General features: G+C 34.3%; 2 protein-coding genes across 14 annotated transcripts; both read left to right on the top strand.

Moving 5' to 3' along the window:
- Nucleotides 1-34,897: 34,897 nt before the first annotated feature.
- On the top strand, nucleotides 34,898-43,508 carry LOC131065323 (uncharacterized). Of its 13 annotated transcripts, none has more exons than XM_057999805.2 (6): nucleotides 34,898-35,018; nucleotides 35,104-35,156; nucleotides 35,295-35,360; nucleotides 36,075-36,157; nucleotides 36,550-36,600; nucleotides 41,083-43,508. In XM_057999805.2, exons 5-6 carry the CDS (start codon nucleotides 36,567-36,569, stop codon nucleotides 42,906-42,908), a joined length of 1,860 nt encoding a protein of 619 aa, XP_057855788.2. In that variant the 5' UTR covers nucleotides 34,898-35,018; nucleotides 35,104-35,156; nucleotides 35,295-35,360; nucleotides 36,075-36,157; nucleotides 36,550-36,566; the 3' UTR covers nucleotides 42,909-43,508. The 13 variants fall into 13 exon arrangements, with proteins under 13 accessions (XP_057855788.2, XP_057855787.2, XP_057855786.2 ...); XM_057999804.2 differs by having other exon boundaries at nucleotides 35,260-35,360; XM_057999812.2 differs by having other exon boundaries at nucleotides 34,899-35,018; nucleotides 35,260-35,360; nucleotides 36,550-36,604.
- A 15,344-nt stretch (nucleotides 43,509-58,852) lies between these two features.
- LOC131065322 (pentatricopeptide repeat-containing protein At4g02750-like) lies at nucleotides 58,853-62,388 on the top strand. Its single transcript, XM_059219525.1, has 3 exons — nucleotides 58,853-61,319; nucleotides 61,600-61,665; nucleotides 61,998-62,388. The coding sequence occupies exon 1, from the start codon at nucleotides 58,927-58,929 to the stop codon at nucleotides 60,826-60,828; it is 1,902 nt and encodes a 633-aa protein (XP_059075508.1). The 5' UTR covers nucleotides 58,853-58,926; the 3' UTR covers nucleotides 60,829-61,319; nucleotides 61,600-61,665; nucleotides 61,998-62,388.
- The last annotated feature ends 9,701 nt before the right edge of the window (nucleotides 62,389-72,089 follow it).

Genomic DNA, 72,089 nt, shown 5'->3' with positions numbered 1-72,089 from the left:
CGGTGGGTGATCCACCTCACGTAGAATATTTTACTATTTCTCCTACCTACCCCTACCTACCCCTACCTACCCTTGCATCTCACTGAGCCACATGTCATCATTGTGTGCTCTCTTGTCTCTCAGCCTTGCCTTTATAAGCAGGCTCATCTACATTGTATGTAACAACAATCTTTATGTCCCAGTTGATCACATTTTGCATCATTGATAGGAGTACAATTTATTCTTGTCACATTTTGTTCTCTCTTATTTGTGCTTACCATTGCCTCTATAGCTTGGCAAATTCTCACAAATTCAAATTTAGGCAACCATTTGCAGTTATAGAAGTGACATTGTCTTTCAAACTTATCATGAAAAACTTGTATTATTAAAACAAAATTTAAAGGCAAAAGTAATACTAAATATAAACATGCGTCAATTTTAATTAAGGTGTTTTTATTAATGAACATTATTTAATCCATTATGTGAGTAAAATATGCCTCTCAACATAATCAATATGTTGATAAACAAATTGCAATACCATGGCAAGTCATTTACCTCAAGGTTTTGCACAAATTATATAAAAAAAATTACAAAAACTTCATTGTTCTGAATAAAGCATAAATAAACTGTTAAGTACAGATGCCAATAGTAAAGCTCTAAGTCAATAGATAATAGGATGAGAGGGGGGGGTGAATCATACAAACTTAATCTTCAATATATCCAACAGATTCAACCTCGGTAGCATATACTACAGAAAACTGTAAAACATTTAAACTCATGAACATATAACATCACAACACATATAACACCAGATTTAATGTGGAAACCCAAATAGGGAAAAACCACTATGGGATTTCAGACCCACTAAGAAATATACTCTTCTAGAGTATGCTCGGTTAAAAGCAAATCCTGTTAAAGATTACAAACACATTGCTAGATGTGACCCGGTTAAGGGATTTCCCTTAGATCTGTTAGGATCTTGCACTTTGTTAGAAGTGACCTTGTCAAAGGATTTCAAACACTCATTTAGAATGTCACCTTGTTAGAGAATTTACAAATAAGACAGTTAAGTCCACTCGGTTAAGAAATTTCTGTCACTTACAAAATAAACAACAATAATAAAATATATCTACAACTTTGCATCTGAAATGCTAAAGTAGATTCTTATTTGCTCAAAACAATCTTGTCATAAGACTTATCTTGTCCTTTGATGGGCTTGCTGGGCTTCCCAATCTATTATTCAATCAAATCTCCAAGCTTTTGTGCTCGGTAAATATTACTGTAGCATCACCGTGCTTACAATTTGCCCGCATCCATTGTTTATCAACAATTTCTTATTTATAAACAATTCTCATCGCTTAATCTCCTTTGATCACATTTCCCATGATCAATCTTAGCCATTAGATCTTCACACTTGACCAGGTTCAATGTATCCTTCGATCTAAAAATGTTTTACCTTGCCTTGGGACTTGCATTCCTTTCTTGGAACTTGCACAAGGTTATTGCGGTTCAATCTGAGCTGTAGATCTTCCTGCTGATCTTCTATTGCCATAGATCCTTAACAAACTTCATGCACGACATACCAATCATTTAATCAACTCCAGATCATCATTGTCCTTTATTAAATAATGCTTGTATTCATCCAATACAATCTGTTATCACTCGGTTGTTACTTGGTTAGCACTGAACTTCACTCGGTAGACATTCTGTCTTCATTTACTGACATCAATAACCTTAGGGTTTACCGACTAGGTTCCTTTTCTTGGTGACATAGTACAGTATTAAACAACATATATAGGATATCAAAACAATCAAAACAACATGATCTTATCATTGTCTAACTCGGTAATAGTTGCCCATTGAATAACTTATTTCTCCCCTTTATTATATTCTTTCGGTGTCTCTTACCGACTTCTTAATACTCATCAAAACATACTTGTTAAGATATGGCAACATCATACTGAATCAGAAAATCAATTTCTAGACATCAATGACAAAATAATATTATTAAGACAGTTATCATCCTTCTTTAGTTATATCAATAGTCTTCAACAACCTTCTCAATATCCTTATTGAAATGCCAACAATCTGTCTTTCTACTGTAATGCCAACATAAACTACTCTAAACATATAATAACTTCATGCATTCAAATGCATGGAGAAATCTTATTATAACTACAAGTTGACTAAACTTATTTCCAAAAATATTGGAGTTTTATGCCCATACACTTCAATAATAATGACCTATATTAAGCATGCATAGTTTGCATCCAACTCTCTTCATCTTGGTGTTGCATTTCAATTCAACTCCATTCTATTCCATGCAAATGTTTGCATTTCTCTCCCATCAACCATGTGGGGTAAGAAGCAATAGTTTAAAAATATATAATTTTAAAAAAAAATTAGTCCAACTCATACAATCGGTCCATAAACGATACAATCGAAAAAAAAAGTTTTACAATAAGGTTTTTACACAAGTAGTTTAAGTAGTAAATAAGTTGTAAACTACTAATGTGGTGAGGAAATTAAGAAATAAAATGAAAAGTTTTTGATTAAGTAGGGAGAGGGCCCCCATCCCTTACCTTAGCGTAATATTAACCAAAAAAGGGACAAGAAATAGCAAACTATGATTCATCAATAATCTCCAACAACAAACCCAAAATCAAAACTTATCAATAGTTCACATAAAAAAAGGCATTGTTCAAACCAAACAATGGGAGTGTAGATCAAAATATCACAACATAAGGCATGAAGGCCATCAATCATAAATAAAGTAGCAAATAACTCTAAACCGAAACTAATCTTAAGCATATAGAAAGCAACAACATTAGTCATTTATATTAAAAGTATTTAGTTATTTAATTCAATCCATTTAAGTCAATTTCTAATTTATTTAATTTAATTTAATTTAATTTATTTATTATAATTCTTAAATTTTAATTAATTTAATTTAAATAATTTATTATCTCTTAAATTTTAATTAATTCAATATAATTTTCTTTAATTTAAGTTATTTTATTCATTTTTTTTTAAACAAGACTTCAATTTTAATTATCTTTAATTTAATTTTTTTTTTTTAAAAATTTTGATAGATAATGGGCCAAAGCCGATAAGGTGTACATACCCTACCCCCTTGTGGGATTTGAACTTGTGACCTCTCTTTCAAGAGTACAAGTTCTCCACCACTAGGCCAACTCAAGTCATACATTTAATTCATTTAAGTTATTTAATTTGATTTGAGTTATTAAATTTAATTCATAAACAATAGTTTAATTTAATTCTTAAACAATAGGTTAATTAGTTTTAGTTTTATTAGGTTATTTAATTTAATTCATTTAAGCTATTTAATTCATTATGGACTGTGGAAATCTAATGTCTCAAATTAAGTTATTTAATTTATTATGAAAATCGGTTTTAAATAAGTGCACTTAATTTAAATTATTCAATTTAATTATTGACACTCACAATCATATAATATTGTATGCAGGAAAAGCGGTGCAATGAAATGAAAATTACAAAAATCAATGACTTGCCCACACACCAATGAGACTCTTGGTACAAAATATGGAGCTATATGGAATAGCTCAACTTCCCAAGGGGTGTTCCATTGTTCTCTATCTCACAAGACCCCTCAAGCCAATGCCTTTGCTCTCAGATCACTGAGCAAAGTGACTTAGGGATGACAATCATGAGAATGAGGGATGCTTTTGATCAATCTTAGTATGAATGCAATCCTATCTATGCATGATTTTAACAAATATGAACTAAAAACTAGTGATGATAAGTGTCACGAACCCTATTTTTCCATAATTATTTAATTAGGAAAATAATGATTATTTTTCAAATGAAATTGAAATAAAATGAAAATAGAACTGTTAATGAAATAAGAAAGGATATCGAATGTACTGATATGATTTATATACAATTGAATGATCAGTAATAATTTTTATTGTAAATTGGGATCATCATTGCTAATGAGCGATTGAGTGCAAAGTGAATGCAGGAACAGGTCAACAATGATGAAGACGAGAGCATGGTTCAGGTAGAGTTGTCTTAGCTCTTGTATTTTGTTAGGATAGATGGAATCTCTCACACACCACATTAGGATTTATATTTGCATCTTGAAAGATGGATGATTTAAATGACCTTATTTGAGTGTTTGTTCAAATTGAAATGATAAATTTAGTATGAGTAGTAGATTGATTTAAATAATTATACATGTGCATTGATTGCATGATGTGAGTGGCGATTGAATTGAATTTAAGTTGCATGAGTAATGGTAAAATATTATGCTTTATTGTTAAAAGAGATGAAACGTATAAACGATTCAAAAATGAATATCGACCCTAGGTTTTATGTTCTTTTTAGATATGTATAAATGTATGAAAATTGTACTTATGAGTTTACTTTTGTAAATTGGTCAATAGTATAAAATGTATATGTATATGAGAAATCGATTTAATCATATACATGTATATCTATATAGTTATAAATATCCAATTATCGTGAAATATGATTCTTTCATAAATTTTGTTATATCCGCGTAATCATTTGAGATTAAAATAAATATATATACGTATTATATATGTATATGGATCGACCATATACTTATATGAATCGACCATATACTTGTATGAATCGACCATATACAAGTATAAACATATGTAATTATGATATATAAAAACATATTTTAAAAATTATAAATATTGTTTTAATGAAAAGTCATTATTTATATTTGCATAAATATAAATTAAAGGTTTATTTATATTTGTATAAATATAAATTAAAATTAAAAAAAAAAATAAAAAAAATAAAAAAAAAAATATAATAACAAATAATAACCAATGATAAAAGGTGGTGGGTTATTAAAACTTAAAGAAGGTGGTCGATAGTAATATCGACCACCCCCCTTACCCCTCCTCCCTTTTAGTAAAACATAAACCACGTTGCATGAAACTCCTTTTTTGACTCTATTAATACCAACCACTCCTATTAAAGGATACTCCACGTGCAGATAGAATATGGTAGTAGGTGTAGTCTAGGGGTTTATTTCAGTCATAGTCAACTTTGGTTTCACATCGACCACGTTGCAAGCATAAACCGTGATGGCTATTACACGTGAGGTGGCATGAATTAATAAAAGACATGGGTTATCATCCCACGTAAACACCTTGATCGACATGTATAAGTTGTTATTTAAACTTTGCATATTTTAGGGAAGTCATTTTTAGTAAAGTGGACATAGTCTTGGAGTTAAAAGCCACACGGATAATCAATAATTATGAATTTAACAGCTTAGTGGTGTGGTGTCATGAAATGGATAATGGATAACATTGCATGGAGAACACATAAGTGTTCAAAACCATTTAGGATTGTTATGTTGCAATTAGATCATGAGTGGTGTCACTTAGAATCAATCCACCTCTAGGAGAGATAGCCCGAAAGTAGGAAAGGAAGGTAGACAACGACACTATATATAGACTATTGAGTTGGAAGAGAGGGTGGGGGAGATGGAAGAGGAAAAAGAAGGAGATGCAACCAAGGATTAGAGAATGGAATGAAGAAGAGAAAAGTAGTGAGATTTAGATTTGTTTTCAATCGAATCGTAAAAGATCGATCATGATCATCTCAGATTTAGAGTCGAATTTCAGAGTAAAGTTTAGAAATAAAAGATAGAAAGGAAGGATAGAGTTAATAGAAGAATCGACAGATGGAGAGCATCAAAGAGGTTGTGTACCATCTTGAAAGAGAGAAGGCAAATGTGAAGAGGGAAGCAAATCCATCTCCTCAAGCCAGTAACAAGAGCATAAGGAGGTAGGATCTACCTTAATTGTTTGTTCATTATGCAAGGATAGTGAGTGAGTCATGAAGTTACATAATGTTTATTAGAATGAAGTTTGATTGAGTCAAGCCATGATTAGAACAAAATTGTTTGAACTCGCTTTTGAATAGTCTTATAGAGAAATGTATTATGAGGTATATATGATAAAATAACTAAGAACATGCATGGAAGATGTTAAAGAGTAGTAGGAATTGCATTATAGGTTGCTTTACATATTCTCTAAAGGATGATCTAGTTTTAGACCTATGCAATATACTAATGGAAGAATTAGAGTCGAAAAAGGAATCATTGTTAATTGTTCAAAAATTACGTTCATGTAAATAGAGATACAATAGTGAAATAATTTCTCAAAGGTTGTTGATAAACTTAGTAAAAATCTCATAAATGAGATTATCCAATCCTCTAGAAATTAAGTAAGAGGATAGAGAGAGAAACTTTGAGATTGAACCACGAAGAAGATGAAATAATAGGATAACGACTTATAAATAATGAAGTTATTTTGATATCACAAGGAAAGACCTAGACTTTCAAATTTTGCAAGAAAAATAATGATGGTTATCGAGTGTCTCATTTGAAAAGCCTTATAGATAGGTGTTTTATGAACTTGTATCATATTAGATTATCGTTATAGTAAATTAGTGAAGTCGGTGTGTTAAGTTTTAAATCATGAAAAGTCACATATTAGTATTTAAACTAAATATGATGTTTTGAGAAAAGAGGTAAATGAACCACGACACTTGGAAAGATAGAGAGAGAGTTTAGACAAGATAAACCTAGAATTCTAAACCATAAGAATGGAATGCATGTTAATGATTATGCTATTTAAATGTTTTAATAATTGAATAAAAGAATGTGTACTCATTTTATTCAATTTATATGTAAGATACATACATGTGTTACACCTTCTTAATATTTTAATCTTGTCTTTAAATTGCTTGAAAGATAGAAGGGAAAGATTGTCTTCTTTTAGATGTATATTTGATTATCCATAAAAGATTGTTTTCGATAGGATTGGTTGTAATAAAAGATTTATTTTATCAATTTCTATTCAAACGAAAGATTGTCTTCTTAGCATAGTATTTTTATCTTACAAGAAATAGGAAGCTAGAATTAAAAGGCGAAAGATTGTCTTCTATATGAATTTATGTGAACAAAGCTAGATAGGCTTGTGTTTGTGGAAAGTTACCTTCCAGGATGGGTGCCGAATGTGGATTATAGAGAGAATAGTTGCTTTTCCAACTATCTATTTTTGTTGTGCATGGCATTATACTCGGTCGAGTAATCAAATTGAATAAACCATTGAAATAGATGGAATTCTTTTATTTTATCCTCTCTACCATATCCTTGAATGATAATGAATGCTTGTTTCTTAATAGAAGTAGAAAATTGAAAATGCATGTATCATCTAGGCATGCACCAGATTCCATCTTGCTTTTCGAATTCTTTTGCTAAGCAATTTATGCAGGGTCGGGTATTCTTGATTGACCAAGAATTTCGAGGAAGCGTAAGCTTCAAGGTTGGGCGGAAAAAGTGTCTGAATCTTGTTCTCATCTTCATGCTAAAGATTGCATTGGCGATAGCTTGGGTTGCAGATCAACGAACGCATCTTACCCTTTACTTTGTATTATTTTGTTATTGAACTTACAACAACTTGAAATGCGTAAGTATTGTATGATCGAAATACTACGTTTATCGATTTTTTTTTAATAAAGAATATTTATCTTTTATAGAAATTTCGTGTTTATTACGATCTAATTGGAATGTTCAATTGAAGCTATGAATGGAAAAATGGAATGAAATAGACTTATCAACCGATTTTTGAGTTTATTTAAGAATAAAGAGTATTTCGGCTTTTATTGAAGTTAGCTCGATTTACATCTTCACCATAAGATGAAAAGATTAGTGAAAGACTATCCTAACATGATATACTAGTTTATATGATTAACTATGATGATAAAAATGCTTCTAAAATGTTTATTAGATTATTTCTATTTCAAAGAGAGATTAAATGCTTGCTAAAAATGAGTATAAGTGTGATGCTAAAGACTTGGATGATAAGAATGAGGAAATGAGGGCTCTATTTATAGGAAAAACAAGGTAATGGATGGTCAGGATTGGATGATCTTATCAAGGGTTAGGATTGAAAGTTATCAATCCATATTTTCAATTCTCACCAATGAAATGGTGACAATTGTCAACACAAGACTGCTTGAGAGGAGATGTAGGAAGTATTAAGTGCTAGAGAGGACCTCATGGTTACCTTAGGAGGTAAGGGTTAAGGTTAGGTTAAGATTACCCATTGGATAAAGCTTTTACCCAAAGGATAAACTCTTGTGCAAGGGTTAAAGGAATAACCATGGTCAAAGCAATGAATGCTTGATGAGACCCTATGGTTAGATGAGGGTTGAGCTAGGCAAAAAGTCTCTTACCATGCCACAAAGGGTTAGTTAACCATTAATGGTTTGGAATACTTTGGGGACAAATTTGTAAGAGTCCTTCCAAATTTGGGGGTATTCAACAAGTTAGCTTGTTGAAGGCATAAAAGCTTTAATGCCTTTGGAATACTTTACTCCAAATTTGAGAAGTGACATCCTCAAATTTAGGGAAAGGGGATAATTGAAAGGTTTAGGTTAATTGATTAGGATTAGGTAGGTTCTAGAAGAATCTAGAAAGAGAGTTAGGAGACAAGTGGGAGATGTAGGAAAATGCAAGTGGGTGAGGAAAATAGAATTTAATTAAAATAAATTGCTTTATTTCAATTGTGGTTGCAAGTGGAGGATTTAAATAAATTAGATTTATTTATTTGGAGTGACCAATTTAATTAAAAGTAGAGAGAAGGGATTTAATTAAATAAAATGATTTATTCAATTAAATTATATGAAAGGCTTAAGTGAATTTAAATAAATAAATTGAATAATTTATTTAATCAAATAGAGGAATGTGGATGATTTAATTAAATTAGATTTAACTAAATAGAGGAATGAGAATATTAAATATTCATTTAGAAATGTGGTTATTTTTATACATCTACATTTTGCCCCTCTTTGAAGTGACGTGTGTGCACATGTTAATTCAAAGAAAATTGATGTGTCGTCAAAATTTGATCAGTATCAAAATGTCGATGTCATGCCCCAGACTTGATGGACAATATTGATGATACCCCAGATATGAAGAATTGATTTGATATGAAAATTTGAAAATAAATTGATGTCGATATGAAACTGATATGAAATTGATGTCGAGATTTGATATGATAATGCCCCCTCGGGAGATCATTTGTGCACAAAAGGCATGAATGATCTCTCGAAAGAAGAATAATGTTATTTGAAAGATAGAAGAGTGGATAGTGATTACATGAATGGGTTTGATAAGATTGATTAGATTGAGATCAAGTCTGGTTTTAGGTATGACACCTCCTGTATAACACATGGATGATCGAGCGTCTAGTTTCAAGAATGATACTCCCTGTATAAGACATGAATGATCGAGCGTCTGGTTTCAGGAATGATATTGCATGTATAAGACATGGATGATCGAGCATCTGGTTCCAGGAATGATATCGCATGTATAAGACATGGATGATCGAGCATCTTGTTTCAGGAACAATATATCTTGTATAAGAGCTGATCAAAATGCCTAGTTTCAGGAATGATATATCCTATATAAGAGCTGATCAAAACATCTGGTTTCAGGAACAATAAATCCTATATAAGAGCTGATCAAAACATCTGGTTTCAGGAAATATACATTATGTAGAAGACATGATAGAAGATAGTTTGGAAGAATGATGAAGATATGAAAGTGAAGAAAGATTCCATGATGATGCGATAGATATGCATGTGACGGATACAATGATGAATGATATGCATTATGTTTCGATATGAGATTCTATGAGGATGATGTGATGCTTAGAAAAATGCTCTTGATTTTGATTACGACGTGAATGTATGATTCATGATGAGATGAGCAAAATGTGATGATGCATTTCTTTGATTTATGAGATGATAATGTTGTGAGATGCATCTTGAAAATGAGATGTATGATAATGATATGTTGTGAGATGTATCTTGAAAATGAGATGTATGATAATGATATGCAACTATTTGTAAAATGATATGCAGCTAATTGTAAAATGATATGCAGCTAATTGTAAAATTATATGCAGCTAATTGATCATGATATGCAGCTAATTGTAAAATGATATGCAACTAATTGATCATCCTCATTCTTCTGTTTGTCATTCCTGTATAGTCACATGTTGTTGCTTTCTTTGTGTTTATCATCATTGAGCTATTTGGATATGTTGAAAATTTATACAAGCATAATGGTATAATTAAACCGTAATGACCTGAGAAAAATTTACATGACTTTTGATATTGCAAGATGGCACAAGTGTCGAGGTATAATTGAACCATGACGACCTGAGTGTGGCTTGCGTATAAATAGACAAGATTAAACCATTTGTATGCACAAAGTGGAATCATGTCTTCAGTGATATACTTTGAATCACGTCTCAAGACAAGTATTTGCACAGTACAAGTGATCGCTTCATAGATAGAAAACTAAAAAAATATTGGAGTCCCAATTTCTTTCTCTAGCTTGATGCATCGTTGAGAAAATTTAGGGGATCCAATAGTTCAAAAAGAGTTCAAGTGCAAAAATAGTTAAAACTTCATGCAAGATGTAAACATTTTATACTTCAGAAAATCATCCATCATGTGTTGTGAATTTGTTAAGTGTATCATTGTTTTGCTCTCTTGATTGCTGAATTTTTGTTGGATATGATTCTCTTGGTCTACTGCAAGTTTTGATTTATTGACATGACAGAATGTAGATCAATGTTTCCCCTAGCTAAATGTACCGCCTGACATGGATATGTACAATGATTACCAAGCCATGGTGGGATATGATGAAATAATTTTCAGATAAACAAGGACAGTGACTACGCTAAGTATGTCCTGGATAATGCTATTTTGACAAAGTGTTGGGCGATGGCCGGTGGTGTTTGATTGTGGATATAAAAGTTAGGAATAAATATAGATAGAGGAGTTGTTCTCTCACAAGTAGCGTCTGTTGTCAGGTTTTCACCATTTGTTTCTATTGTATCTGTTTGTGTTTTTTGATTTTTTTTGATTTTTTGATTTTTTTGTATTTTTCATCTTTTTCGTGCATTAGACTTCTCAAGTATAGTATTTCTTCAAATGGATGTTGTTGGTTGGTTCATCAAGCACATCTCCTTCTGATGTTGTTAGCTGATAGGCGCCTAATCCATAGGCTGATATGATGACATAGGGACCCAGCCAGTTAGGTTCAAATTTCCCTTTCTTTTCTCGATCCTGTTGATTTCTGGGATTTTCTTTGAGTACGAGATCACCGATTTTAAAAATCCTAGGGATGACCTTGTGGTTGTAGCTTCGGCACATGCATTGCTGGTATGATTTGAGGTGAGTATAAGCATGTTGTCGCTTTTCATCTAGAAGTTTTGGATTGAGTTGCACATGCCAATCTTTTCCTGCATCATTTACTGTTTTCTTGAGGATTTTCAATATTGTTTTACTTGATGTCTCTGCTTGACCCTTCCCCTACGGTTAGTAAGGTGTAGAGAAACGATCTTGGATTTTGAATCGTTCACATAGTTCTCGCACATCCTGGTTTTTGAAAGGTCTTCCATTATCTGTGATGATGGAACTGGGAATGTCATATCTACAGATCAGATAATTAAGAATAAAAGAAGCAATTTGTTTTCCAGTTACCGTGGTCATGGGGACCGCTTCAATCCATTTGGTAAAATATTATGTTGCAGTGATAATGAACTTGTGTCTATTTGAAGATGAAGGGTGTATTTTACCTACTAAGTCCAGTCCCCACTAATAAAAGGACCAAGATGTTGTAAATGGTTGTAATTTTTGTGTTGATGCATGTATAAGATTGCCATGGATTTGGCATTTAGGACATTTCTTTGCAAAATGATAAGAATCCTTTTCCATTGTCGGCCAGTAATATCCCATTCTTAGAAGTTTTTTAGCAAGAGTAGGACCACTTGAATGTGTGCCATAGATACCTTCGTGAAGCTCTTGTAAAGAAGAGTCAAATTTATTACGATCAAGGCAACGAAGAAGAGTACCATCTAGACCTCGACAGTAAAGAGTATCAGCAGTTAGAGTGTAACGAGAGGCTTGCCGGATAAAGTTGCATTTTTTATTTCGAGATAGGTCAATGGGTAGGGTATTGGTTTTGAGATAGTCATATATTGTTCTGTATAACAGAGAGTCTGAACCGGTTAAGGCATAGATAACATGGGATGCGGAATTGTCATAGGCTAGGGAAAACAATTGCTCTACCAGAAACTCATAACGACTCTATTGTTTTGGAATTTGTAGCAGTGAAGTGATAGTAGCCATTGCATTGGTTGCTCTATTGTCCAACCTTGGTATTTGGTCAAAGGTGATGTGTACAAAATACTATTTGAAATCATCCACCATTCGTTTGTATGGTAGCAGCTTGTCATCCTTTGTCTGATAGTCATTGTTGATCTGATTTATGACTAGTTGTGAATCTCCGTAGACTTTCAATTCTATGATTCTCCATTCCACAACCATTTTTATTCCTGTAACCAGTGCCTCATACTCAGCAATGTTATTTGTGCATGGAAACATGAGTCTATATGATCTTGGTATGGTGTGTCCTTCAGGAGTGATGAACAGAATGTCGGCACCTGAGCCATGTTGAGTGTAGAAACCATCAAAGTATAGGGTCCATTGCTTGGTGGTAATAGTAAGAACATCCCTATTTGGAACTTCGATCTCCATTGGTTGTTTTTAGGAGTGGTGCATCACCTAATTGATCTGCAATTACCTGTCCTTTGATAGCTCGACGCTCTGTGTAGTGGATATCAAATTCACTGAGAATCATTACCCATTTAACCAATTTGCCTGTGAGAGCTACTTTGCTGAGCAAGTACTTTAGAGGATCATTTTTTGTTACTAGCTTGATTGTGTGAGCTAGCATGTAGTGTCAGAACTTTTGAGAAGCGAATACCATTGTCAAACAAGCCTTCTCAATGAATGTATAATTGAGCTCATATCCATTCAAAGTTCTACTGATGTAATAGATAGCTCATTCTTTGCCTTCTTGATTTTCCTATGCTAACACTGCCCCCAATGATATGTTTGTTATTGATATGTAGAGAATGAGTGTCTTCCTTGCTATTGGAGGTACCAGAATGGGTGGGTTCATTAAATATTACTTGATTTAATAGAATGATTCTACACATTTGGCTTCCCATCGAAATGGTACATTCTTGTGTAGCAAATGATTGAATGGTAGAATTTTATCTGCTAGCTGGGCGATGAAGTGCCTGATTGACTAGAGCCATCCTTGCAAGGATATGAGTTGGCTGATGTTTTTAGGTGGTGGCATCTCCATGATGGCTTGTACCTTTGTTGGATCTACTTTAATGCCTTTTACTGACACGATGTAGCCTAATAACTTGCATGATGTTACCCTGAAGAGACATTTCTTAGGGTTGAGCCTGACTTGAAATTTCTCCAACCTTTCAAAAAATTTCTCTAATATGCCTAGATGTTTTGCTTGGGTAAATGACTTAGCTAGTAAATCATCCACATAGTCCTCCATGAAGGTATGCATCATGTCATGAAAGATTGTCGTCATTGCTCATTGATAAGTTGCCCCAGCATTCTTTAAGCCAAAAGGCATGACATTCCAACAATATGTTCCCTAAGGACAGGTAAACGCTATATTATCTTGATCCTCTGGAGCTATCTTGATTTGATTATAGCCAGAAAATCCATCCATTAATGATAGCATTATGTGGCCTGTTGTGAGGTCTACAATTATGTCGATACTGGGTAAAGGAAAGTCATCCTTTGGATAGGCTCTGTTGACATCTCTAAAATCGGTGCATATCCTGATGCTGCCATCTGGTTTTGAAACTAGCATAATGTTGGAAATCCATTCAGCATAGTCTATAGGTCGAATAAATTTGACGTCTAATAGTTTCTTTAGCTCAGCTTTGACCATGAGTGCTACATGTGGATTCATCTTTCTCAATTTTTGCTTAACTGGCTTAGCTTCTGGAGCAATAGATAAGTGATGGATGATTAGATGTGGATCAATCTCGGGCATATCTGCATATGACCAAGCAAAATTGACTTGCTTTTCTTTGAAAATTTTGATACTCTTGTTTTTTTGCCTCTGTCAGAGATTCTGCTAGGTGTATGTTTTTGGCTGCTTCTGTTGTACCAATGTTGATTGATTGAGTGGGCTCAATCAATATGGGTGATTGCTTCTAATAGTGTTTAGGAAGAGTGTCAAGTCGCTCATCTTTAGGTGCCTCAAAAAGGTTTTCACTCGCAGATGTGTCCTTTATTTTTACTTTTTTGTGATCTAGTGTTGCCATTGATTGGTTTTGAACAGTAGATCATTTATTTCTTTCATTTTTGCGATTGAGAGACTTGGCACTCCCCTGATTGTAGATGTCGTTACTTTGTTTGCTGATAGAGTTTGTTTCTGGGTTGACAATACATAAGTAATGGATAATGGAATCATCATTTGGGAAAATAGGTATGTCATGATTTTTTAGGTTCATCCCAGTCTATGAGATCAGGAAAGACGAGTGGTAAAGAGTCAATGGGTGTGTCGAGTTCGACTGTTGTAAGTGTTAGGATGGAGGTATCATCAAGGTTGGCTGGGATATTGAATAAGCTAATGATTTTGTCAAGGTCTTCAATGGTATCATCTTCCATGTAGACTTGCTTGTAATGTCGCTTCTCGTTTTCTTTAGTATCAAAGATGTTTTGTGGACCAAATTCAAGTAGTCTAGGCTCTGTGCCTTTTCCTTCTTGAGAAAGGGGTGTATGACTAGCATTTTCAGTAATATCTTCAGTAACATTTGAATAGTTGCCCCATTCATAATCATTTGAATCAGTCTTAGAGGTATTATCCCAGATTCTTTCAGTGCTGTGGACAGGTATGTTGTAGGGTGAAAACAAGTTTTTGATGATCGATACTACTCTGGCAGTTTGCTCTGATTCTGTATCAAATCCCGCTTCTACTCTTTGTATCTGCTCATATACTATCGCTCCTCAAGGAGTAGTGATGTTGTCAAGGGGTGATTCTTCTTTGTTTGAAACAGGTTCCTGAACATGATGTACTTCCATATAGGATGCTTCTTCTCTTTGAATGGCCAACTCCTCGTGTTGTTTCTCTTTTTCCTGGTATTCACGTTCCTTTCATATTGTTTTTGTTGATTCATATAGTGCCTCCTGCCATGAGTCCTCCTTGTATTTCTTCTTTGCCTTCCACTGAGGTTTTTGATATTTATTTGGTTTCTGCTTTGGGGGTAGAGTGTGTTTATAGCCCAATCCTTTTTTGTCTTTAGAAAACTGTGAAGGAGGATCCAATGGTTCTGTGACACCTTCCCGATGCTTGTCGATAGGTCCTTTGCCATTGTATCCCATTTGTTGCATGATTAGGTAGCCTTTTCCGTACAACTGTGTTGGTATAGCTACTTCCTTAGTAGCTTCTTTGACTTCTTCTTCATCTTTGTATAGCCAACTAAGGATGTCCTTCTCTTCTGATTCACTGTGTTGCTTGATATATTGATGTTGAAGGTAGGCCATGAGATTTAGGTGATGCTAGTAAGTTGATTAGACACAAGGGTTCCAAAGAGTACTCTCCCATGCCTTGTTCCTCAATTTTCATCTTTTGTTTGAAATCCATGGATACAGATTTAAGCTTTTCTTGCTGAAGATATGGTGCTGAGGAAGTTTGTTTTTCTTTGTTATGTGGAACCAAACTGTCTTGGGCTGCCCCCATAGCATTACAATGTTGAAAAGGGTTATAATATGCTGATATAGAAATTTCCTATCCATTGTATGGGAACTTAACACACTGGTGGTAAGTTGAGGGTACTGCTTGCATTTCATGTATCCAAGGTCGGTCCAATAAAATATTATATGTGAGGTCTATGTCTAAAACTTGGCACATAGTGTCCTTTTGTATTGGTCCCACTTGAATTGGCAATATTACTGTTCCCTTGGATGATCTTTCTTCATCATCATATGCTTTGATAGTGATCTTTTTACGTGGATCAATAGACTGCTTAGAGAAGCCTAATGCACGGATAAGTTTTAAGGTATAGATATTGAGTCCAGCTCCTCCATCTATTAATACTCTTTTAACTCGATGTTTGTAGACCAAGACTTCAATGTGAAGTGGAGTATTGTGTGGATGGCTCAATGAAATATTATCATGCTCAGAAAAGGTGATATTATGAGGCCCTGTCATGTGAGCTACCATGGCTTGAAATTTGTCAATATCTAGATCTTGAGGTACATTTGTTTCCAATAGTGCCTGTTCCAAGATGTCCTTGTGTTTTGGTGAAAGTTTCAGCAACTCAAGTATAGATATTAGAGCAGGAGTTTTGCACAGTTCATTGACCAGATCATATTGAATTTTGGGTATGGTGTTTGTTGCTGATGTATGTCCTTTCAAGACATATTTTTGAGCTTTGGTGGTTACATTGATCAATTCATGTTCATGTTTGTCTTTGATTGTAATGACATTTACTTGATTGTCATATGTTGATATATGATTGACAATGTTATTGTATATGTGATTGATACAAGCTCCGCATGTATCGTTTGATGTTGAAGCTCCATCCTTGTTATAATTTGGAAGAGGATTTTTAAAGGCCCCATGGTCACCATTTGTCTTGAGACCATCGACCGTTAAATCACCTCTATCAATCATGTCTTGAACAATGTTTTTTAGCCTCATGCAATCATTTGTTTGATGTCCTTTGTTTCGATGAAAATCACAAAAGTGTGAGTCATTCCACCAAGGTGGTTTGACTTGTGGTTCAAAGTTGTTGATTGTTGGTAAGGTGATAAATTTTTTTGCCAGGAACTCTCTGAGTGCAGACTCTAATGATTGCCCTAATGGTGTGTAAATGCGTTTAGGAAAGTTGTTGGTGTTACCTCATGAGTTTATATTAGGTCCTCGATTTGTGTTATTATTTTGGGCATTGTTGGTGTTGTTTGTGTTAGGATGTTCTGGATTGGTATTTGGTGCATAAGTGTTAGTGCCTTGGTTAGCACCCTTTTGATTCTTGGTAGCCTAAGGATTGCCTGATAAGGCCAATACTGGTTGTTTGGACTTTACGTGATTAGCCTCGTTTCCTCCTTCATTTCTAGTATTTTTGTTTCTAGTCCAAAACCTGGATTTGTCTAAGTTGTTGTTGTTTTGGTTTTTGTAATGAGAGTTGGGTGAATTTGTTCCTTCTTTGAAGAATTTCAATGTTCCTTTCTTAACACATGCCTCCTCTACTTGGATGTCATTTTCAATCAATTTGGCAAAAGATGGTATGCACTGGAGCTTGAGTATGTAACTCATCTCGCTATTCAAATTATCAATGAAAATTTCCATCTTTTCCTTTTCGGGAACATCCCAAGGATATCTTGAAACCATCCGTCGCCAACATTGAAGAAACATCATGAATGTTTCATTGTTCTTCTATTTGGTATTGTAGACTTCTAGCATGGTGATGGCATGTTGAATGTTGTAGGAGTATTGAGTGATAAATTTGTTGACTAACTCATCAAAGGATCTAACAGGAGGTTTGATTTTGGATAACCATTCCATTGTTTGTCCTCCCAAGCTTCTTGGGAATAGCCTCATCAAATAGGTGTCATCATGGGCAAATTCCAGGCTCATGGTACAAAATTCCCGAACATGATCACGAGGATCGCTTTTCGCATCATATTTATCAAATTTGGGAATGTCTAAATTTGGGGGAAAAGGTACCATGTTTAACCTTCTGTCAAAAGGATAAGGACAAATTTCATTTAAGGAATATCGTACTGTTGATCCTTGTTGCATGTCCTATATTTGCTTTTGTAGCATTTGCATTTGTTGTGTGAGAGCAACCAAGGGTGCATTTGTTTGTCGAGGGAAGAGTTCTTCCTTCTCATTGTTTCTAGCTTGGGTAGGTGTGTGTGGTGGTATGTTTAGTTCAAGTATGTTTTGTTCAGGGTCACACGTGTCGTCTTCTTTTTGTTGTTCCTGATAAGTATAATGTCAAGACCTTGTTCTAAAGGTGTTAGCATCAAAGTCTTTAGGAATCCTAACTCCTTTGCTTGTGAGCATGAGTAGGTATTTTTCTTTGTCGACCTCTATGAGTTTTTCCATAAGTCTTTGAAATGAGGCACTTTCTTGACATTCCTAGAGGAGCTCTTCAGTAATCTCTATATCTTCTAGATTTGGATATTCGAAGGGATTTGATAGTCATTGCCCCATACTGGACTCTGGTTGTGGTTCACTTTCTTTGTTCCGTTGAGAGTGAGTGATAGCGGGCATCTAGTAGAAACTTTTTGTGACAAAGGGAATGAATTCCTCTTCTGCGTTTTGCTCGGGAGTTGGTGGCTCTAATCGAGGTATGTTGTAAGTAATGCAAACTTCCGGGAAGAAAGTCGGATTGATCTTTCCTCCGCGATTTAAGCATTGGCTGAATGTCGCTTTTTGGCAAAATGCTCGACTCCTCAATGGTTCCTTGTCAAATTTGTTTGATTTGTTTTGAAGATACAAATGCATATGACGGAGGAATGTGCGATGAGATTTGAAGAGTTGGCAATTGATGTATAGAAATCTATTCCTTTTAGCAAGCTTTTCGAAACTAGGTTGTTGTTTCCTTAACTTAGTGTTATGATGAATATTTTTTCTTCTCAGAATATGAGGATTAGTCATACACAGGTGATCAATGGTTTCCTTTGATTTGTTTTGGATTAAGATACCTTGTTTGGAAACTTAAGTCCACTTTTATCAAATGAAGGTTTAGATTCCCCCTCATGACAAAGTGTGTCAAATGTTATGGAATAAGAGCTTTCCTGATATGGAAACTCGATTTGACGACTTTAGTTTAAAACAAGTATGTTTTGAGGATAAAATCCGTTTGATTTGGAGGACCTTTTGATGTGTGTGATGATGCTACCTGATTCTGATAGGAAAATGTGTTTATCTTCAGCTAGTTTTGGACTTGACAACCTTGTTCTAAGAATATTTTGTTTTGTTTGTTTTGGAATAGTTCTGATACTCTGATTTTAATTTCTGCCTGATGTAGTTGAGTGAGGATTGAAATGGCTTTCTAAACTATTTTTAAAAATTTTCAAAAAAATTTATGTTTGTTCTTTGTTTTCTTAGTTTCGACCATGCGCTAAACCAGAGACCAAATGTGCTAACAAATGCTATCAATGTGCTAGAGAAAGATCTCAATGCGCTAAGTTGCCTTTTCTACGTGCTAACTCAGTTGGTTTGGTTTTGACTTGGTTTGGAAAGTTATGCGCTAATATGTCCTTCCTATGTGCTAACTTTTGAACTCAAAGCGCTAATGTTTGCTTCTAAAGTGCTAAGTTGTTGCTCCAAAGCGCTGAGCTTTTCTTAAGAAGTGCTAAGTTTTATTTGCCAAATGTTTAAGTTGTTTATGCACTAGTTTTCAAAAAAAAATTTGCTATGTTGAAGCTTGGATGTGCTAAAAGATGGTTTCAAAGCGCTAAGTTTTTCTCCAGATGCGCTAAAATGATGCTTTTACGTGCTAAAATGCCTTGTTTGTTTTGACTTGTTGGTTTTTCTATGATTTTTAATTTTTTCTCAACTGTCATGGATGATTTTTTGAAGTATGAAATGTAAACATAGCATGAAAAAGATAACCATTTTTGCCTATTCTAAACAAAGAGTGGATATTCTATGAGGATGTGTTCAAATCCCTAGTGTTTTAATAGGTTTGGATACAGATAATGCAATTCAATCAGACTCTTTATTCAAGGATCATCAACAACATCATAGCCCACTAGTCTCGATACTCCGTCAACTCAAACAACCTTGTCACCCCCTAGGGGGGGCCTGTTTTTTTGCCTTTTGCCAAAAATTAACCCAAAGTGAATTGTTTCACAATTGAGTAGCTATCTTGGGAGATATATGGTGAGTAATCTTGGGGGCAGATTCTTCCCCATCCTTGCACTATGATATTGCCAATGTCTGAATACTGACTCGGCTCAAAGTTTCTAATGCTAAGGTTCGTAATCAGGCTTCTTGTTCGGCCGTTAGTGATAAAATCCCTCAGGAGGCTTCCCAACCTTTAGAACAAAGGCTTTATGTATCGTAAAGATACTGGGGGAAGGCTAATCATTGCGCGAAACCATTGAAAGGGACTTTAGTCACCTTCCACTTTTGATTATAGTGGGTTGGAACACTTGGCATCAAAGTCGTTCCCCACTTAGGTCGTTCCCCTCACACTGACCAAAGAATGGCTTTAAGAGTTTTTAGCTCATCAGGAGGCAGACCTGCTAAAGGATTTATTGCTTGAAATACTGAAAGCGTAAGAGTGGTTTGGCTTTTTGATCACCCAATTAAGGGGAGAGCATATACCTTCCACTTTCGAGACAAGGCAAACAAGGTTCTTTTTATCCTTTCAATGCAGTGATTTGCTAAAGTCTATTTGGAGATGTTGCTCCAAAAAAACATGGTGTTTATTTTAGTTCCCAAATCAATGATTTTCTAAGCTAGTATAAAAATCCTAGTCAACAAAGCAAAGAGTTTGATTTAGTCAACAAAAAAAGAAATCGATAAAGGGGAAAAACTTCCCTCTTTTGGTTGGCTTCAAAACTTTTTGACAAATGAGGTTCTTTATCTTTGCAAAAATAAAGTGAATCCTTTTAGACACCAAAGGATGGTGAGGTTCTTTTTTTTAGCATTTGCAAAAGTAAAGTTTGTTAGTTCTTTTTATAGCTCCAAACTGAAGTGTTTTTCTCCTAAGAAAGCAAGAAAATGGTTTTTAGTTGTTGTTCTTTTTAGGTACCCCAAAGTGAAATGTGAGTTCAATTTTATCCAACAAGAAAATGAAGAAAATTTAACTTAACTAACTTAACAAAGTTAGCATTTGAAACTAAATTACTTCAATCCTAACTTTGGTAAAACAAACTCTCCACCCTGCAAATAAATCATTAGTCACCTGCAGTAAAACCAATTAGCAAAATTTTTTATTTTGTGGACTTCTACAAGTCTATTTTAAGCTTTTGTTATAAATTTGTTTTCTACCTATGCCTGTGATGCACTACAGAAAGGCACCGATGCGCTACCGAAAAGCCTTGACGCGCTAAACTGTTATCTGGATGCGCTAGGCTGTTTAATTAAGGCGCTAAAACATATAGGAAACAGGAAAATGGTTATGCGCTAAAGTTAAGCTTTGACGCACTAAAAGGTGGTTTCAATGCGCTAAACAGTCTGTCAGATGCACTGAAGTATTGACCGGATGCAATAGATCATGCTCGCTACGTGCTGATTCCAGTTTCTCACTTACCTGTAGAGTTAGTCCTACACAAAAAATTATTTGATAAATGGGGTTATGCCCCATGGTGGGTGCCAGAAATGTATGCAGGAAAAGCGGTGCAATGAAATGAAAATTACAAAAATCAATGACTTGCCCACACACCAATGGGACTCTTGGTGCAAGTTATGGAGCTATATGGAATAGCTCAACTTCCCAAGTGGTGTTCCATTGTTCTCTATCTCACAAGACCTCTCAAGCCAATGCCTTTGCTCTCAGATCATTGAGCAAAGTGACTTAGGGATGACAATCATGAGAACGAGGGATGCTTTTGATCAATCTTAGTATGAATGCAATCCTATCTATGCATGATTTTAATAAATATGAACTAAACTTGTGATGATAAGATGAAAATATTAGTGAAAGACAATCCTAACATGATATACTAGTTTATATGATTAACTATGATGATAGAAATGCTTCTAAAATGTTTATTAGATTATTTCTATTTCAAAGATAGATTAAATGCTTGCTAAAAATGAGTATAAGTGTGATGCTAAAGACTTGGATGATGAGAATGAGGAAATGAGGGCTCTATTTTATAGGAAAAACAGGGTAATGGATGGTTGGGATTGGATGATCTTATCAAGGGTCAGGATTGAAAGTTATCAATCCATATTTTTAATTCTCACCAATGAAATAGTGACAATTGTCAACATAAGACTGCTTGAGATGAGATGTAAGAAGTATTAAATGCTTGAGAAGACCTCATGGTTACCTTAAGAGGTAAGGGTTAAGGTTAGGTTAAGAGTACCCATTGGATAAAGCTTTTACCCAAAGGATAAACTCTTGTGCAAGGGTTAAAGGAATAACCATGGTCAAAGCAATGAATGCTTGATGAGACCTTATGGTTAGATGAGGGTTGAGCTAGGCAAAAAGTCTCTAACCATGCCACAAAGGGTTAGTTAACCATTAATGGTTTGGAAGAATTTGGGGACAAATTTGTAAGAGTCCTTCCAAATTTGGGAGTATTCAACAAGTTAGCTTGTTGAAGGCATAAAGGCTTCAATGCCTGTGGAAGACTTTACTCCAAATTTGAGAAGTAACATCCTCAATTTTAGGGAAAGGGGATAATTGAAATGTTTAGGTTAATTGATTAGGATTAGATAGGTTCTAGAAGAATCTAGAAAGAGAGTTAGGAGACAAGTGGGAGATGTAGGAAAATGCAAGTGGGTGAGGAAAATAGAATTTAATTAAAATAATTTTTTTTATTTCAATTGTGGTTGCAAGTGGAGGATTTAAATAAATTAGATTTATTTATTTGGAGTGAACAATTTAATTAAATGTAAATTTAATTAAAAGTAGAGAGAAGGGATTTTAATTAAATAAAATGATTTATTCAATAAATTATATAAAAGGCTTAAGTGAATTTAAATAAATAAACTGAATAATTTATTTAATCAAATAGAGGAATGTGGATGATTTAATTAAATTGGATTTAACTAAATAGAGGAATGAGAATATTAAATATTCATTTACGAATGTGGTCATTTTTATACGTCTACAAATATAATTTAAATTAATTAATTAATTTTAATTTAAGTTATTTAATTTATTTTTTTAATAATTAAATAATTTTTAAATGTTAATCAACTTTAAAATTATTTAATTTTTTATAGAAATTAAATTTAAATGATCTATAATTGATTTAAATTTTTTAATTTAATTTCATTAACACTCACAAATACATTAAATTAAATATTTTTAATTTTTATTTAAGAATCATATATGAATGTAATACACTCTTCATGTAAAAAAAACTTTTTCAACTATTTTTTCTTTGATAAAATTTTTGCATCTACGTTATTTATTATTTATTATTTATTTTAAATACTTTTGTATGTGATAAATTATTTTTAAAATAAAATTATTTTATTTTAATGTAAACAAAATAGTTTTTGTTTATATAGATGTATTTAAGATATCTATACTAATTGACGTCTAGTTTTTTATATTTATATTTATATTTTTATTTAAAAAATATTAAAAATAAAAATTTATGAAATATAAGGCCTGCTAATGGGCTTTTGAGGGCAAATCCTCAGAGGATGGGTGAAGTAAGATAGGAGTGGGTCCCGCCAGATAAGGGTTCGATCAAGGTCAATTTTGATGGTGCCTCGAGGGGAAATCCAGGGGTCTCTGGTGCTGGAGTAGTTGCTCGGGATGCTTGTGGCAACATTCTAGCCCTAGGAGCTAAAAGATTGGTGGATGGATCGAACAATGATGTGGAGTGCCAAACGGCTTTAGAAGCTATTCTTATGGCTAAGAAATTGGGAGTGAAAAAACTCCATCTGGAAGGCGACTCTCAGATTGTGGTGAACGAGATAGCTATAGGTCGTATGGAGGCGTGGCATTTAGACAAACATGTTCGAAGAATGAAACTTATTTTAGGTGGCTTTGAAGACTATAAGGTGACTCATGTTCTCAGAGAAGGCTGATAAGCTTTCAAATGTGGGGGCGAATGGTTCTTTGGAAAACAATTTTAGAATATTTGAGGACTTTCGAATTGTTAGTTCTCATGATTTTGGTTGAATTGCTTTATATTAAGGGAAGTGAACCCAAGTTGTTTTTAATGTGGTTGATTGACACTGGACTTGTGGGAAATTATGGCCCTCATAGATTGCGATCTACGATTTAGTTGCAAGTGGCCTTGGCAGGTTTGGAGTGATGATGGAGGCCATCAGTGAGTTGTCTTGTTGATGATGTGTTGTTTGAGGCGATTCGTGTGGTGCATTCATGCCATGTGATGGTGGTGGCTTTTTTAAAGGCCTTGGTCTTTATTTCCCTGGCATTTCGTGGTCATTGGTTTCTAGCTTTGGTTGTGTGTGCAGGTTTTAGTGAAGAGGCGAGACAGAATGGAAGGAAATCTTTCCTTGACAATGGATAGTCAAATACCAGCATTTCACGGGTTGATCTCGAGCAACAAGCTGATGAATGTCTTCAGGGTAGATGGGGAGGAGTTTTGGATGGCAATGCGGCTAATGGTCGGGGAGGAATTTTTGAGTCTGACTGCCGACCTTGAACCAACCGCGACATCTCGTCGTTGTTTGTCGCCTTGGCTTTATCGGTGGGAAAGTCGATGGAGGAGGTGTTGCGGGTGGCAGCTTTGGTGCTGCGTCCAAAGTGGGCAAGAGGTTTAAATGATGTGGTGGCTCCAGCTGTTGTTGGGAAAGGGTTGAAGACGATGGACGATCCATGGTGGAGGATTGAAGTAGAAGCGGGGGAGTTGTAGCCATTTGTTTTCTGGTCGGCTTCTCGACCTGTTGAAAACCAGCTTGAGAATGCACAGAAGGGTTGGAGGGATGTTGTGCAATATGTACGAGGTTTGGGGCTGACTGAGTGATGGAAGATACACAGGAAGAAGACCCCAATTCATTTTGAAGCTCCATTGGGCGAGGATGGGAGGCCTATGACCCACCATCAGATTCCATGGAAGCATGTGAAGGTGGGGGAGCGCGAGTCACTGCTTGCTGGCAGGTCGGGAACATTGCCAGGTGGAGGAGGTGAGGTGCAGGATGCAGGGCCCAATAGGGGTATTCCAAAATTTTCTAGGGAAGAGGCTTTGGGATGGTTTTGATAGATGGGTCTCTAGGGTGGGTCGGTTTTTCGATGGCGTTTATGTATGTACAACTGGTTTTTTGAAATGGCTGGTTATGTAGGTCTGGTGTCATTTTTTTGGGTTTTGTTGGTTTTGTAGGGGCGAGACCCCATGTAATGGCAGGAAGTTTGTTTGCATTTTGGATGTAAATCTTCCCTATTTCAAGCAATATGTAATCCTGGTTATTGATCAAAAATAAATAAAATTATGAAATATATATATTTGAAAAAAATATTGTAATTATGAAAATGGTGGATTATTTTTAAATATCTTGGTTTTTATTTTATATTTATATATCCATCTAACACTTATAATTTTGATGAGGGCATATTTTACTTTATATGGTATTTATTTTAAAAAGATTAAGTTTATAATTAATATTAATATTTTGACATAATGGAAAAAAAAAATGGCTCTGCAAAAACTTGGTTCCACGAAAAGTGGGATGCAGAAAATGTCGACTGCAAATTGGAAAGGAACAAGACAGAAGAAACCTAAGGTAATCACCAATCACTCTCCTGGGCTAACAGGACAACCCCAAAACTTTGCCCATTCCAACAAGATAGGATTTGCAAACAGATTTGAGGCCTTAAAATCCTGCGCTACGGGGGCAAATTCCATTCCGGTTTCTTTAAATCAAAGGTGCAAGGAGGTGGTTAGGGTTCCCTAGAGTCCTCCAATTAGCTTTGTATCTCAAAAAAGATATCATGCTCCCACCATGGGAGTCTCTGGCTGGGAAAGGAATCATTGGAACCCTAGAGCAACTCTTGGTACCCATAACAAGACATGAATGGGGATGGCTAATAGGCGGCTGCCACAAAAGTCTTCACCTCCAGGCAATTCTGTCGCCACTGGAGCGAATTTGACAAAATTAGGAGAAAAACGGATAAGGGTGGAGCCCTTGGCAAAACCCCATATGAACCCTCCACGGGTTAACATCCTGGAAAATAAAAGATGGATATGCAGAGAGGAGCAACAAGCAAAATGTTACTCCAAACGGGACCAAAAAACAATTATTACCAGCAATCAATACACCGATAGCCTTTGGGAAGAGTACATGAGACGAGGGTTGTTCGGAAAATGGTATGGATATGGCGTCTCCTCCTCAGAAATAATCCAGTGGTTGGTTTCGACCACCAAGAGACAGGTAAGTATCACAACCCTAGAGGATAATTTTCTGTTTATTCTCTACAATTCATCAGAATTAAAAGAAAATTTACTCAATAATCAAACTTGTTTCTTCAAAGGTTACTACTTTTCCTTTTTTAAATGGAGGCAAAATTTCTCTCCCAAAATATTTGAGAACTGCTTAGTCCCCAGATGGGTTAAATTGCCAAACCTCCCAGTTGAACTTCTTAATGAGCATTGCCTGATTAGAATAGGGGATTCATTGGGGGGTTTTCTAGGTTTTGAAAAAAATTACAGAAACTCTGCTACAACCAGAATAATGGCTAAATTGCAAGTAAAAGATGTAAGCTTGGAACCTATTAAAATAATAACTAACCATTCGAGGTATGTGGTAAAACCAGAGATATATAAGGGTAGGATGGATCAAATTGATGTAATCTTACCCTGCCTAACCCTCCCCAGCCCTAAACATCACAATAAAGATCAAAAAATAACATCAGAGGAAATGATGAATGCCACCTTGAGCCTGACTAAAAGTGGGGAAATTAGGGAAACACTTAGGGAGAGAAAAATTGCCAACACAGAATCAACAAACATAAATACAGAGAGCAACCCAGGAAAAAATCCACTTCCAAGAGAAACCCCAACCCTAGAGTTGGAGGAAGGGGAAATAGATTGTAGCTCTGAGAGTGCATCCGAAATCCCATCACTAATGGACCAAGACATTCTGATCCCTCCTATGGGTGACCAAACCCTCCTTAAATGGTGCATGGAGGCTCACTCCTGTGAGAATACAGATGTGGATTATTTTTTGAAAACAAAACATAGCCCGAAAATGGTCATCCAAACAGAGAACACACATGAAATCGGGGTCTCTGACTTACCACCCATCAGTCCCATGTTAATCGATACAGAGGAAACAGAGGTTGAGCATGCTAGGAGAATCACCGAGGAGAATAAAATCATTTTGGAGTATGTGGGAAATGAAACAGTTAATGAGCTGACTAATTCCTTTATAAATGAAGTAGCAGATGAGGAGGAATTGGCTTATCAGAAAAGAATACTAATGCTAGGTCTACTTGAGGGGAAAATTTCAAAGGCTAAAATTTTAGAAGTTGAAGCCTCTATTGATAACGGGGAAGAGGAGTTGGGCTTAGCCAAAACACTAGACATTATTGATTCCCCGGATTATGCAAAAGAGGTAAAAAGAAGAGGTAGGAAATCAATAGTAGAACTCATTAGTAAAGCGGGCAAGGCTGAGGGCCAAACCACTTTAACTAATCTCTTTCATGCAGGGAAGGGGAAGATCCTTCACAGGGAGAAATGAAGCTCTTTACATGGAATGTTAGGGGCCTGAATGCCCCTAACAAGTAGCGTATTTTAAAACACTACATAACTAAATTTAATCCAGATATAATTATGATACAAGAAACCAAATTAAGCAAAGATGAGTTAGAAATATTTGCCAAAAAACTGGGTATAAGGAGTTTGGAAGGCTCCCCAGCCAATGGGGCTTTGGGAGGGTTAGCAGTAATATGGGATCCTAGAATACTAGTCTTTAACCTTCTTTATAAGACCTCAAACTGGCTGTGTGGTAGGATCAATAACACAAAGTGTAATTTAAACTTTGTCCTATTCAATATCTATGGACCCATTCAAAATAAAGACAAAAAGAAAATCTGGGATGAGATAGAACAATTCCTTACCTCTATCCCAGACCGATTATGTATCATTGGAGGTGACTTTAATGCTATTCTTGACCCATCAGAAAAATGGGGGGGGCATTAAAAAAGTCAACCAGGCCACCAATGATCTCAGAGATTGGATACTCAACTGCAACCTCATGGAGATTAAAATAGAAACAAACTCGTTCACATGGAATAATAGAAGGAAAGGTTTTTGTAACATTGCAGAAAAGCTAGACAGATTCTTTATAAGAGGAAATCTTGCCAACATTTCAAATACCTTTGAAGCAAAAATCCTTCCTCTCTCTGGTTCTGAACATTTTTTGGTCCAACTTTTCATCTCTGAATCCATCCCTTCCTCTAAAAGCCCTTTTCAATTTGAATTAATGTGGTTAAGAGATGAAAACATTTTAAAATTAATAGAAAAATGGTGGACGGAACTTAGAGTTATAAGCTCTAAACCCTTCAAATTAATCACTAAATTAAAATCAGTAAAACAAAATCTAATAGCCTGGAATAGAAATCAGTTTGGGAACCTCTTTAAGAAAAAAAATGAAATAGAGGTAGCTTTAAAAGAAGTAAATGAAGAGGTCATTAGGTCCGGGATGGATAATAACCTCTACATGAAGGAAAAATCCCTATTAACAGAATATGAGGAAACCTTGGCCAGAGAAGAAATCTTTTGGAAGCAAAAGTCAAGAGAAAACTGGTTGGAGTCTGGTGATAAAAACACCAAGTTCTTCCATAATAGCACAAAGCATAGGAGACTAGTTAATAGAATTACTAAAATTAAAACCAAGTCTGGGGCTCCTAGCTACAGCCTGGATGTCATATGTGCAGAAGCAATTGAATACTTTATGAACATCTTTAACAATCAGGATGGCTCTAGATTACCCTTGAGGAATGAAGTACTCAAGAGCATTCCGAAGATAATAAATAAGGATCATAATCAGATATTAAATGCTAAATTCTCTAAGATAGAAATTAAGAAAGCCCTTTTCCAAATGAATCCAGACAAGGCCCCTGGGCCAGATGGATTCTTGGCCGCCTTTTTCCAGAAATGTTGGCACTTTATCAAGGATGAAGTCACAGAGGCATTAGAAGGAATCAGGAATTCAGGGAAGATCCTTAAGGAATTAAATAACACATTCATAGCCTTGATACCAAAAAAAGACAAAGCTGAGAGTTTTGAAGAATTCAGACCTATTGCTCTATGCAACACATTATACAAGCTTCTCACTAAAACCATAGCAAACTGACTTCACAATTTGCTCCCCTTGGTAATTAGTGAGGAATAGACAGGTTTTGTTCTAGGTCGCTCAATCTATGATGGAATCATTATTGCCCAAGAAGTGATTCATACATTTCAAAACAATAAAAACCCAAGTATGCTCATCAAACTAGACATAAAAAAAAGCCTATGATAAGGTTGACTGGCACTTCTTATGCAAATGCCTTGAAGCTTTTGGCTTTGCTAAACAATGGATCAATCTTATATATGAATGTATATCAACACCAAAAATGTCAATCCTCATTAATGGGGCCCCATTTGGTTTCTTCAATACCTCCAGGGGACTAAGGCAAGGAGATCCAATCTCTCCCTTCCTCTTTATATTAATGGTTGAGTCCCTTGGAAGACTATTGAATAATGCAAGAGAACAATTATCTATTCAGGGAATTCACATTACTAGTGGCCTAGAAGCAACCACACATCAACAATTTGTGGACGACACTATGCTCTTCGGACAAAGTAGTCTTCAAGAATCCAATGCCATTAAACAAATTCTTCAAACCTACTCAATGGTGTCAGGAAAAGAAATCAACACCTCAAAATCAAACATTTTCTTCTTCAACACTGAAGAGAAACTAGCAGACAAGATTTGCAAAATCTTAAAATTTAATAAAGGCATTATGCCATGTAAATACCTGGGCATCCCCTTGGACAAAGGGTGTAGATCTTCAAATTTATGGGATCAAATCATAGCAAAAATAAAAAATAGAATCAGCTCATGGAGCGGGAAATGGCTATCATCAATTGGTAAGGCTATGATGATAAAATCAATATTATCGGTTATGCCCATTTACCAACTCTCTTGTATAGACCTCCCTTTAGCAAAAAAGATGAAATTAATAAACACATCATAACCTTTTTTCTAGCAGGGAGCTAGTGAGAAATACAGAAAGCCTTTGATGGCCTGGGATAAAATTTGCAAACCTAAAGAGAAAGGTGGCTTGGGGATAAAAGATATGATATTACAGAGCAGAGCCCTGGGGGCTAAATTGGCATGGAGAATGCATAACAATCCCCATTTAAAACGGGCTAGGATCCTATACAACAAATATCTACATAACAACAATCCAACAAGCATCTTTAGAGTTCTTTCACCACCCAAGGGATCCAGAATATGGAATTTCATGATGTATTACATGGAATTAGTATCAAGAAAACTAACGTGGAATCTAGGGAATGGCAAGAAAGCACTATTCTGGTCATACTCCTAGGGAGGTTACCCTGCACTAGGCAAAAATAACAAATTTGAGACTTCTAGGGTTATCCTGAAAAGTCTATGGGGAGATAAGGTTGTTGATTATATTGAGGAAAATACAGTGGGCCCAGGTATTAAAGTCTGGAGGTGGAAACAGTTTGATAATTTGGGACTTCCAGCCCATGAAGTAAGTGAAATGGGAAAAGTACTGCTGCCCAAGAAAATCTCTTTGGGTAAGGTTGAGGATGGAGTAATCTGGGCTGGGACTAAGAGTGGCAGGTATAGCATAAAAGAAGGCTACAACTTTCTTATTGAACAAGGGCATAATACTGCTAAGGACATTCCATTAAAACTTTGCTGGGACAAGAGATGCTTCCCCTAAGCAGGGTTATATGCTTGGCTTGCATTACATAACAAAGTTCTAACTACTGACTTATTCAGAAAAATAGGTTATGGAGGCCCAAGTAGATGCTTGCTATGCGAGAAGGTCGAGGAATCAATCAATCATCTCTTACTCACCTATGAATACTCCCATAATTGCTGGAGTTGGCTTAGGAAACAACTGAATTGGTACTCCCCCATCCCAGACTCAATCATAGCCATGTTTTAGGCATGGCCCATCATGAAAAAAGGGAGCATTTATGATGGACTTTGGGTGGCAACTCCCTCAATGCTTGTTTGGGAGCTTTGGAAAGAAAGAAATAGGAGAATATTCAGAGAGGACAAGATGGAATGGGAACAACTCACAAACAAGGTTGAGGCAACCATTATAGAGTTAATCAACAGTCATTCTATGAAAAACCATAAAAAATTGCAAATGTCACAGTGAGATGATAAAATGAGATTAAAATGGATCAGCCTAAAGATTCCTCCGTTTGTTGGGGATGGTCCTATTCGAGCTATTCATAAGCACAAAGACTACAAGTGGATGCCCCCAGATGAGGGATGGGTTAAACTCAATTTCGATGGAGCATCTAGAGGCAATCCAAGCGTGGTAGGCATTGGTTGTAGCATACATAACTCAAAAGGAGAAGAGATAACAACTTTAGCTCATCCTTTGGGACTTAGCACAAATAATGAAGCTGAACTCAGAGCTCTTGAGGAAGGAGTCAAATTATGTAAATTTTTGAAAGTTAACAAAATCAACATAGAAGGAGACTCTGCCATCATCATCAACACCCTCCGAAAAGGGGACATGCCCAATTGGAAACTCAATTCAATCCTTCAAAACATTCTTAGTTTGGTCCAATCCTTTGAAGGAATAACCTTCAATCACATATATAGGGAAGTTAACTTCAGGTCGGACCATCTTGCAAACCAAGGTGTTGATGGTAAATCGAGTATCTACATAAAGCCTAGTTACTCATTTCTAAATTGATCCCTCAACAATCAACAATAGCAAGGGATGACTAATAGAACCAAAAAACTATTATAGAATCTACGAAGTAATCACTTTAAATAAAAAACCCCGTAGTTAAGCAATCACGAGGTCCCTATACACATAACACCTAGATAACACATAAACTCAATATATGTAATGATATTCACTAATGGATAATAATCATTTCTCCACAAAAGTAAAGTTTTGAGGATATTAAGGTGCCATTAATCACCCTGCCGACCTCACATCACATGAGATCAAAAACCGATCTTATCATCATCCTACCAAGACATGGGAAGGTGTACTAATATGATCACTTTTTTGGGCTAATGGGAAAGATCTGTCTAAATCATAATTATGATTTGTCATCAAAAGCGAGTCTATTATGGTATCTAGAAACTTCACTTCTATCTTAATAAAGATAGACATTGCTATATATACTAACGATAGACTCTCGCTAAAATAATTCCCGCTGTTATCAGTCTCTGAAACTAAAGCTATGGATACCCTGGTAAGACTGAAAAGCCTAAAAAGATAAATGGCCTTCATTGGAGAAATCTCAAGGGAGAGGTTGAAAAGAATCATCAAATTCCCTCATGAGCTAGTTATGGATGCAATAGAATGCATCCTCAGCGAGGAATTTTAAAATAATTAAGATAGAACCAGAGCCAACAACGACATTGCGGCCATGTTTTTAGCGGTCACAATGTTTACTGAAAAAGATAGGGACATTATAGCAAGCCTATGCAGGGCAATATTCAAGGCCTCTATTCTGGTTGAATTAGATAGGGTCATGCAATATCAGCGATGAAATGACCATCCCCAGGCCCTCACACTATGACATTCTGATTTTAAACAACAATCTGGTTCCCAGAAAGCCGATACTGATTATTGAGGACCATGAGGCCTTCAATGCATGGAGGGAAGGGATACAGAGAAGCATTGAATTTCTCATCAATCTGTTCCACCTTCGTGCGCCTAAGAAGACATCATGGTTTGAAGACTACCTCAAGATTTAGGGCATCGAGCTCGAAGGGGAACTTGACTCCCTCAAATCTTCAGAAGAAAGTTGATATCTGAGGAAAGCCCTCTTTCTTAATTTTTTGGGTTATACAATATATAGCTAGGGATTATGGTTAACGCAACATAGTTTATAAACTCTCTTCATATTAAAATAGGAGCATAGTATAGCTAGAAGGAGATCCTCCCAATAGATTGTTATATATAAGATACATATGCAATCAAATGAAAATACAGTAATGCTAGAAAACTCTGATTTAAAGTATGGTTAAATATAAGGATATATAGCGTTGGTGAAGTTTTATACGGTTTGTGGCAAATGTGTGTGCCCTGATTACATGTAGGAATGGCACATCAAAGCACAACCCTTATTTTTGATATCTGGTTTAGGCTTAAATTTGCTAACCCTCTCTATGAAATAAATTTGGCATTAAAATTTCAATACTTAACTATAGAGTACTTCAAAAGTAAGAGTAGCTCCTGATAACTGCAATAATGGGTAATGTGGAGCACCTAGAACAGACAAGCTAATGTATAACAATCGACGGAGCATCCCGCATACACTAGCTTATAAAATATACAAATAAATAAAAATAGAATTTATCTTATATATTTATTCATAACTCTATGTGTTGTCATAATGCAATTTGCTCTTTGATCATGACTGGCTTTAGGCACTCCATGGCCTTAATGTATAATCTGATCTAGTGGTAACCCATCAAGGTTGGTTGCCCCCCTCACGGTCATTAAAAATATGGAAATGCATTGATAAGAAGGATAGAACAAGAGATTATAAGATTATACTAAATTCTAGGCACTAAATAATCATCATTCAAAGAAATGCATACTCGTCAAGAAACTGCCAAAACAGGGCAAGCCGGTACCCTATTTTCAACTACCTAAGAACTAAAGGGTCAGATTCCCTATCAAAGCAGGGGATGTATCATTTTGAGACAGGGATATATGATAGGTATACTCCATTCAGGATATGGCCTGTCGAAAGGCTCAGGGTGGCTATTACATTAACTCTTAATATTGCATACGAATGTTGCTTGTTGTTATTTAAGGTAAATCAATTTGCAAGGCTCTATGCTCCCTCTACCATAAAGCACTACCTGAAAGCAAGTTAGCTTAATTGTGTTTATTTCCTTTAGAATTTTTGTGTTAAAGGGAAGATATGAGGTCCTTTTATCCTGAAGTCAACACAAAATGGAGTTATCCTGATGGGTTGATTTCAGGATACAAGCCTCTGTATCCTCCCCTCGATTTTTGATATCGATTATGTGCAGTTGGTTGGGAAGGAAGGAGACAAATTTGTGACTGACCTATCTATGTTAGGCAATGCATTTCTCAGCATCATCTGATCTGGCTTCATTGGTATTTATTGGTGAGATCGAGATGTTTTATCTTTTCACATTAAACATATATTGATAATAGAATTACATATTCCCAGTTGAGGTTTTTGTTTTAACAATTGCATTCGATAAAAGCATATGTGTTTGGTGTTCTAGTTTTTATATGTGCAGGCGGTTTCAGGAAAATGAGAAAACACATAAGGATCCACTTGCCCTTGGAAGATTGAAAAAGAAAGCAAGCACCGAGGCACCACCCAAAAGATATATAAATAATCCAGCAACAATAGCATTGAGGAAAGATTTAACACAATAGGTATTGTGTATTTGTAAACTGGTTGGCCAAGCCTAACTGTAAATCAACAAAAATGGCAATTAACGTAAACTCATATGCTAGGAAGAAATTCCTTGGGCAAGATTGGAGGTTTTTTTACCTCGGTTCTTTCCTACTAGTGCCCACACTGAATCGAGATGTAACATTTTAAATTCAATAAAAATATTACGGCTGCGACCTATTACCTATCAAAAAAAAAAATATTTTGACATGTGAATGGTTGTCAAATTTAAGATAAAAAATAAAAGTTAACTTTAACACACTCACACTATTTCACTTCACCCCTTTGCCATTGTAAAATGCCTATTGACATTAATTATCTTTAATTTTATTAGGTTATTTAATTTAATTTATTATGAAAATTAATTTTAAATAAATAATAATAATATAATATAATTAAAATTAATTAATTCAATTTAATTTAATTTTTAATTAATCAACTTTAATTTATTATAAAAATTAAATTTAAATGATCTAAAATTGATTTTAATTATTTAATTTTATTTTATTAACACTCACTAATACATTAAATTAAATATTTTAATTTTTTTTTTTTAAGAATCATACATGAATGTAATACACTCTTCAACTATAAAAAATTTAAATAATCTCTCACATATTATCAACCGCTTTAGATGTTAGGTCACCCTCATCCCAAAGGTGTACTTGCATAAACCCCACTATATCAACTAAAAAGTCTCCACTCACAGGTAGCATAATTTAAATTTTTCTGCCAAAGCACCCCACTTCCTTTACCCAAAGTCCCGGTCACCGGGAATAAGGGGTCAGCTGTGCACAGAATGACGGACACCTGTAAGTTGAATTGCGGTTCAAATTTTTTCCCTTTTTCTGATATGTGTACAGACGCTAAAACAGCTTTTGTACTGTCTAAAAACAGAAAATTACGCTGCTTTGAATGCCTGCAAATTTGGAAGCTCAAATAATGCACAGGTATTTTTTGGGGTATTAAAAAAAAGAATGTTCAACATGAGTCCTGCACTCGAATTCCTCAAAGATTGTAGTGATATGTTTTTATTTTCTGCCTTTTTGACAGGCAAGGAAGATGAGTTTTGTTATTTATTTTGTAAGGTTTAATTTGGAGTGAGAGGAGGACAGGGTTTCTGATCTTACGGGCCTCTTTAATTAGGGTTTGAGGTAAGTTTTTAAAGATTTTTTACTTAATTTTTTTGAAGATAGTTTATCTTTTAGATTTGCTGCGTACAGTGCTTTTTTGGCTTCGTTATTATGTAGGAATTGTTTCGGTTGTTCATTATTTGAATTTTTTTAGTCAAATGAATTTGAGGGTTTTCTTTTCGCGAGAGAATATTGAGTTAAGTGAAAATGAATTTATGCTATTGAATATGTGCTGTTTATTTCTTTACTTTTTAATTTCTCAGTGCTTTCAAATTCTGATAAAATGTTTTATTTCTCGGAAAACTTGATTTTGCTACCTATTTATTTGAATTTTTGGTCAAAATGGATTTCAAGTGGGTCCTTTGTTTTTACCTTAGAATTTTAAATAATTAATTTTTCTCTTTTATCACTACTTTTATTTCCGTGTTCTTTCGAATTTTGGAATTGCATGCAATATTTTTTGAAAATTTGCCTTTGTTGTCCATTTTAATTTTTTTTTAAATGGAATTTCAAGTGGGTGGTATTATTTTTCTTTTTATTCAAGAATTTGAATTTTTTTAGGTGAAAATCAATTTAGTTTTTAATATAGGTATATATTTATTTGATTACTTTTATTTCTTAGCGCTTCCTTGATCTATTAGTATGCCTAAATCTTGGAAATTCTGAAGTTGTTTTTATATATTCAGTTTTTAATTTTGATAAAATGTTTTTTAATTTTTCCTAATTATTTTGCAGATCATTTAAGTTTCTATTTTGATTCGGTGAAGTTCCTATTTTCGAGGCAGCTTTGGCTTAGTTGAAATTACAATAGTGGGGTGGTATCTCTCCAGTCAATTTCATTTCTATATAAGCTTCCCAAATTTGACAATCTACATTATTCTTTCGAAACTTAAGTAGTTTTGTTAGATAGTCAGTTTCAAATTCTGATATAATGCCTTTGATTTCAAATTATTTTAAAGATTTGGATAGTGTTTTAAAATTTTTAATTGTTTAAAGGCCCCTGTTTCTTGAGATAGCTTCGGGTGTAGTTGCAATGAATTAGGGTATCTGTTTGTTGAATGTTCAACTTCATTTCTTTGAAAGCTTTCAAATTCTGACTATCTGCTTTATTCTTGGAAAACTGCTGAAGCTTTATATATTTACAAATAACTTTCAATTTGTTGTAAGTTATTTCTTTTGATTTGGGAAATTCTCTCATGTCGTGAATTAGGCTTGGGCTTAGTTGCAATGCCCGAGGAGCATCTCTTCAGTCAATTTCGTTGTATGTAAGTGTAACCTTTCAAATTCTGACAATCTGCATTATTCTTGGAAAAATGGTGAAGTTTTTTTATGCGGTCATCTTTTTGAATTTGATTTCTGATAAACATTGTTATTTTTAAAATATATTTCAATATTTTCTGATTGTCTTGATTTGGGAAATTCCCCACTTTTGTGAGTTAACTTTCAGCTTATTTTTTATGACTGAGGGATATCTCTGCAGTCAACTTTTGATAAAGTGCTTCATTTTTTAAATTGCTTTCATGATCATGTAAGTTTTTTAAGTTTATTTTGGTTTCCTTTTGGAGTAAATTTGTGCTTGGTTGCCACGGCCAGGGGTATCTCTTTCATCAAACTCGCTTGTTTTGGGTAGGCCATATTGTATTTACTATTTTAATCCAACTTCAACACTTCATGTTTTTTCCCGGGATTTGAACATTGGGCTTCCTAATGATTTCACCAACTCAGCTCACCCTATTGGACAATTGATTTTGAGCCTTCAGATTCTGTTAATTTGCATTATTCTTAACAACTGCCAAGTTATTCTATAATTTTTTAATTTTATATTTCAAATTCTGACAAACTATTACTTAGTTGAAAATTTTTGTAGTTTTTCATTTCATCTATGTCAATTTCTGATAAACTGCTTTATTTTTATAAAATATCTGGAAACATTGTTGTTCTATATGCTTTTCTTTATTGATGTGCCTAGATTTCTCTTCAGGGATGAACAGATTTGATGATTTAATTTGACCATTAAGATGAGTCTCTTCTCGTTTTCTGGTATTTCTAGATTTCTCTTTGGGGACAAAAAAGGATCATGAAAAATATAATAGGTTGCTGATCTTTTTTATGATCCAGTTTACCCATTAAGTTGGATTTAGAAGATAGAAGTGAAACATTGTTGCAAAATATACAACCCAAACAACCATAATGGCCATGAAGGACTGTGAACAATAATAACAAATATTATTTTTAAGGCTTCACGGAAACATAATTAAAGTTCCAGAGATTCAAAAGTATAAGTAAAAGAAACCATAGAGAAAGGGGTATCAGCATACTTCCGGCCTAAGTCACCAGGGTCGAATTCGAATTTGAAGTTCGACAGCTTTGAAATTCGAATGAAGTTCAATGAGGAAAAAATTCAAAATGTATAAAATTCGAATTAAATTCGCCATATGTAATTTTTTTAATTTTTAAATAAATATATGTAATAGATCTATAAAATTGCCTAAATACTTTAACATTGATAAATAGATTTGAAATCATTACAAAAAGATGACACATTTATAAAATATAAACCATAGGAAACATATGCTTTCACAATTGCAAAGATGTTCTTTTGTCAAAAAGGTACAATAACAGTCAAAGACTTTAGAACTTTAAAATAATTCTGTCATCAAGAGCACTTGGCTGGGATGCCAAATCATCATCATCTGTATCACTACTCAGTTCATCATCTGCAAAGTCAGGCTCATCTGCATCTGGCATTGCTATGCCTTCAAGAGTTTGTTCTAAAGAAGGTTCTTTGCTGATTTGTTCATCAACAATTTCAAATTGCTGCAAGCATAGACAAGATCTCCCAACTTTCCAGTCAACAATTTGTTCCTCTTTTTGGAATGGATGTGGTCAAAGCAACTCTAGTTCCTCTCACAAGCTGATGAACTTCCTCCCTGACTCAAAATTCGAATAGCAAACTCTTGTAGTTCAGGAGCTGATGATCCATAAGCGATCCACCATCTATATCCAGGCATACGTGGCGAGTCATATTTGGCTTCTGCCCCTCCAAACATCCCTTCTCCTCTCTTGTATTGCCAACTTTGATCTCTAATTAGTGCTGCAATTTCTGGATCTGGTACATATCTGCTATTGGCTTGGTAAAGCCCTGCCATGATTTCATTATCACCCCTTCTATCAATAGCAAACAACTTAGGCTCCAAAAAGCAAGCTGCTGCATGTAAAGTTGTGTGCATCATTTTCCATCTGTAATCAACTGTCTCCCATATCTGCATATATTCTGCTTCTTCATTATTTAGTGCTTTTTGAATAGATTCCTTACACCGGTCCATGCTTTCATAAAGCAAGCCAAGGCAAGGAGTGTCACCATCAACCATATGAAGCACATCAACAATTGGTTCACATACAAGCAAAACTTTGATTGTTTGCTGCTGTATTTATTAACAATTGGTTGAAGGTCGGGCGATTGGAACTAGTGCGTCCGTGACTGCAAATCAAGCCTCAACATACACTTTGATTGTTTGGCGCCGTATTTATTAACAAAACTCGACGAAACCCTAAAATGCGCAAGGGAAAAAACACTTTTCAGCAAACACGTCATCCCTAATTTTTTACGGATTTTATAAAATGTTTCAAGTTCGGCGAATTTCGACTTAAAGGTTGAAATTCGGCCGAACCTAGTGACTTAGCTTCCTGCCATTTCATACCAGATGACACCTCACCTCGTCTAGCAATCCTCCTTGATCTGAACCCAACTTCCTTTCTCACCTACTCCCTCCCAAGAATTCGGAGAGGATACGTCCAGTGAGGAAAACACACCCCTTGAAAGTTTGAGATACTTCCTTGAGTCATCATAAGGCTGTCTAGGACCTTGCCAACGTTATTATAGTAAGCCTGAAGCAGAAACAGCTCATGGCATACATATCTTTCATCCTTAGGGTCTGCCATTCCTTCTGCTGTTGTCTCAACTTTCATAGGAGGTACCTCCATCTTCACCAATGGCTTCTCAATCTCTCTTACCCAGCCATCTCAATTGATGAGGACAACACCATGTCATCAAAATTCCACTGCAGGAAAAGCTTTAGCAGCCAAAGCTGTAGTTCTTGAATTGGCAGATCCACTTCTAATTTATAGATGAAATCCTTGCATATGGTAGCCCCTAGAATGTAGATCTCCACACAGACCTATGCATTCATGTCCATGCTGCAATCCACCATGACCATGCTGCCTGAGCCATGACATTTTAAAAAGAAAGATCACCCAACACCAACCAGACATGACCCAATTATAAATGAAGAAATGATACTGCATGAGCCAAACAAGCTTATAACGTTTTGTCCCTATAGCACCGAACAAATCAATAATCATTACCAGCTCCCATGTGTTGAGATGATGCCACCTTTGCAGAAATTAATCAAACCTCAAACTAAATAAACCACTGCCTAAAAATAATGACGCTTGGTCATCAAGTAATTTAGAAAATATGATGGTTTATAAGTGAGAGGAATCCATCCCTTACCAAGAAGACAGGAAATTTCTGTAAAGGTCTGTGAATGGTCCTGATCAATGCTGCTTTATGCCAGGAACAGCACTAGCCTTCCTTCTGCAATGTTGGAAAATAACTTCTTTAAACTTAGTACTCAAAGCAATCACCTCTTCAGAATCTTCCACTTAAGGCTTCAGCCCTTATTAAGAGCATTGATTACTACTATGGGATCATTTTCAATCACTAAATTCTGTACATCGAAGGATGTGGCAACCTCCAGACTTCACACTCCTCCTTCCTATTCTTTGCCATTATTAGTTCTGATTCCCAAAAAGAAATAGTCCCCATGTACAAAACTTCTGTCATCTTTCCAATAATGAAACCTGCACCTTTAACACACAGATGGCCTTGGGATGCACCATCAAAATTAAACTTTACAAAAGTTTTAGTTGGAATTCTCATCTCAGATTCACTTACTTCACTTGAAAAGGGCAGGAAACTAAATTATTTCCTACAGGTTTATTGCCTTTTAAACCTTTAATATGGGGATGAACTGCTTCAAATTTAAGTAGCTTGTGATCTTTTTATTTATTTGAAGCTTTCTGTTTTCGAAAAAACTGATTGTTTTTGAAATTCCCTTAATATCTTTTTGGAGCTTTTAAATTTCAATACACTGCTTTGTTTTTAAATTCTAGCAAAGTGTTTTGTTCTTGGATTCCCCATCAAATTACTTGTTTACATATTCAAGATCTGATCTGTTTTCTTGTAGAGAACTCACCAAAATTTTTACTTATTTTAATGCTTTCAAATTCTGATAAAACTATTTTCTTGTTGAGAACTTGCTAGATTTCTTATATACTTATTTTTATGCTTTAAAATTCTGATAAACTGCGTTATTCTTAGAATCTCTTCAAATTGTTTTGAGCTTTCAAGTTTCGATAAACTTCTTTACCTTTGAAAAGTCTATGGAAGACATCTTATATATTATTTTAAATGTTCAAATTCTCAATATTCTGCTTTATTTTTGTGATTGCTGCCAAATCCAGTGCAAATATGTGTACATGGTTTGAACCCTTACTTTGTGTGGTTAAAGCTTTTTCATTTTGCTATTTGAAGTCACTTTGTAGGTCTAGGTTGTGTCATAACGCCTATTAGCAATTTATTCCGACTTGTAGTTGTAAATAGGAACAGAATTATAAATTTATGCTTAAATAATTGTGAGAGAATGATGGGCTAACCATTTTGTTGTTTTTGTTATGACAGGGTTCAAGCTTGATATGTCTGTGGATACTGAGAATGAAACTTTGTCGTGGAGCAACATGTATTTGGTGAAGAAGCACAAAATAATTCAAAATGAAGTGGTTGAAGTGTTAAAGTTATGGCTGATGACTGAGAGTAAGGTCAATGAAGAAGAACTGAAGCGAGTTTGGAAAACCCTCTTTTTTAAGACCAACAAACACCTGACCTGCTGTAAATTGTTTGAAAAATTGTCAGCCATTGCTGAAGCTCTTGACATAAATCTAGCTCGACAATATTTTCAGCTCTTTTTGATGGCAATGAAAAAGGAACAGGGTGTTATTGATCATTTCAATCTTGATAACTTCAATCATGTGCTTGGTGGGATTCTTTGTCACATGCATTTTGTGCTTGACAAGAATTTTTGGGATTGTGATCTTGTAAATAAATTCATGGGTGCCATTGTGCAGAGAACTTTGTTGGCTGTAGGCAAACCTCAGGGAATGGATTCATATTTTGCAGACAGGTACCTTGGTGCACTTCATTGGTTTCTTCCTATGCCTCTTGATTCTTGTGGGCATTTGATTGAGATTAGGCTCCAATTTAAGAGAGTGAAAGACAATGCATTTACTTGCCTTGTGGAAAATGGACAAAACCTCTTAAAGGGAAACCAGGAAGGGCAGGATGTTGACACCAAGAAGGAGAACCTTGGATCCATTGGAATAACTAATAGCCTCTTGCAGTCGGTTACTCCTCCTAGCCTGCAAGATAATGGACCATTTCTGGACAAGTTAGGCAGGGAATTCGTCAAGCTTTATCAACAATTAGCTTCATCTGGAGTTGTGGTTTCATTATATGGGGCTATGATGCCGAAGATACATTACAATGTTGCTACACAGAAATTATTAGAGGTGAAATCTCTTTATATACATGAATTACAAGCTGATTCTGGTTTGCCAATTAACCATTGTTGGGTGAACAATGCAGAGATTGTTGATCACATCAGCGACTCTGAAAATAATTTGAATAGTGAGATGAAGCCACGGAATTCAGAGCTGGTTGAAAGCACCATTGAAAGATGTTTGATGTGCAAACACAGTGTAAAACATGAGAATAGTAATTTTGGAAGTCTAGAAAAGGAAGTAAATGCACAAGCAGAAAGGGTACAGGATAAAATGGATGAGTTAAACCTCAACCATGCATGCAGTTACCAGGATGTCATCAGTGATAATAAAGAAAAGAGTTTGGAAGTTGTGTCTGGGGATGACGGTGATACAATGATGATAGATGCTTCAGCAATCTCAAATCTTGAGCAGCAATCTGAGGAGGCTGATGATGATTTGGACAACTTCAATTCACCAGTGGCATCTCTTCCAACTCCTGTTTCTCCTTTGAATACTGGATCAAAGAAGAGGATAAGGGAACTAAATTCAGAAATTGGACTTAATGGAGGTTTAAGTTCTGCAAGTTATCATGAAAGTGACAAAGATAGTGTTTGTTCTGACCTTTTCTGTGATGCCACATCTGCTGGTGGAAGTGTACAGAAAATAGCAAAGAGGGTTAGGTTCTCTTTAAAGAACAATATTGTTTGGAGGCCTCATAGTCCTCTGCCACCAGAGAGCCTGAGGGTCCCTCCATCCGCTACTCCAAGAGGCAGTGCATTGAAGAGGGGGGTTCCTCCAGGTCCCGTTTGTATCATGAAGAAATCTCCAAGGAAAAAGCCACCCCCTAAACAAAAGTCAGTAGTTGTAGCTGTCCGAAAGACTGCTAGAAATACCAAGAATTCTTCAACAAGTGCCATAGTTTCAACGAGCTCCATGGTTTTACGAAAACATCGGGCAGTTGCTCGCTAAATTCAGTGCAAAGACAAGAATATCTTCAAGTCATTACTTTCGTTGATCCATGTCCATATGCTTTTTGACAAAGGGAGTGGTTTTTGAGTAGAATCGTGTGACAGCTGATGGTCATTGATGCTTTCACTTTAATCAGGATGATTTTCTTACAAGTCTCTTGCTATTGTGTGTGAAATGAATCATGAGAAAATTGTACGGGAGAACAGATTGTGGAAAGATGCATCGCTTTTTTGCTTCCTGGGCATAGGAAAGAGGTGGAGTCAGGTGCTTGTTTTGTTCTTTTTATTGATTTCAAAGGGGTAAACAGAAAAATCAAAATAGGGAAGACAAGATTGTGGAGCTCGTGTGAAGATACAGGGAATAGAGAGTAGCATGCATTGATTGGCTACAAATTTACTTTAACGCATTTTGGAATTATTCATCTCGAGGAATGACTTATCCTTGTTGAGGATTCCTGTTGCTTTATTTAGTTCTCAAATACTCGTTATTTAAAGACAAGTTTAAGTGAGAACCATTCAAGTCAGTATTGTATCAGTATACATAAATATCTAAACATGGCTCTTATATGAATCTAAAATATCGTATGATCTTTTGGTTTTAGTGCCAAGAACTCATTGACGAAATTTTATATGATTAAGATGTTGCAAGGCTTTATGTTGATTGTTTACAGAAATGTGTTTTGCATAGTTTTCTTTGGAGAAGTTTCTCCATCAATTGTTGTAAACTAGAGGAGAAGCCTTCTTACTCCTGATTTATTTTGATTGACAATGTTGAAATTGTACATCTGAACGGAATGTTCTAGACAAATTTATTCATAAAATGACTATTATTGTTTATTACCCAATTCCATCTATTTTGGGTACTTGATAGTGAATGAAGTGCTATATGATATGAAATTTATATGATGACAGATGCCACTGGATCGGTGGATAATTTAGCTTATTTAATTGTCTCTCTAGCTTGTGATCAATTTTAACCTTGATTACCTGATGCTCTTTTGATATAAACCTTGAAATTCTGTAAATGAAGCATCTGTTCATTAGGCAACTTTGAGACAAATGGTGCTATGACTTCAAGATTTTCCCAAATCATAATGAGTCAACTTTTGTTCTGTGCATAAGCTGTAAATTACACAGCGCAGTGGCTATTCAATTCAGATTTTTTCTGGCTTTCGTCATAGCTCCAAAGACCCTTTGCCTTTTTGAGGATTCAGTACGAATTCAAGGCATTTGGTTAAGCTAGGTATTTTGTTCTCTAGTTTGGAACATGGATGTAGTCAGAACTGTACAATATCTTTTTGCATTGCTGTTTAGAAATTGTAATTAATCTTTACGGTCTTGCACGTACTTTTCATTCAGGTTTTGCTATTGTTGGTCTGATATTATTCAATTCTATGATCTGGGAACCTTTAAAATAAAGTGACAAGCTATGATAGTAGTCACTTGAGTTATGGTCAACACCATGTATAATGGTTGTTCAACTATAAGAATAATATATTGCAGAAGTCAGAGCAAATGAATGCACTAATGTGTTGATATTTACCCCTTTTTCTAATTCTAATGGCATGAACTTCAATCAAATCTATTTTATTAATATCATAGTGCGTATTAGTCTTTAACTATGCATTGACCAGGTACGTCAAAGTTTTATGATGGGAGTCGGAGAGATTAGAGCTCATATGGAAACGTATGTCTTTTTCGACTTTTATTGGTGTATATCTAATTGCACATTACCAATGCTTCGAGGAACTAATTTTGCTATCTACGATGCACCGTGAAGCTGCAATGCTTTGAGGATCTAATTTTGCTATCTGATATAAATATTGCATATCATCGGGCAATGCACCGTGAATCTGTAGGAAATGCTTTTACACAAACTTGAGTTCTCATCATGTAGGTCTAAGTTTACCCAATAATGGTGGTTTTCGAGCCACTATTGACATCCCATGGTTTATAGGGAAGAGCCTGCTTTGTCAAGAGCAACAAGGGCTTGAACAAGGGCTTGTTCTCCAAGCTGTTGGGCTTGCTTATCCCAATTCCCATGGTTAAAAAAAACTTACTTCGAATTTCGTAAACCCCTTAATTGAAGATAATCTTATAGAGAAATGTTTCTAAATGTTTGGAAGGAGCTTTGTTTTCAATATGAACTGGCTGTTAAAATTCCCCAATCAAAAAAAAACCTGGGTGTTTTGTCACGGGGATGTTTCGGAGATGTGGGAGACTTGGGGAAATGTTCCTCTGTTGCACCACCATTGCTACCCGTGTAGTTGGGGATGCTTTCGAGTCTCCATCAAAGAGGGGTTATTGGGGATGCTTTCGGGTGTCTCCATCAACGAGGGGATGTTTTCAAGGTGCCCCCCATGGTTTGGAGATACTATTGAGACTCTCAGATGTTTTGAGATGCTTAGGAGAGTTTCAAGTGTCTTTGGATTGGACCTGACTGCTAGGCGTCCCTCGTTGTAGATCAATGTAGAAGTCAAATTAAAATAAGATAAATCAAAAAGCTTTTTGGATCTTTGTGCCACAAATCCTAAAGCGAATGGTTTATGGGTCTGCCCTGCATCCTAAGCAGTCCCAAAAACTTATAGATAGACATTCAAGCCTTATTAATGTCGATATCCATTCTACAATGACAGCAAGGGGTGGAGTGTGACTGTGTTAATGTTAACTTTTATCTTCCAGCTTAAATTTGACAACCATTGACACGTCAAAATATTAATATTAATTATAAACTTAAGAGGTTTAAATAAACAACATATAAAATAAAATATACCCTCATTAAAATTATAAGTTTTAGATAGATATATAACTAGTATACTTATATTCCTAGAAAATATATGTAAATTATGCCGAAAGGTATCAAATTTTAAAATTATAAACTTAAAATTTTAAGAATTAATCAAGTTTAACTGGAATATAATCAAAATTGAGAAGACCCATACATTAACAACCAATAATTTAAGTATACTAATACCACAAAATCAATAGAAACAATGAACCTCCAAATCTACTACATCAACAAGAAACTTGAACTAAATAGATGAAATAAAAACATTACTTCTAACCATTGCTTAATGCTCTCATCATCATCACATGACATTCTCTTTTTTTAAAACTAACTTAAAAACACTAAATTTGAATATGTTATAATGATTGAATACTCCTAAAACTTGCACAAGACAAATAAATTTAATTACAAAGATATTTAAAATAATCCAGCATGTCATAATTACAATATTTCTTAAAAAAAATATATTTTATAATTTTTATTTTTAATGATTTTTTTGAGCAATGATAAGTAGTTTAAAATTTAAATATAAAAAACTAGATATCAATTATCAAATAAAAAAAATGTATCTGAGAAAAAATAAATAATGTAAATACAATATAATTTAAAATGAAATAAAATAATTTTAAAGTAAATAAATCTAAATTCAATATAATTTAAATATTTCTATATGTAGTAGATATTGTTGATTTTCCCAGGTTTTATTGGATGTATTTTAATGTATATATCTGATACTTGCATTCTTGGAATTCTATGTGTTCTCAAATTGAATAACATTATACTATATATATTCCTTTGGAGAGGCATGTCCTTGAACGGACATGTCTCTCCTTTAATTATAATAATTTAATCAATATTATAATGTTTCATCAATCAATTATTAATTTAGAATAATATAATAGATTAATATTGAATATTAAGTTTTATATGATTAATAATAATATAATAATATATTATTACTAATCAACACATATTATATGTATTCTAAATGATCATTCGACTGGAGCTACAAACATTAACACTCCCTCTTGGCTAGGGAGGATGATCAGACAAAATGTGTAGTGATCTCCCATGTCAACACTTATGGCCCTCACCATAGCTGCACAAAACATAATTAACACTCCCTCTTAGCTAGGGAAGATAAAATCAATGCAAATGCATTAGGTCTAGATTAATTATGGAATAGAGAAAATATTATTTCACTATGATATCAGGAAGTATGGTATAAACAAGAATATCAAGGCACATGATATTCACCATAACTCAAAAATATCATCTCATGATATTGGGAGTATTTGCATCAACCATATGATGCTCATCACATGGGACCATAGTCTCAAGGTGTGAATTTGCCTTCATCAGCGATTCTATTCACAAGCTCTTGCGTGGATTACCTCAGTCGGTGATTCTATCGATGAGCTCTCATGTGGATTGCCTCAGTTGGCGATTCTATCCATGAGGTCTCACGTGGATTGCCTCAGTCGGTGATTCTATCCACAAGCTCTTACGTGCATTGTCTCAATTGATGATTCTATCCATGAGCTCTCATGTGGATTGCCTCAGTTGACGATTCTATCCACAAGCTCTTATGTGGATTGCCTCAGTCGACGATTCTATCCATGAGCTCTCACGTGGATTGCCTCAGTCGACGATTCTATCCATAAGCTCTTAAGTGGATTGCCTCAGTTGACAATTCTATCCATGAGCTCTCATGTGGATTGCCTCAGTCGATGATTCTATCGACAAGCTCTTACGTGGATTTACACAAGGCCCATAAGGCATTAAATGATTTCATTAGTATAATAATCAATTGAATCAAGTTTTATCTCATAAGTGTTTCACCTTCAATAGTGAAATCCCTCTCAATCACTATGATCAAAATTGTCACAAGTTGATTGAACCATCTGCTCCCTCTGAAGCTCAAGTTCTGGTATCAACCTCTTGTCCTCTTTTGAAATGTCAGACTCCCTCTACATCTGGTCTTAATCATCAATTTGTTTATAAGCATCAATTTATTTCTCCCTTTAATTCAATTTTATTGTGCTTTCGTCCTGAAGGTATGTCAGAGAGAGATTACAAATAGCTCATAAACTAAATTATCTCGAACATAAATACCAATGATAGAAGCATACAAGATTTTACTAGCCAATATTATAGCATAAATTACAAACTCAATAATTCATGTGCCTTAATAAAACATGGAATACTTATCTTAAGTTTAAAACATTTCCTTTCATAAGGTGAGCCCATATAAGAAATATCACGCATGAATCATCTCTCATCATAATTCCCTTTGAATATTGTAGAACATTTTCATAATTTTGATCAACACTTTCATTATGATCTGCCACACACAGTCGTTAATAAATTTTGCAATTTACCAAATTTATCCAATCTCTTTGGTGAGATGTTAGAAAATATAATTACAAACATTTCCTCCAAGTTATACCCAGATCCAACGATTAAAACAAAAGTTATGACATTTTTCCCAAAACTGCTAACCCTAGGTAGGGTTTCAAGTGACCTGCACCAAAGTCATCATATCTTGCACAAAACTGAATCAAATTTGATGAGATAAACATATTTGAAAACTAGAAACACAGATCTTTCCATCCATATATTATAGTCCTCATTTTGAGGCCAACCAAGGGCCTTACAATGGCATATTTCAGACTGAAAATTCTAGAAAAAACTGAATTCTCCAACCCTCTCCAACCTCCAAATTAAACTTCACAGGCCTGAGCTTTGATACCATGTTGATTTTCCCAGGTTTTATTGGATGTATTTTAATGTATATATCTGATTCAATCTGATACTTGCATTCTTGGAATTCTATGTGTTCTCAAATTGAATAACATTATACTATATATATTCCTTTGGAGAGGCATGTCCTTGAACAGACATGTCTCTCCTTTAATTATAATAATTTAATCAATATTATAATGTTTCATCAATCAATTATTAGTTTAGAATAATATAATAGATTAATATTGAATATTAAATTTTATATGATTAATAATAATATAATAATATAATAATATACCATAATAATATATTATTATTAATCAACATATATTATATGTATTCTAAATGATCATTCGACTGAAGCTACAAACATTAACAGATATAATTTAAAATGAAATAAAATAATTTAAAGGTAAATAAAATAGTTTCAATTGATATCTGTAGATGTATAAATCTGACCATCTAATTAAATAAATATTTATTTAAACCACATCCCCCTATTAATTAAATTTTATTTAATTAATTTCTCTATTTTTCATCTATTTGATTAAATGAATTATTCAATTTATTTAATTAAATTCATCTAACCACTTTCTAATCTTTAATTAAAGTCTTATTTCCTCCCACTTCCATTCTCCTACATTTCCCACTTGCCTCCTAATCATTCTTCTAGAACCTCTCAAATCCCACTTAGCTAGCCTTAATTCTCCTAATCATATGACAACCCTAAATTTTAGGAAGTCACTTCTCAAATTTGGAGGAAAGCCTTCTAAATGCATTTACGACTTTATCTTTTTCAACAAGTTAACTTGTTGAGTTCCCCAAATTTGAAAGGCTCTTACAAATTTGTCCCAAAGTTTTCCTAACCATTAATGGTTAATCCAACCTTCACTCATGGTTAGAGAATTTCTCTCTAACTTAACCCTCATCCAACCCAAAGGTCTCATCAAACACTCATGACTTTGACCCTGATTATCTTATTAACCCTTGCACAAGAGTTTACCTCTTGGGTAAAATCTTTATTCACTAGTTAATCCTAATTAACCCTAACCATACCCTCCTAGGGTGACCCCCATGTCTTCTCAGACATTTAATGCCTCTTACATCTCCTCTCAAGCCATCTCTTGTTGACAATTGTCACCATTTTATTGGTGAAAATTGTAAACATGGATTGAGTAGTTTTCAATCCTAGCCCTTGTTAAGATTATTGAATCTTAACCATCCATTTCCCCATTTCTTCTATAAATAGGACTCACTTTCTTCAATCTCCATCCTCCAAGTTTTAAGCATCTACATTATAGTCTAATTATATCAAGCATTTTAGCCTCTCTTTGTTAGAATAAGATTTTTAGCATTTAAGCATTTTATATCATAGTATATCCATGTCAGCATATCATGTTAGTATAGTTTGTTAATATCTTTATCATATCATTATCTTCATCATAGCTTAGTATCATAGCTTGAACATATCATATAGATCTTAGATGCATTCATGCACATAGATCATTTTATCACTCGTTCTTGGAGTTGTCATTCCTAAAGTCATTTGCTCAATGATCTAAGAGCAAAACATTGGCTTTAGGGATCCTACGAGATAGAGAACAATGAGACACTTCCTGGGAAGTTAACTTCTTTAAACTAGTTTAAGTTAGTTAATCTTTGCACTCAAAAGTTTCACTGGTATGTTGGCCTTTTTGATCTCAGTGTTAGTATTTTGATCACCATAAATCCTGCATACAATATCTATCAACATTTCTTTAGATAGATGTATTTAGGATATCTATACTAGTTGTAATTCAGTTCCAAAATCTAGAAATAGTAAGGACTTGGTGTTGTTGGAAACAAAGTGATAAAATTATGAAAATGATGTGTCACAAAGACTTGTATGGTTTTGAAGGCCAATCACCATTGTTCTTTGATCGTTGCCAAATATAGGTCCTTAAATCCCCTCATCCTCAAGAACCATCCTTTGCATCCCCTCGTCTTCCAACTCAAAACTCTCAAATCTTAAAAATTCTCAACCAAAATTGAATGTAGTAATTTCCTTGATTCAAATATACACAAATATAAAATGCACTTAACATTTTCAATATAAATATTGAAAATAACTATTACACCTAGAATGTTCTATCATTGCTGCTATTATTTGTATTATTGCTATGATATATATGAGGCTTTGGTTTTCCGACATTGTGTAAGAAATAAGTGAAGATTTGTCTAATATTCCTTCATATGTCAATCCAATGTGCATTTTATTCTTATAACTTGTCTAATAGAGCATGAAATGAGTAAGGGTTACTTAAAGGTAATGTGTATATGCAGTATTAGTACAAATGTTTTAAATATATTTATTTAAAAATTAATATTTAATTTATTATATAAGTGTATGAATTATGTTTATTTATATAAATACATGAATATATATTTTGGTTATATATATAGTAAAGTTGGGGTTCGGGAAGGGATTCATTCAATCATCCGCAAACCACGTGCATCAGGTAAGCCCAAGCCTTGGAGTCAAACCCACGGCCCAAGTCAACTCCGCTACCCATGTAGGTTTATATATATTTTTAATTTAAAGAGTTATTTTATTTTTGGATGTAAATTTTAATTAAATTTTTGAAAAAAATGTTATTGATTATTTGGTAATTGTTTTGTTTTGTTTTTATTTTGAAAAGTGTAATAAATATTGTATACTTATATGTTACTTTTTAAAGCTATATTTGCTATTAAATATCAATAATTTGATATTTAAATGATTGTAAAATTTAAGTTAAGAGATTTTTATTGTATGAAAATAATTAAAATCTACATCATGTGTCTAATTGACATTCAATTTTTTCAATAAAATTGAACATCCATTTTCTACACAAATAAAACGAAGTTATGTGATCCATCAATAACACCTATTCAAATGCAACTTTTACCCTTGAAAGTATTAGATACATAACAAAAAGAGAATAATATTCAAATAGATGTATTCTTAAATAATGAAGTAGGGTCACTCTTATGAGAAAGACTAGATTAAATCTCTTATAATATAAATACACTTTTGCATTAGATTCTTTTAGAACAAGAAGAGTAAAGACTTAATTTCCCAAATTCATTTGTGTTCAAATTCAAAACCTACTTTCAAATCAATATATAAAAAAATTGTTTTCAATATACAAAGTTTCAAAATAGTCACGTATTTAATTTTTTTATAACATGATGTAATTATATTGAAATAATTATACATTATTGACGATAATATAAATATATTACATTTTTAATTTCATATATGGTATAATATTGAGATATTATCATAATTTGAAAGCATAGAGGGAGGTGTATTAACATTCATGCTATATAAACATATGAATATACGTTAAACTTCATTATATAGTGGTCAATGAGGTATTATTTATATAGAGGAATCACGTCTCTATTATGAAACACTTGTTAGATTACAAAGAAATGTTGTAATGAAAAATAAAGTCAATTTTGACTGAGAAAAGGTAAATATTTTCTTTAGTAAACAAGATTTTAGTTTATTTACTGCTGCTGCATTTTTCTCTTGATTTTTGATGGTGGCATTATTGGTTGGTTGGACTCTAGGAAGTTCTATTTAGCTCTTGCTATTTCCTCTATTCAAGTTGCTCTAAAAGATAATCAAGATGATAACAAAAAAGATGGTAATGATGGTTGGGACACCTTATAAACACTTTGGACCCTATTGATGTATGAGAAGGCTAAATAACCAAGACCCACCTCCTCCTCCCTTTGTTAGCACTTGCTTAGTGGCCTTAAATAATCGTGTTGTTTTATATTTTAAGATGTAGCCCATTTCACACCTATATATGTAACATTATCTTTTAATTATTAATATATGCAACATTGATAAAAAGTATATGATTTTTTTATTAGAAATTTTAAATAAAAAATATTCAAAAAATTGGCATATCTTAATATAAGCGACTCACTCTCATTATTTTTGACTTCAAGACATAAATATTATTTTTTGTGGGTAGTTGAGGAGGGTACTTGGCGTTGCTAGGGTTTGTGTCTTTTCTGTTATATTTGGATTTCCTTATGTCATACCACACTTCTTGTGCCCTTGCACACATGACCTATACTTTGCATTAGCAAAATGGGGACCCCCTCTTGATTTGATAAGAGTTCTTGAATAAGTGTTTTGAAGGTTCTCTAGTTCCAAGTTTGGTTTTGGTGCTTGAATGCTTTCCTATGATGCCATTGAGTTAATCTAGTGCTTACTTGTCCATTGATGGTCTTGGCTTGCTATTTTCTTGAAGGCGCTTGCGTGAATTGAGAATGTGTTTTGTGATTTTGGGCCACTTGGCAATAGAGTTTATTGTGCTTAGTTGGTTCTTCAAATAAAAAGGACTAATTTAAAGAAAAACATTGATTAAAAATCTATTGCTATCTTGGGTGAAGTCCTAGAGTTTTCACATGCTTTCCCAACCTCCTAAAATACACAAAAGGTTTTTAAAACTATTAAAATCCTTTCAAAAATTAAAAATAATGTGAAAATAATTATTTTTAAATAAAAAATAGAGAAAATAAGTTTTGTGCAACTTCATTTTCAATCTAGATCATTTGATCTCCACCTTTAAATCTTGGCCATTGATGGTGCATTTAGTAATGCACCTTTTATGTTATAATTTTCTATTACCTTTCAGATTAAATTTGACGGTCTCATTTTCTTTGTATTTTGAATGTCACAAGCTTTTGGGTTATATATGTGTATATGTACATGCATGTGTACATGTATGTGTATGTGTATGCATATATATATATATATATATATATATATTCAAAATGATTTTGTGGCATAAAAAAACTAAAATTGCTAAAGACATTTGTCACAATTATCAACTTTAGCAATTATCCTTTTTTATTTAAATGATAAATATGAGGATGGATAATTTAATAAAATAACACAAATAATATTTTATGAGGATTTCAATGCTTTTCATAGTTTTTTTTTTGTAGATTTGAGATACAAAACATAAAATAAAAGTGATGAAACATGAAGATTAAAAAGATAGACACAAGCTTTATGATGGAAAAATGGAACGTACCCATTACATGATATGTAAAAATCACCTCTATAAAAGGAGGGATTATATTCATTTTAGAAAGGGGGAGAAATCTATGAGAGCAATTTTGGGAGAGCAAAAAGATAGAAAAATGACAATTTTTAGTGCAGATTTCTATTGGATGTTTGTCTATAGCTTGCTAGTTCTTCATCGTGGATGGTGATGGATTTTCATTTTGTTGTTTTGGAACTTGGATTATTTGCTGAAATTAAATAAAGTTCCAATGGTTTATGTCTTTAATGGTGGATTTTTCAAAGTTTGTGTAATACTTGCACATGTAATATGGTAGTTTTACACAATTTCTTTATTTTTCATAAAATTCCTTTGGATCTTGCGCTTATAATGTTCATAATTTTTAATTGGTAGATTAATATCTGCTAAGTAACAACACTTATTATATGACTTTAAAAAAGCTTTACATTCTTGTTTCCTATACCAATGTTCAGCCATAATGGCTTCCATATGACCCAAATTCCAACCCATCTATGATCTGAAGGGTTGTACCTTGTAATTATACTAAATCAAAATGTCACCCTCAAGACAAAATGGTGACCATAATTGTGTGTTGCAATATCTATTCTATCGCATAACATATAAAAGCTAGAGGCAACTATCTTAGTATTCATAATATTTACATATCACATCAAACTAGGGCACCTATACCATCTTTGCTTTCTTCTTGATCGACAGTTAGGTCCATACTCCTTGTGGGTCTTCAACTCATCTTCCCACTTTGTGTGCTCCTTGTCGTACTTTGCATTTCTTTATGATTGTGCTAGAGTCATCCTTCTCCAAGTCACAGTCAAGCCCTTCTTTATTTAGATAGTTCTTCACCTTCATTGAGCATAATGCCCATCAATTTCTTAAGAAACACATTGTTTCTTGCAATGACTGACTTCCTACTTTCAAACAATTCCAGCTCTGCAATCATGATCATAGTTAATCTGGGCACCTCCCTCCACTTATAATGTTCGTAATTGGTAATGGTATTGCAGGTTAATTTTTTTTTTTGTGAATTTCGAAGTTAAGAGATAGTAAATTAAATACAAACTAGATCCATTTTATTTTCATTACTTTTTTCTCTCTAAACCCTCATCTTTTCTTCCTTTTTTGAAGATCTGGTTATTTTAGGAGTAAATTAGGCGATTGGAAACTTTTTATGCATTGTTTAGTTTATTTTTTGATCTTCTAACTACATTTAACTGCATGTTTACTTGATTAACAACAACCACTTATACAGGTACAACTACATGAACCACTAGGTTATCCAACATTATCACGATCTAACACAAAGAAACCTAGGGGTTATCAAGCTCTTGAGATTGGTTTCCTTTTAGTAGAGGTGGTGCATTTGATGTTCTACTTGCATGTTGACACACCCCTCAAAAACACGCTTGGTGCAATATATCCTTTTAGTCAGTCCTTTTTATGGCTTGAAATGGCTCAAACCTAATAGTTCATGCTGATGTTGATAGTTTGGTGGCTTTGTACAATGGCTCCTCCAAACAAGTGACCTTGGAAGTTTTTCTCAAGAGTATTTCATGAAGTACAAATTCTAAGTCCCTAATAGATCTATTGTTTTTCCCATCCTTGAGTTTGATAATGCTTGTAAATGGTAAGAAATTAAAAACCAATTCAAAGTAATCGAGTCTTGGTTGCAATCCAATACTCATATTTCTACCACAAAAAATCTAAATTTTGTTGGGTCTTATGTCATCCCCCTTGACACTACCTATAAAATAGATTGACCTATCTTTGGTTTATTATGACTAGCAAAAATAAGGTCTCTAGTCAATTAACTTTGTTTAATAAGGATGACAACATACAAGGAAGGATTCATGTAAAAGAATTTGTAAATTTTATGAATGAGGACATATAGATGAGATTATTTGTTATATCTCTACATAAAAGTGCATTGATTTGGCTTAGAGGCTTCCCTACTCATCACTTATCTACTTGGTATAATCTTGTGACTGCATTTGATGAGAAGTACACAAGTAAGGTGGACCCCATCTCACCTTTTTTGTAAAGTTGTAAACATTAAAAGGAAAAAGGGTGAATCTAGTAAATCTTTTTGTCTTATGTTTGTTATTTCTCTTTGAACTCCCAAGTAATTTTATCCCAAATAGATCTAATCACATTAATATTTTCATTGAGGCCTATCAAGATGACTTAAGCACAATATTGAAGGAGATAAATCTTGCACATAAATTAGGCTCGTGGATGGGTTGATCACCTTGAGAGAATAAGAGATTGAGTACATAATGAGGTTGTTAACTCCAAAGGGTCAAGCCAAGAAGTTGCATCGTATTGGGGATGCATAAAAGAACCTTATGGTATATGAGTCTTCAATGAAGGTTAATGATAATGGTATTGAATCGTGGGATAGTTGTGTTGACGCGATCGATAGTTCTTGTACTAATTTAAAATTTGACAATGATATCATAATTTTTTAAAATTAAGTTTCCCATTAACATCATAAATTTTCCTTTCACTATTAGTGGCCACTTGGCCAATACACAAGGCATTATTTATAGATTTGTGATAGGTTTGATAAGAGAATCTTTGGATACCTTATTAAATATCTTGTTTACTAAGTAGAGTTAAAGATGAAAAATTTCTCTTGGTACAAATAAGGAGCACCAAATGAATAATATAAATAACCTACATCAAGAGATGAAGTGCACTATAGATTTGTCAAAATCATTTGGTTAATTTTGTTAATAGTTGTGAGTATGTTGTTTTCTATATAGTTTATAGTTAACTATTGGTCTTTGGGTGGTGATGACATGCAATTCAAAACAAGAGAACCCATTAAGGCATGAAGCGTTCATGTATAGTAGGCTGCATAATATTTTCAACTATAATCCATTAAAGAATCTGAAGATGGTGAATGGTGTTTTGATATGATGAGAGGGATTGTGGAACTTGCATTCATGAGCCACAATAAAGAATCTGAAGATAATTTAAAGGAGATGGTAAATAGTAGTTTCAATATGCCTCAATAATATCTTACAAATTTGTTATTATCCATTGTAAGAGATGGCATCCTATGTGTAGATGCTTGCAACCAACATGATGCTAATAAATTTTCTTTCCTTAATTCATTTTTTAACTCACAAATATTTCCTTATTGTTTTACTTATTTCAAATATATTCTCTATATCGATTAATGGAGTATAAATATAATTTCAGGTGTTAAATATAATACTAAATTTATGGGAGTGAACAACAAAAGTTGAGCTTTATTTAAATTGGAAATGAAAAGTTTTAGATTTAAAAGAATATTTAATCAAATAATTTAATTCTTTCATGAGTATCGATATATTTTTTTTCTTTTGAGAGGGTATCCTTATCATTTTGATTGTTAATCCACAATAAAAGAATTCTCGACAATCTTTACTTCAAATTCAAATTTGAAATTGAAAGATGCACATTGTTTCTTTATTGTAAGGCATGAACGTGGAGCATAGTTTAAAAAATGGTAAGAGTAGCATTGTAATGATTAATTAATTCCTTATATTTTTAATATAAATTTAGTGATTTATTTATATTTATAATGTTAAATATTGTGAAAATTGATATCTCTCTATGTAGATTACATAAGTTTTTAAAAATATAGGTATGTCACCAATTATTTTAATCAACATTTCTTTTATCGTGCATAATTTATACTAGTTTTATTATTTTTTGTTCCATATTTTATTTACTAATTTTTTTTTTACTAAAAGAGGGGTAAAAAATTATTAAATCAAGGAAAGAGATACAAATCAAGAAGGGCCACATGCCCAACAAAGAAAAAATTACATAACTCTGCTAGTTTCCATTAAGTGATCCAATAAACGAGACATCTCCAAAGATAATTGCCTTTGATCCACTATATTCCAACCCTACATATGATCAGAAGCCCATTTGGTCAAACAATCTACAACTCCATTCCACTCCCTAGGAATGTGACAAAAAGCAACAAATTCCAATGAGCCACACAACAGATGAATCTACCTAATCACCACATCAAGTGCCAACTAATCTCATCTAACTGCCACTCATTCAACAAAGTCACCACCACCACCTAAGAATCTGATTCACAAATAATTCTTGTCTAACCATGATCACAACTACACTCCATCACATACAAAATGGCAAGAGCCTCCATTAAATTATTGGTACAAATACCCTTATCAATTGAGAAAATAAATTGAATACCTCCAGAGCTAACACAACCTACCCCACCAATACCAACATGATAGGATTCCCCCGAGATGAGCCATTCTTATATTTTTATGGTATTTTTATTTTTAAAATAATTTTTATAATAATTAAAATTATTATCTTAAAAATTAGAATAAAAAAATATTATTTAAATTAATGGTAATTTTTAAAGCAAAATTAAAAGAAATTATATTATGTAATAAATTATATATTGTTTAAGTCAGAAGTGCATAGTTTTTAGGGGCAATCCAAGCATCTTTGGGTTTGGTTGTATTATGAGAAAGCATGAAGAGCATGTGATGGGTCTTATATAGGGAACAACTAACAATGTAGAAGTCGTGACACTCCTTTTAGGCCTACAAACTTGTTCACACCTAGGCATAAATAAGGTGCAAATAGAAGATTACTCTCATATTATTATAAATGCAATAAGGAATAAGGGATTGAGAATTAAAAAATCAACAGAATTCAAAATCAATTTTGACCTAAACTCAATAAACAGAAGACTTTTACAATCAAACATATATATAGAGAAGGGAAATTATTGGTCACGTATTGACAACTTTACCATTGATCATGGCACATGACTTTTATTTAGAGTGGATTTTGTAATCCCCCTCTTTATTTCATGATGATTCATAACTACTAAGAAAGCTAACAAATCTCTATGATTGGGTTGAAGATTATGAATTTGTGGTGTTCATTGAATCACTTCTATATGGTTGGTCTTCAAGAGGCGTTTTCATTGTGATATGACTAAATCAATTTTGTTTTATGATCGGTATAGATTATGAGTAGCAGTGCATATAAACTAAACTTACCATATCTATAAATATGACTAAAAATTGCAAACATAGAAATCATCTATAATCATTTAAATATTTGTCAATTTCATCCACTAAAAAAACCTATGACATTTATTATACAAAAAAAGGTGCAATTGCAAATTTAAGATTTATTAATAATTAAAATAACATATACTGATTGAGATCTAGAAACATTTATCATAATTTAAATAGCATGTCAATCCATTCCGTTTAATAAATTTTTAAGTAGTTAAAAAAGGCCCATATAGACCATCAATTTCCAGGCCCGTTTTAACATCACCACCTTAACAATATGTTTTGATTTCCATATCCCCAGTTCAATGTCTTGCCTTTAATAGTCAAATAGCCATGTTTTATATCATTTTAGATGGCTTGAAGAAGAAGAAGACGCTGATTAGATCAGGTTTCTTATTCTATACCGTAAAATCCTTGACTCCCCAACAACTTCACACAAACACCCAAAACATATGTGAAAATGTGAGAGCACTCTGTAAGCAGGGCCAATTGGCAGAAGCACTCTATGTTTTGCATAATGTAATGGACAAGAGAGCCATTCAACCAGACTCTTATGCCTATTCTTCTCTCTTACAGGCCTCCTTGAGATTGAAATCTATAACACAAGCAAAAATAATCCATGCTCATTTGATTTTAACAGGAATTCGGATTGATATATACTTAGGAAACCAGATTGTGACTACTTACGCAAAGTGTGGAAGATTGGCTGATGCGCATAGAGTTTTAACCCAGTTGCCTTTAGTTGATGAAGTCTCATTTACTGTTATGGTTTCAGCTTATACAAAGCAGGGGTATGCATTGGAGGCCTTAAAAGTGTTTTGTGAAATGCAGAGAGTAGGAATTAGGCCTGATTCATTTACTTTAAGTGCCGTTCTTTCGGCTTGCATTAAGATGGCATCTCTGCAGCTGGGTAGGGAAGTCCATGAAAACATAATTAGAAGTGGGTATCAATCTGATGTTTTTGTGGGGAGTGGACTTGTGGACATGTATGTAAAAATTGGGAGTATAGAAGATGCACGCAAATTGTTTGACAAAATGCCTGAAAGAGACGTTGTGTTTTGGACTTCCATGATTGCTGGTTATGCACGGGAAGGGGATGTTGATAAAGCTTCGAAGTTGTTTGAGAAGATGCCTGAAAAGAATGTGGTCTCGTGGACTGCTATTGTCGTGGCATGTGCGAGAGGTGGGTATCTTGAGGAAGCCCGTGAACTGTTTGAAAGAATGCCTGAAAGGAATGTGGTTTCTTGGAATGCTATGATTTCGGGATATGCTCAGAATGGTCGAGTAGGAATTGCCTTGGATCTGTTTTGGAAGATGCCCGAGAGAAATGTGGTATCTTGGAATGCAATGATTGCAGGATATGAACAGAATGGATGTTTTGTCGAAGCTGTAGAACTTTTTAAGCAAATGGTATCTAGAGGGGTGAAATCGGATCCTGATACGTTTGCTAGTGTGATACCAGCTTGTGCCCAGTTAGCTTCTCTGCAACAGGGGAAGGAGATCCATGAAGACGTAATTCGAAGTGGATTTCAATTCGATGAATTTGTCGGGAGTGCTCTTGTAGACATGTATGCTAAAAGTGGGTGCATAAAAGATGCGCGCAAGATGTTTGATAAAATGCCAAGGCAAAATAGGGTTTCATGGACAGCCATGATTGTAGGATATGCCATGCATGGGAGCAACGAGGAAGCCCTCCATCTTTTTGAACAGATGCAGGGTTCTGGTACTAAGCCTAATGGTGTAACATTTGTTGGGGTTCTATCTGCTTGTTGTCATGCCGGCCTAGTGGATAATGGGTGGCAATACTTTAACAGCATGAGTAAGGATTATGGGATAGAGCCTAGGTTGGAGCACTATTGTTGTATGGTTGACCTACTTGGCCGTGCGGGGCATCTTGAAGAGGCAAAACACTTTATCCACGAAATGCCATTAAAACCCAATGCTAGTGTATGGGTAACCTTGCTTGGTGCTTGTAGAGTCCATAACAATATAAAGCTAGCAGAATATGTGGCCAAAAAACTTACTGATTTGGACCCTATGAATTCTACACATTATGTGCTTTTGTCCAATATTTATGGAGCAGTTGGCAGGTGGGATGACATGGAAAAGGTGAGAAACTTGATGAAAGACAAGGGAGTTAAAAAAGTTCCAGGATGCAGCTGGATTGAGATTAAGGACAAGTTGTTTCCATTCTTTGTAGGACATACCTCGTACTCACAACCAGAAGAAATTTGAGCAAAGTCATACTGTTTATCTGGACAGATTAAGGAAGCATGGTATGCGCCTGACATGAATTTTGGTCAGCATAATGTGGAAGAATAGAAGGAATAGACTATGCTACCATGGTGAGAAGTGGAAATGGTTATTCAGTCATTAAGATGCATCATAATAAATAACTGAAGTTTTGATTTTTCATTAATGAAGGCTGCTGTTATTCATTCGAAAGAATGGATAATAAACAAACTGCAAATAATCTTGAACAAAAAGCTGACAATTAAATTTGGGATCGCCAAATTAAATTTTGGTACATCACATCAAGTTATCAAGATTATTTGAGGATGGGTTAACCGTAACACAGCAACCAAGTTCATTTCAAAGGTTATGGCACAAGACAACAGTATGAGTTATGTTGGTAGTTTCTACATTTCAGGTGGAAAGTTTTCTTGCGGGGATTATTGGTGATGCTAAATGCAAAAAGCGACAAGTTTAATACTACATAAAAACAAGTATGTACATTATTGACTTCATGCTGGTATAGGCACTAGAAATCACATATTTTTATATTGCAGTGCCTCTGTTTCTATTTGTATTACTTTTGGATGCAGAATTCTTTGACCGATCGCCAAAAATTCAGCTGCAAGGGCAGAAAGCACGATTATTTTGGCAGGGTCATCTTCTAAGTAACTAACTAAATGCATAGTGCCTATAGACACACAAACAAGGACAAGCTTCTTAACGATTTTCCATTTTTGTCATTGCATTCTAACCCGATACGATTGCTTGCAGGGAGTATTAGAACACGATGGAACATCTTGAGCATGGATGGCTGGGTACTCTAACTTGACATTTCAGGTAATTTTACCGTTTAAGATTGGTTACCAATCTTGAATTCTTACCTCTTTACCTATTTTTCCACAAAAACCCATGCTAAGATTGCATTCTAGAGGATACTACTATCATACCAAGTTTTATACAGCTAATACAAACTGACGACATTAATAAGCCGCTGAGATTGCAAGTTTAGGTAGTCAAAAGAACAAGTTTGCATTATAAAAGTGTAATAACCTGTACAATGCTTGTGAATGAGATTAGTGAATAATTTTGCTACCGCTTCTCTACGAATATATTATGAAAGGTGCATTCTTGGGAGTCTGCTAACTTTGTGATACAATTGATTTTGACAGATTACTGTATTATGAAACGGAGGCATAGGACTGCGTGATTGAATCTCCATAACAATCGGTACCAAGAAAAGTTGGAGATTGCAATATCGCAGTAAGAATTCCTAGCCTATGCAGCGGAAAGAGCCTCACCAATGCTATAAATCACTAAACTGTCGAAACATTGCGGACTTAAATCCATAAATACATTGATAATATCTTGGAAAGGAAAAAAAAAGAAGTTTTGGATGGAATTTGACCAGCGAGGATTCGTAGGCCAGCTTCTCATTCTTGATCTAGGTTCAAAGTCAATTTATTCATCCTCAAGATTTTTACCCTGGGATCTGCTTAGAGAGTAATTAATGTTCTGATTTAAGAGCTGAACAATTTGTGATTGAAAATCTCTGTTCGATCATGCCCATTCTGCTTGAGTTTAACCATTTCTTCTTTTTGATGCATCTAGTGTTTTTTGAGTCAAAGACAAGCTTCATGCTACTTAGCTTGCAGTCAGAGGTGAATTGATCATGCTTTTAATATAAAAGAATACATTGGGCAAACTGTTTAAATGTGTCTGTGTGTTGAATTTGACATCAGAGGCAATAAAAAAGCAGTGTATGCCAAGGAACATTATTTTATAGGAAAACCTAAACCAATACACAACTTTGTTCTTTAAGGTCATAGTGTGGGTATATTGCTTTGTGGTGTTGCACACATCGTGTATCTGAAGCACACTTACTGTGTGTTTAAGCTATCAAGACCACATAAGCGGCTCACAACCTTTCCAGAAACTTTCTGTGGTCTGTGGTCCATGACAAACTCATTTTCACTTGACTGAGAGCCAGCCATAAAGGTATGCTTGGATGTATCCCATGTGAGCTCTTGCCTTCTTAGAGAGCTTAAGCCCTTCTCTTCAATAGTCCTATTGCGATGACCCTTTTTAAGCTATCAACCAAAACAAGTGAAAATTGCAGCTTTTGTCGTTCGTCTAACATATAATATGTATTTCAAAATGCAACCATTTACATGCTGAAATGCAAGCACCTAGCAATTCACTATAATATGACTTCTATTTTCAGCACTAGGCCGATTACCATTTGAATACGTATAATCATTTCAATCCAGACATTCCCATGAGAGTCGATGCATAATTCCAACTTAATTGACTGCCACTAAAACCTTGATAACCATTGTACATTTTGCTTGTTACAATCTACTTTACTGTGCTATGTCTCTTCTTCAAAATTTTATCCTTTGTGATTGTCATAGGTTTAGGAATTCAAAACTAAGCAAAGCCAATATAAAGTGTCTACGATGAATTGCACCCCATTCATCAAACTTGAAGTGAAAATTCATCTCATGATATTAAAATTATAGCTAAATTCTTGATATGAGCTCCATATTTTGCAGTTTTGGTTGCTCAAAGTATTGAAGTTGATAGTGAACCCCATAGCTCTTACAAATCGCCTGCAATCAAAGCATCTATCATGAGGAGAGAAAAAACATGATTTTTTAATGCAACTTTGAGAAGAGATCTCATTCAAAAAAGCATGATGACTTCTATATTAATATAATCTAAATGAATAAAATTGGATTAACTTGAATGAATAATTACATTGAAAGATGGATGCTTATAAAAGCAAAAACCAAACCATAGATGAAACCCTAGGTGAAGATTAAGTTAGATCATGACAAGTGTCCTCATCTTATGCTCTGAGGCAACATGACTTCAATATAAAGAAAACACTGATAAGTTTATTTTCAATGAATAAAGTAAAAGGGGATTTAATTAATTGGGTGATTATCTATTTACTCTAACATTGCCCTTCAGTGCTATGTAAGAAGTAGGTAAAAACCTAATTATGAATGCAATGATGTATGCATGAATGGATCTCAGCTACAAGGCCTAATGAGGTACCAATGTACAAATAAATGAATCTCTCATAACTAGAGGAAAGGAGAAAACCTTGTGGGAAAAATTCCCTCTCCAAAAGAGAGAATAAATAATGCACTAGTGAAAGGAGGAAAGAAAGAGGACTTGATATGAGTCCCCAAGGATTGGTTCTATCACATAAGTACAGTAAATGATCCCATAGAAGAGAAAATGAGGATATGAATCACCCTATAAAGGATTAGCTCTTGTGCCAATGATGAAAGTTTGAAGACAAAACACAATCCATTGCTTGCAAACAACATTTATCCCCTTAGAAAGAAATAGATCCATCGGTGATTGGAGAAGCCATTTCCATAAGTAGGATGAATAAGGAGTCCAAATACAAATGTTGTGTGCCTTTGAACATTGCTCAAATGTTCACATGAAAAAATGGCATGATGCCAATCTAGACACCTATAAAGGTTCATGTAGAACAAGCTCTAGATATAATGAAGATGTACCAACGACAATGATGTGGCTATCAAGAAAGAGAAGATTAATGTCCTTAAGATAATCCTTCAAATTTACAATATGAGACTCTAGAAACAAAGATGATATATTTGCAAGATATGAATCCCAAGTAACTGCCTTTGGAAGAGAATGAATAATCTACTACATTGAATCAATAGGGGACATAGATTTGGTGATATGAAACTAATTAGGAACAACGGAAAATAGAGATTGGGTCTTGATATGAAGATTATGAACAAGGAGAAAACTTTTTAAACCATTGAAACATGCAAGACTCGTGATATATTCAAGCTCCTCTAAAGCATCATCATCAAGGGATATATAATTTATATAATTAAGGGGAATAAGACAATCTACAACAAGCTCCTTTGGGAATGGAGATATGAGGGTCTACATCCAGATCTCCAAAAGCCTACTCCAAAGTGTGTGGGGGCAATCAATGTCCAATATAACACTGAGTGTAGAAAGGAAGTTACTTGATAATGGAGTTGTTGGCCCAAATCCTTCACAAAATGGAAAAAAGACAATAGCTTAAATACACCCAAGCAAAAGGTGAATGAAGGAAGCACTTTGGAAACCAATAAGCCTAATAGCTTTCCCAATCACACTCAAAAGCCTATCTCAATTTCATCATCTAGGCCTTTTCAACTTGAATTCCTCCCTAGAGAAGAAGAGGTGCCTAAAACATCTATCAAGGTCAAAGCTAAAATTCTAATTGGAGATAAAATTACATGATGTTACGTAGATTACCAAGCCCTTCCAAGGGAGATCTAGGATATAGTATCCCTTAAGAACTTTATAAACTTGAAGAAGTCAATTCAAACCAACCCCAAATTTAAATAAAGAATGTTAGACACCCCCAAGAGACATGCAACATATTTTGGGTAAATTATCGAGTTTCCAATTTTTGATGGATCCAACATTTGCACAACTTGTGTATGAGCTCAAAAATTGGACACATGTCTCTCAAACCCATGACAAAAGATGAGGCCATTAAGTTCACTACTCTACCTTTGGAGGGTATTGTACACAACTGGCATTGATATTGTAGACTAGTCTATCAAGGCTACAACTCTATTAGCTTATATAATGAGTTACATAGAATTCTAATTGAAATATTTGATAGATTAGATCATAAGGTACACTTTAGGTAGCAATATCAAAAGTAATTCGGTTCAATAGAAAACTTTATAACTAAATTTCAAAGGCTAGTTGTGATGACACTTGATGTTTTAGAGAAAAGGTGAATGATGGTCTTTGTTAAGGACATATCGAATCCCTCAAATGTTTATTTAGAGCCTTCAAACCACTTTCTCTCCAAGGAGAAATTAAGAGGGTTTTAATGCTATAGATAGTCACGCCAAGAAATAGGTTCTAGAAAAAGACCTTCCCTCCCAAGGAAAAAATATGTAATTTTTTTCAAGAATCCAAGGGCCACCCTTCAAAATAGGGTTTAGGGGCAATTTTTTTTTAATAGTGCATTACATTGAGGTAGTATTAGAACATGAGTTAGGATTTGAGGAACCCAAGCTACCAAGTGAGGAAGAAGAACTAGAATAGAAGGTTGGAGAAGAGGAAGATGAAACAAGGGGTTGTGATGATTCTTTAGGAAGCACCCTTGCCAAGCTTTTGGGAACAACCAAATATAACCCATTTATAATTTAAATTATGAAGGGACAAAGAGTCATTGTACTCATTGACACCGGTTCCACTATAATTTTATAAATTAGAGATCAATCACAAGAAAAGATCTAAAAAATAGAATACTTTTGAGGGTTTTAATGTGATGGTTGTTAATATTAGGAACTTGATCAACCTCCCAAAACTTGCAAACAACTATAAACCTTCACAATGGAGAGAAAGATAATTCACCACAAAGATGATTGTATTGAGATTGAGATGATTATACAATGTACATAAGCTTTGCTTATAAAGGCAAGATGTGAGGCCCTACCCCGATTCAGTTTGACATTTTCAGTTATTTGCATATTGAGACTATTTTGGATGCTTTATTTTATGCATTATGGACTTAGAACTTATATGATTCCATGATTTGGATCACACTGACATTTGTTGATGTTTTATTTCATGCATGATGATTATGAAACCTTAGATATGTTACTAGAATAGAATTACATTATGATGGTGAATGTCGTTATTGGGAATTTGCAGGATTTTATTTTGATGAAAGAAAAAAAAAAAATGATGCATATTTATGAATGGTTCATTTTTGGGAAAATTATGTTAATTGCTTATGTGAAATTGAATTTGAAAACAAAATGAGATATTGAATTATTGTTGCCTAATGTATGAGTGTTGAATTGCAATGGAATCCATGTATTTGATTATGAATAATTGTGATTATTTGGAGTTACTAATGTGTTAATTGAGATGCGCAGGAAATTATCCATGTGACCATGGAATTTATGGAGAATCAAGTCTAGACCAATGTGCGTTTGTTAAGCCGGGAGTTGTCTATTTGGAGAGACAACACCCCTCCCCTTGTAATGTATTTTATTTGTGATGTGTATAATGCTTGAGTGTAAAAATTTAATTTATATGTAATTGTGTAATCCTTCAAGAGACCAATTTTCCATGTGTGATTTTTATAATGTAATTTTGTTGTGTCACTTGACACATGTGCTGATTAAGTGTCATTGATGTTGACTTGTCTCTTGGAGGGAGTTTTGTTTCTACCAAAGCCATTCAAAACCTTGAGTGTGGTCCCAAATTTGTCTTGGGTAGGGAGTCATGGGAGTGGTCAACTCATGCTTGACCCGTAGGTAAACTTCAGTGGAGTTTCCAAAGGGTTTAATGGACTCCTAGGGTAAGTTTTTAGGCTTTTCCAAAGGTCCTAAGGGTATACCTATGGGTTAGGGGTGTTTTGCAACATGTGGCTTCTCCCATGTGACTATGAAGTCACTTCAAAAAGTGATAATTCCAAGATGCACGAAAATTGAACTTAGAAAGTTCTCCCTAGGATAGAGAACCTTCCCTTTAGGAGTTAAACTCTCTTCCCCATCCTCTTCCACCTTTTCCCTTTCCAATTTGAGTAATGTGCAAGAGTTTGGGAAGGGCAACCAATGGGAACTCACACCTCACCCAAGGGGTTGGGAAGTGTGTGAGAGGCCTTCTTAGGCAAGATTTTTCTAACTTAGTGAGTAATCACCCACTCTCCTTTCTTGGAGATTTTGCTTGTTTTGAAAAAGTTAGTAGGAGTTGGCATTTTTAGTGGAATTTTGGGAGAAAAGATAGTGGAAATTGGGCAGCTCATCCCCAACCAAAGTTAGCAAACCTTTTGGCAGAATTAGGTTGGTTACTCTCTTCTTTCTCTTATTATGTTGAAAATGATAGTTTATGTTGTTTTGTAACAAGAAAAGAGTTGCTTGAAAGATTGTGTTTTAAGAAGTTTTTGTGTTGAAGTAAAATGTATAGTTTTCCTTTCTATGTGTTTGTTGTGTTTCTTGTTGTTTTTGGGAGTGTCCAAGATCTCCTATCCTTGGGAGGGTAGGAAGATCTTGGGGTGGAAGGAGTTTGACAGCCATGGGTGAGAGGCTCTCCTTATGGAGAGTGTTCTCAAGGGAGTCCTTGGTGACCCTTGATGCATAGCCTTGTGTATGCATTTGGGGGTCATAAGGGGAGCATATATGGCCTTGAGCCTTTTTGGGGGGCATAAGGTTTGTGAAATGTTTGGGTTGCATTTGTGTTGCCATGAGGTGGCTAGTGTAGTATTGTTGTTTGGCATGCATTCTCCCCATTGGTACTTGGTCCACTTCCACCCATGGAAGAGTCACCATGAAAGTGGTGAATGTGTAGCTTGGGAAGGGAAAATTGAATGTAAGTGTTTTATCCTATGCTTGTGTAGAGTTTGCATGTTTGTAGCCCGTCTAGTGCTTGGTTCTCCAAGCTCGGGGGTGGCTTCTAGTAAGCCTAGGCTGGGAGGTGAGCTTCCCATGGTCAAAAATGTGTTTTAATGCAGGTTGCATGGGAATGGGAAAAGAAGGAAGGAAGAACTAAGTTGCTGTTTTATGTTGCAGAAATTAGCCAATATGACAATATGTTCTCTTTTGGTGTTGTAAATGAAAAGAAAAAAAAAGAGCTAGAATGTGATTATTCACAAGGAAAGAGGATTTTGTATTCCATGTAAAGAAATAGATAGGTAATGATGTATTTATTTTCCAATAGTATAGCAATGTATTGGAAAGGAAAAATGTAAATGTATATGTGCCCCAAATCTTTGTGTTCATCTTACTTGTAATAAGTTTCGAAAAAAAAAAAAAATGTTTAATGTCCACACTCTAGTTAGTGTTACAAAGTAATGAAGAAATAGAAATATTTCCTTATAAATATTAAGATAAAGTTAATGTTTACTTGCTGGACTGTATTATGACAGAAAGTTTGTTTATGTGTTTTATTAAGTTTTTGAAAAGAGATGAAAATTGTAGTGAGTTCTGAAAATACATCATATATGTTGTAGTTTAAATGATTATTAGGCTACATTAGTTGCAGCTGTAATAAAACTGAGTTCTACTTGCCTCACTATTTTGTAAATGTGGGAAAAATGAAGCTAGTTACATTTCTTTTGTTTTTAAAGAAACAAAAAAAAAAATATACATATTTTATTTACTATTCTTCAAACTCAGTTATAACAATATGATACAGCAATGTCTTATTACAGATTTAATATTACATGAAAAAAAGGAGAAAATTGATAATAAAATTTAAATATAAGTATAAATATATATATATATATATATATATATATATATATATATGTAAATATATATATATATATATGTAAATATATATATATATATATATTTATATATATATTTATTTATTCCTTTATAAGAGAATCTGCCTGTTATCATACAGAAACTCTTATGCATGTTATTTTACCAGATTTATATAAAACACACACAAATATATATATATATATATATATATATATATATATATATATATATATATATATATATATATATATATATATATATATATATATATATATATATATATATATGTTTATATTTATAAATGTTTCTTTTAAAAAAAAAAAACATATTATAAACTCTGAAATGCCTTAACTTAGTTTAAAAAAAACCAGAATGTACATATATATATATATATACATATATACATATATATATATATATATATATATATATATATATATCGTTATATATATTAAACAAAAATAAAAATAAAACAAAACAAGAAAACGGTCATCGCGTGGAAAAGCGGCCGCAGACAAAGGCTAGTGCCAAGCCGCGCCACAGTGGCCGGCGGCGGCGCGGGAGGCGCCCGACCGCCACTGTGGTTACCCACAGTGGGCGGCGCCGGCCGCACTGTGGGTAGCCACAGCGGCGCCCGGGGGAACCTCCGCCCGCTGCGCTCGCCGCCCACACCCATCACCAATCCCCTCGCTTTCGGCATGCACTAAGGTGACACCGGTTCCACCGCCTTCGCTGCGGGTTTAACCAAGGAAAACCCCCGCCTGGATACCTCAATCCGCTCGGCTCCCCTTTCTCCGCCATCTCTCCCGCACACTCTCGCTTGAAAAAAAAAAGAAAAAATAAAATAAGACATAACGATTACATGCGCCCTAACCCTAACTTCGGGTTAGGGCAAGGACAATGAGGTCTTAGTGCCGTTTTAAAAAGAGAGGGAAAAGATGAAGGGGGGGGGAAGGTAGTATAATGAAAAAAAAAAAGATTCGAACCTCTACAATTCCCTTGGGAAGAAGAAAAAAAAAAAGACAACTTGGTAAAAGAGAATAATTAGTTTCATATATATATATATGTTTATATATATATATATATATATATATATATATATATAAATATATATATATATATATATATATATATAAGTGAGATCGTTAGATATTTCATTTGAGTAAAATAATTAGGTGTAAAGATAAGATGGAATACAGTTGCTAATATTGGGCTTATGTAGAAAATCTTCATAAGAAGGGTTTTGATGTTAGGTGAATTAGATAAAAATAATTAGGGGCGTAAACTCTAAGTTATTTGTAGGGCCAAGAGAGCCAATTAAATCCAAGGATATAAAGTATCTTTATACCATGGGGTTATATTTTAGTAAAGTGTTTTAATGACGATGTTAACTAAACTTAAAATCCTAGCGGATAAGAAGATAAGAGAAATTTTAAAACGCTTAAGTTTGAAATTTATCGTTACACTTGGACTTTTAATTATTTATTAATGATGCTTAGTGGTTTCCCTTTTGGGGAGGAATATGTGCTCGTTGATAAATTAGTAAACCATGTTTCTCAATTGAGTTTAACTACTTGAATTACACAAATATAGTTAAGACCTAATCTAGAATACATTATTTAATTAAGTTAATCGCATTCAGTTGAATATATTAATTAAGATAGTCGCTAATTAGTAAGTATATTTTAAAAAAAAAATTATTCCGTTCGTGCCCAAGAGTGGGCATGACACAAGACACAAGGAGATGAGATCACACAATGATGACATGTGGCTCAATGAGATGCAAGGGTAGGTAGGAGTAGTTAAAACTCAACCACACGACACAAATAACTATGCATCCTAGGAAATGATAAGTGCAAACTATCCTAAAGTTGGACTTAAGCATAGAGTAAATATTGATTTACTCCAATAGTTAATGGTTTCTCCATTCAATGCACATTGAAAGTCTTTCAGTTGAACTTGACTGTATGCGAGTATGACATGAAGGATGAATTATATGTTGTGAGAATTGGAGATATGGATATAATTTATGAATTCAATGGTTGCACTCATTAGGGGAACAACAAAATTTTCAAACCAGGGAACTAAAATTCAAATCCAAGGGAAAGGAGATGGTTCTTTGTGGAATGATCAATTGAACACCTAGGCTAGTATTGGTGAAAAGGATGGAATGAGTTTTTTAAACATGGATAGGTAGATTGGGTAGTAAAATGTTTAGTTTCCTTGACAAAATATGGTTGAAGTAGGAGATCATACTTTGAGGAGGTGCCGAAGAGCTTGGATAATCACTAGAAGGGTTTTAGTAGCATTCCTCATGGGAGGCTTCCTAACAAAGGTTTCAATCATGCTATTGAGCTAGCAGAAGAATCTAGGCTTGCCATCGTCACCTCTTATTTCCATCCCATATGACATAAGGAGGGAACTAAAAGGACAATTGAGGAATTGCTAGAAATGATAAACATCTAACTAGCTCAAGCCCATTTAATTCCTTAGCGGTCTTAGTAAAAAAGATGAAAGAACGAGAATGTGCTTTGGCTATAGAGCATTGAATAGTGTTGATCCCCAAAAGCTTTCGCTTGTTGAGAACAATCTAGAATTTTCACAAGTGTGGGATTTGATGCGACCTATGAAACAATCTTTGAGATTTTAGAAGCTGACTCTTCATATTTCAAATAGGATGAAAAGGGAAAGGGGAATGGACATTAAAAAGGCTAAACTAAGGTGACGTGCCAATACAAGGCTTTTACAACACTTCAAAATTTCCCTTTTGAAAATACACAGAATTATCATTTTTCAAAAATGAGAACATTAGTAGAAACCCTTAATTGTTGGGAGGAGAACAAAATACACAAAATTACATAGACATAGGGTATATTATTCGAATCCTCACCATGGGAAGCACCTATCAAGGCTCGCTGAAAATGTGTAGATCCTCAAAGATTTTCACAATAATTAACCATTCATAGATTCCATTCACTA

Source organism: Cryptomeria japonica, chromosome 4, assembly GCF_030272615.1.
Source record: "Cryptomeria japonica chromosome 4, Sugi_1.0, whole genome shotgun sequence".
In the NCBI taxonomy this organism is placed as follows: domain Eukaryota; kingdom Viridiplantae; phylum Streptophyta; class Pinopsida; order Cupressales; family Cupressaceae; genus Cryptomeria; species Cryptomeria japonica.
This window is presented reverse-complemented; position numbering and strand designations above follow the sequence as displayed.

Excerpts from the sequence above, each read along its gene's own strand:
- LOC131065323 (XM_057999806.2), top strand. The coding sequence starts at position 36,567 with ATGCCCGAGGAGCATCTCTTCAGTCAATTTCGTT. Across the intron at positions 36,601-41,082 it reads TCTCTTCAGTCAATTTCGTT|GGTTCAAGCTTGATATGTCT; the intron begins GTATGTAAGTGT and ends TTGTTATGACAG.
- LOC131065322 (XM_059219525.1), top strand. The coding sequence starts at position 58,927 with ATGTTTTATATCATTTTAGATGGCTTGAAGAAGAAGAAGACGCTGATT.